The 64,585-nt window shown below is 38.9% G+C and overlaps 9 protein-coding genes across 16 annotated transcripts; 4 read left to right on the top strand and 5 right to left on the bottom strand.

Moving 5' to 3' along the window:
* Positions 1-4,413: 4,413 nt before the first annotated feature.
* RB195_013453 (uncharacterized protein) lies at positions 4,414-12,258 on the top strand (the record flags this gene model as incomplete). Of its 2 annotated transcripts, XM_064203273.1 has the most annotated exons (12): positions 4,414-4,421; positions 5,382-5,475; positions 5,543-5,722; positions 6,835-6,955; positions 7,036-7,166; positions 8,208-8,338; positions 8,944-9,102; positions 9,733-9,887; positions 10,325-10,467; positions 11,293-11,382; positions 11,444-11,563; positions 12,187-12,258. In XM_064203273.1, the coding sequence occupies 12 exons, from the start codon at positions 4,414-4,416 to the stop codon at positions 12,256-12,258; spliced, it is 1,404 nt and encodes a 467-aa protein (XP_064059153.1). The 2 variants fall into 2 exon arrangements, with proteins under 2 accessions (XP_064059153.1, XP_064059154.1); XM_064203272.1 differs by lacking the exons at positions 4,414-4,421; positions 5,382-5,475 and having other exon boundaries at positions 5,555-5,722.
* A 211-nt stretch (positions 12,259-12,469) lies between these two features.
* Positions 12,470-19,794, bottom strand: RB195_013452 (uncharacterized protein; the record flags this gene model as incomplete). Of its 2 annotated transcripts, none has more annotated exons than XM_064203270.1 (18): positions 12,470-12,554; positions 12,619-12,762; positions 12,826-12,950; positions 13,092-13,226; positions 13,311-13,425; positions 13,481-13,568; positions 15,725-15,801; positions 15,863-15,924; positions 15,980-16,065; positions 16,210-16,340; positions 16,448-16,518; positions 16,614-16,725; positions 16,812-16,906; positions 16,962-17,025; positions 17,374-17,459; positions 17,836-17,950; positions 18,032-18,191; positions 19,635-19,794. In XM_064203270.1, the coding sequence occupies 18 exons, from the start codon at positions 19,792-19,794 to the stop codon at positions 12,470-12,472; spliced, it is 1,911 nt and encodes a 636-aa protein (XP_064059151.1). The 2 variants fall into 2 exon arrangements, with proteins under 2 accessions (XP_064059151.1, XP_064059152.1); XM_064203271.1 differs by having other exon boundaries at positions 19,635-19,716.
* A 193-nt stretch (positions 19,795-19,987) lies between these two features.
* RB195_013451 (uncharacterized protein) lies at positions 19,988-22,992 on the bottom strand (the record flags this gene model as incomplete). 2 transcript variants are annotated; one of them, XM_064203269.1, is made up of 11 exons in its annotated part: positions 19,988-20,074; positions 20,176-20,257; positions 20,310-20,377; positions 20,555-20,659; positions 20,718-20,856; positions 20,918-21,075; positions 21,132-21,292; positions 21,682-21,829; positions 22,381-22,522; positions 22,645-22,672; positions 22,926-22,992. In XM_064203269.1, the coding sequence occupies 11 exons, from the start codon at positions 22,990-22,992 to the stop codon at positions 19,988-19,990; spliced, it is 1,185 nt and encodes a 394-aa protein (XP_064059150.1). The 2 variants fall into 2 exon arrangements, with proteins under 2 accessions (XP_064059150.1, XP_013293045.2); XM_013437591.2 differs by lacking the exons at positions 22,645-22,672; positions 22,926-22,992 and having other exon boundaries at positions 22,381-22,521.
* A 241-nt stretch (positions 22,993-23,233) lies between these two features.
* Positions 23,234-30,541, top strand: RB195_013450 (uncharacterized protein; the record flags this gene model as incomplete). Of its 3 annotated transcripts, XM_064203268.1 has the most annotated exons (22): positions 23,234-23,286; positions 23,339-23,414; positions 23,533-23,695; positions 23,766-23,897; positions 24,217-24,296; positions 24,906-25,039; positions 25,092-25,183; positions 25,258-25,380; positions 25,435-25,580; positions 25,785-25,879; positions 26,010-26,046; positions 26,904-27,023; positions 27,898-27,968; positions 28,113-28,215; positions 28,616-28,791; positions 28,842-28,849; positions 28,902-28,912; positions 28,978-29,079; positions 29,278-29,355; positions 29,814-29,966; positions 30,045-30,295; positions 30,373-30,541. In XM_064203268.1, the coding sequence occupies 22 exons, from the start codon at positions 23,234-23,236 to the stop codon at positions 30,539-30,541; spliced, it is 2,373 nt and encodes a 790-aa protein (XP_064059148.1). The 3 variants fall into 3 exon arrangements, with proteins under 3 accessions (XP_064059148.1, XP_064059147.1, XP_064059149.1); XM_064203267.1 differs by having other exon boundaries at positions 28,616-28,784; positions 28,842-28,912; XM_064203266.1 differs by lacking the exons at positions 26,904-27,023; positions 27,898-27,968 and having other exon boundaries at positions 26,010-26,066; positions 28,616-28,784; positions 28,842-28,912.
* Positions 30,542-31,003: 462 nt separating this feature from the next.
* On the top strand, positions 31,004-33,353 carry RB195_013449 (uncharacterized protein; the record flags this gene model as incomplete). Its single annotated transcript, XM_013437594.2, has 5 exons — positions 31,004-31,132; positions 31,271-31,411; positions 32,882-32,944; positions 32,998-33,107; positions 33,209-33,353. 5 exons carry the CDS (start codon positions 31,004-31,006, stop codon positions 33,351-33,353), a joined length of 588 nt encoding a protein of 195 aa, XP_013293048.2.
* A 2,372-nt stretch (positions 33,354-35,725) lies between these two features.
* On the bottom strand, positions 35,726-36,687 carry RB195_013448 (uncharacterized protein; the record flags this gene model as incomplete). The annotated part of the gene is made up of 3 exons (XM_064203265.1): positions 35,726-35,884; positions 35,951-36,040; positions 36,607-36,687. 3 exons carry the CDS (start codon positions 36,685-36,687, stop codon positions 35,726-35,728), a joined length of 330 nt encoding a protein of 109 aa, XP_064059146.1.
* A 135-nt stretch (positions 36,688-36,822) lies between these two features.
* RB195_013447 (uncharacterized protein) lies at positions 36,823-39,126 on the top strand (the record flags this gene model as incomplete). The annotated part of the gene is made up of 1 exon (XM_064203264.1): positions 36,823-39,126. One exon carries the CDS (start codon positions 36,823-36,825, stop codon positions 39,124-39,126), a length of 2,304 nt encoding a protein of 767 aa, XP_064059145.1.
* A 200-nt stretch (positions 39,127-39,326) lies between these two features.
* Positions 39,327-41,919, bottom strand: RB195_013446 (uncharacterized protein; the record flags this gene model as incomplete). 2 transcript variants are annotated; one of them, XM_064203262.1, is made up of 5 exons in its annotated part: positions 39,327-39,514; positions 39,730-39,817; positions 39,904-40,031; positions 41,672-41,792; positions 41,890-41,919. In XM_064203262.1, the coding sequence occupies 5 exons, from the start codon at positions 41,917-41,919 to the stop codon at positions 39,327-39,329; spliced, it is 555 nt and encodes a 184-aa protein (XP_064059143.1). The 2 variants fall into 2 exon arrangements, with proteins under 2 accessions (XP_064059143.1, XP_064059144.1); XM_064203263.1 differs by lacking the exon at positions 39,327-39,514 and having other exon boundaries at positions 39,635-39,817.
* A 6,761-nt stretch (positions 41,920-48,680) lies between these two features.
* On the bottom strand, positions 48,681-62,128 carry RB195_013445 (uncharacterized protein; the record flags this gene model as incomplete). Of its 2 annotated transcripts, XM_064203261.1 has the most annotated exons (12): positions 48,681-48,807; positions 48,860-48,961; positions 49,036-49,204; positions 49,330-49,474; positions 49,533-49,601; positions 51,037-51,151; positions 51,816-51,906; positions 51,971-52,099; positions 52,796-52,862; positions 54,065-54,181; positions 60,540-60,548; positions 62,066-62,128. In XM_064203261.1, 12 exons carry the CDS (start codon positions 62,126-62,128, stop codon positions 48,681-48,683), a joined length of 1,203 nt encoding a protein of 400 aa, XP_064059141.1. The 2 variants fall into 2 exon arrangements, with proteins under 2 accessions (XP_064059141.1, XP_064059142.1); XM_064203260.1 differs by lacking the exons at positions 60,540-60,548; positions 62,066-62,128.
* Between the last annotated feature and the right edge of the window lie 2,457 nt (positions 62,129-64,585).

The raw sequence follows: 64,585 nt of genomic DNA, 5'->3' as shown, positions 1-64,585 counted from the left end.
TTTTCCAGAAAACAATCATCCTGTTTATTTACTTTTTCGCTTTTGCGATGTCATTCTTTTCTTTCGCATGTTTTCTAAAACCTTATTTGTTTGTGGTGAAGGTGCCATAAACAAAACAAAAGCGGAAGTAAATATTATTCAAAGGCAGCGTTCAGTGCGTTCAGCACAATTTTTAAGATTGAAATCTTTCCGCCATTAACCGAAGGTTGAAATGTGTTTGCAAAAGCCAAAACACCAAACATCGCCTTAAGATCCAGCAATTAAAAGCATCAGTGCACCCAACGATGCAACTCTTTACGCCCGCCGTATAAGCGAAGTGAAACCGCGTACTGTAGGTTACTCTTGAAATTATTTGACAAGGCAACTCTTAATGAATCTGTAAATTCTATACACTCTCTGCTAGTTTGCTTCGTCATAGTTACGGGTGTAAAGAGTTGCTTTGTCGGGTAAACTGATCAGTCTGGATTTGCCTAATGCCTCCCATGCATGAATTTATGGGAGCTGTTTCTTGCTTTTGCTCGTCGTGTTTCAAAGCCGTGTCAGACGTCACAAAATGCATCTACTACTAGAGAAAAAAAACATCAAAAATTTTCCAGAACACTTTTTTTCTTGTTTTGTGTCGCACCTTCAACTACATCCATTACTTGCCACAGAATGAATATTTAAGTTGTTGGCTACATCACCAAATGTTACGCAGGTTTTTTTTTAACTTCATTTTCTATTCTGAGGGAAGTACACACAAATTCAACTTGTGTACTTTTTGAAAAGTTTCACGGTTCCTCCAACAACAAAAAGGGTGGCGCTTGACGTTGTGTTTCGGAGCACGGATAACTTCATAAAGAATTTTTACAAATTTTTTTCTTGACTAATGCATGATCAGTGCGTAATTTCATCAATAATGACCACAACGTTAGACATTGGTTCATTTTTCAGGAACCATGGACGGTGTAGACGTCGGTGATTGATCTCTTCGCTCACCTTCTTCCCGTCCTTTAATAGGCATCTTTTAGATTATTATCATTTCCATCTTTTTTCATCTTTTTCCATCTTCCATCTCCTATCCTCTGTCATTTCTATCTTTTTTCTTCTGATACCAGGAAAAAGAACCAAAAACAGGAACAACAACGAAAAATGCTTCATATATTTATATAGTTTGTATTTTCAGAAGAAATCATAGTTTTATATCATATTTACATTTCATATTTTGGGAGAAGAATACAGAGGTAGCAGCTAGCGTAAAGGACAAAGTGGATAAAATGTTAATTGATCCGCTTGGGACGCTCCGTTCGCTTCAATTCAGAATCGTTTGAGGTTTACGAAGATGTGGCTTGCGGGTATCGTCGATGTGTTAAGTCAGCATTTTTATTCCACCGAACAAGTCTTGTACGAATTTATCAACCCTGAAGGTATGAAATCTTTATTGGCACCAGGGCGGATTCGATCCTCCGATCGATCGTGCGGTCACGACCGCGGACCTCTTACCGGCTGCGCTACACCAGCACGCAGCGCCTATCGTGGTCGATAAAATCAGGAAGTTATCAATGAGGTTGCAGAGTCGCGCCTCCTTCACACTTCTCCCGACTCCACAGTTTTCAACCTGGACATGTCAAATACTACTCTGAAATGTGTTTTTATATTACTTTTTATTAGGTTCATTACGTTCATTCAGTTTTCATAGAAAGCGGACGAGTTTCTATCTTCATTACAATGCCAAAAAAAAAAGAAACCTTGATCTTTTGAGAAGGAACTGAACTAGAATATCCAGGAAAAACAATGAAACGTCCCTCATACCCGGAAATAACCAACTAAAACTTCCATTCCACTACATTTTCTAGTCACGAGTGTTGTTGATTTCATTTAAATGCTTTAATTTGAATGCAAGCCATGCATCTTCATTTCACGAAAGCAAAATGACTTGCTATGGCACCGATCAACTGGCAATAGTCTTCCGCATCTCTTCAGACTTCCTCAAAATAGCTATGCAAATACAAATCTTTTCATCCAAACAAGCACGTAAAAAAGTGTCTCGCCGGATGAAAATATTTGGGTGGAGCGCATTAGTATGTAAAAATGTGAACAATAAATGAAAAAAGGTAAAAGGTTTCTTTCAATCTCTTCCTATCGATCTTGAACCACTTCACAGGTAGTTAGGAACATGTTTTGTACTTAACTGGCAAGCGGACAGAAGTTCAGCTCTCTAAAATGCTTCCGAACTTGTATAGTTTTGAAGTTATGTCTTACCACTACACTTTCCCTATCCAGAAAATCCCAGAAATTTGTGCGCATTAAGTAATTTGCTACATTAGAGCGTTTTCAGGACGTCCTTTATCCTCTTATACATTGCTAATTCTTCTTCGAGATTATCTACTGAGTAACATATCTCGGAATTAAAAGGCTTAGTAATCTCTAGTCCCGTCCGAACTCTTTCTTCTGCACCATAACTTACCTTACGTTCCTCTACATCTTACATTTTCTCATTTCCTCATCATTCATTCACTCATATAGTCGTTCATTCATTCATTCATTCGTTCATTCATTTTTCTACTCGTCCATCCATCCTTTCGGTTATTCATATCCGTTTATTCGTCTTCGTCTTTCGCCTTTTTTTCCCCTGGGCGGTTCTATCCATTTTATTATCTTTGTTATTTTATTACTATCATTTTTAGCAGTTATTATAATATTACTACTATATTATATACTATTATTATACGTTCTTTTGGTAACCCATTCTATACGTATACATGCATGCTAATGCATTTCACTGAACAACAACACTTTTAGGTAGAAATCTATACATTTTGGAAAAGAAGCACGCAAAAGAGCACTTTGGAAAGATCCCTGAATTTTTTCTCCTTTTTTTCTTTGGTATTTATTTTTTGGCGATGCATTAGTCCGGTTTCTATCGTATTCTTTTTTGCATTTCCAAATGAAATCAATTGAGATTGTGTATTATTTGCAACTCATCCCAAAACTTTACGAAAATTTCTATCTACAAATAAATAAAAAATAAATAATAAACGAAGCATATAATTATGAACAAATAATAACAAATAAATAATAATAGCAAATAATAATAGTAATAATAGCAAGGCAAATGACATAGAATTTCGGCCGACTTCATTCGGAAATGCGGAAAAAACACTATAGAAACCGAGCTAATGCATCGTGAAAAAATTAAATATCAACGAAGAGAAGGGAGAAATTTTTGGGGATGCTTCCAAAATCTTGCTGTTTAAAAAAAATGCACTAACATGCATCTTTTTCTCGTTTTCTCTACTAGAAGTTTCGCCAGACGTTCGCCGAGGTTGTCAAAATTAGACCCAAGTACATTTATTGCTTCTGTTGTTACTGACAGCAAAAAAAGTATAACTTAGCTCGAGCTAACGAGCCAAAGCGTTCGATACTTGGACATTTCTAGAAGGTAAAAGTTACTTAAGTACTTCTGGACAAGTAATGGCAGTCATAAATTTTTCTAGACGGTTCGCTGAGGGATGAAGAGGTTTTCGGAAAAGTAGGGGGGGATCTACGATTCGTGGCTAACGTTAAGGTTTTTCTTGCAAAGCTAAATTTATTTCTGAACAGCTCAGCTGATTTTTGTAAGAAAAAATGACGAAAGTAAGGAATTAAAACGTTTTAACGCATATTTCCACGAAAAAAAAAACGCTGTACCATGAAAAGATTGGCACAGGTTATTTTTTACTTTCTCCTATTTCTTCTATTTCTACTTCTATTCTTTCTATTTTTCTATTTCGATTTGGAATTCTATTTCTTTTTCGTGATGGGGACATTTTTCAACTTTCGATTTCAAAAAGTCTTTCAATCCTTAAAAAAACCTCTTCAGAAATCTGCACAAACTTCTATTCTTTTTTCTTGTAATAACTTGATGTGTTTTTTTTTCACATCTGAGAAAGAAAAACGTAGTAGCCTGTTAACTTCTCGCTGGAACATCATTCTTTTGCACAAATTGTTGTTTTGTTTACATAGTAAACGCACTTAGATATAGTAAATTAATAAAATGTTTGGCATACCAACATATACTTATGTTTTGTACGGTGTTTTTATCCTTATCAATGCACTTTCGTTTAATGTGATCGAAACAAATAAAACAAACCATGAATAATGTTTTTGTGGTTTTGTTGTTGTTAAAGCCGGTGTCCTATGACTATTTGGGAACTATGTTATTCCTCGTTTCGCACATCAACGTACAATTCGTATTCGAATTCAAAAACTCACGAATTACGCCAAAAATCACTTCCTCAAAAGTTGCAGACTTTTTTTCAGCTGTCTATTTTTTTCTTCAACTACTTATGGTGACTATAACCACATTCTGCTAATCAGCTGCCGATTTTCCACCTGTTTTCTGGCGATAATTTTTTCCGCAGTAAAATTTCTTATCGTTACTACCGTAGGAGCATGTGTGTGTACGTTCCTCTTTCAGTAATATCACCTGAGAATTTCTTTGCTCCTGACGAGGAGCATTGTAGATTCATTTGATCCCTGATCCTCTACACTACTGGGATGAAGTGTAGTTGGAAGAGCCACCACTTAATAGCGCTCTTATTTCTGAAAGTGAATAAGTTAATAATACGGGGCTCTGAAACCTAAGCATTGGTCCTAGAGGATCTATGATATGTTAGCTAAAGTTACTTAGGCTACTTAGTTACCTAATAACTTACTTGTGAGTTACTAAGAGAAAATGCAAGACAGAGATTTCAGGAATAAGAGCGTGAAAAGAGCTCTCCCCACCAGACCAACTATACTTCACCTCATTGCTGCACTCATTTTTATTGCCCATAGTGCCGCAATTGCACACAGATGCGCGTCTCTAAAGCGGTCATGTCAGCATGTCAACGACGGAAATTTCATCTATTAGCACTCCTACTCTAGATTGCATAAACAGTGATTTAAGGCTTTTTGCAGTGAAATGTTCTTTTCAGTTGAAGCTATTCGATTCACATCATCCTCATGTTGTCGTTTTCATAATCCTCCTTCGGTCCTGTCGCGATCCTGTTCAGCATTTCAATTTTTCGAACTCTTTTCTTATGTCGATGTTACCGTAACCCATTAACTTCGAGGTTCACATAATTTTATTCTTCAACGGAATTCCTTCATTATTCTGCAGCAGAACCTCTATTTTTTTCTCCTGGAACTTTTTCTCAGAATTACTGCTATTTCCAATTTTCTATGCACTATTTACTTTATATTTTCTATTTATTTTACTTGCATACTATATTTTTCCGCGACATTGTTCGAGTTCATATTTCGTTTCATGGTTTCGTAATGATCACATGGGACCTTCATTTCGTTCCACAGCTGTCTAATTCATAAGTAACAATCGTTATACTTTTATTATTGCAGAGATAACTGACTATTTGTCGTAGGTGTTCGGGTTGCGCGTGTTTAATTGTTGGTCCGAACCGGAAAAACTCTCCTACTCCTACCGAATTACCTCGTCGTTCGCCATTTACTCGATATGTATGTGCCGAAGTTTACTGCTATATGTATGCGCATGCGATCGGAGGAATGTTTTCGTTGTTTTCAGAGGGGTGCACGTATGAGTGTCGGCGATTTGTTGGAGGATTCGCTCGACGTGTGCGATACCTCTCCATCGGATTCATTCACACAGATTCAATTTCTTTTTCGTGCCTATCTAATGCCGATCACCTACCTTTTCGGCATAGTCTCCAATTCGATCAACGTGATCGTCTTTTCGCATAAAACCGTGAGTTTTCCTTCCTACTACTTTCTTTCCAGTCAACTTAGCTGACATCTGCTCGAGATGATTAGTAATCTCACCCATAGGCTCTACGTATTTTTTGTTTCCCAGAATGAGAAAGCGAGAGAGCGAATTAATTGGAACTCGACACACTGTAGTGCGAGCCGTTCGTATGTTGATTGTTTTTGCATAGGCTTAGGAAAAGACGAAGTGAGAAAGAGCTGAAGGGAGTGAAAAGCCTGCAAAAGTATCGTAGGAGAAGATTTTGTGCAAATCTGTACGGATGTTTTTATATTATTATATATTATATTCTTCTTCTCTTCTTTTCTTTGGTGCACCATTGGTGTAGATATGAATAAATAAATATACTCATACTTCAATAAAATGCACTTCAAAAATTGTCCCACATTCCCTTCACTTTCGATACTCCAGGAATTCACTCCTTCTCGAAACATTTCGAAGGTATTTTATCTCCGCTTTTTTGGATATGTTATAACAATGATAGTTTGATATTAATTCAAGTTAATTTATGTTTTGATTTTCAGTTTAATATTTATCAAGACCGTGCCCATTTAATGTTTTGATTGCTAGGAAATTTACACAGAATTATGCGTAATTTCAAACTACTCCTTACGTGTACCTGTTTGCCAAAAATCTTAATTATTGTGGTAGGGACCAGAGATCTAGTAATATTGAATATGATGCAATTAATGTGCTACATTTCTTGAGTTTGGACTCTACTTTAAATATATTGGGTTCGGAACTAATTGTGTATAACGATATTTAAGGAATGGTTGATTTTGTTTCTATTCCATAAACTTTACTTTTTGGAATCTCATTGCTATAACAAATTTCTGGTTTTTTTTCGATATTTTTTGTACTTCATATGGGTGGGTGAAAAGTATGTCTATGGTATAGATCAGACCACTAAGATACGCCAACCTGTGAAACTTGAGCTCTGAAATTTGGAAGTGGTTACTTTTCTTTTCTTTTACATTTCTATTCCAAACAGATAATTTCCGCAGCATCATCAGTTAGAGCTTTTTTTTGCTTGTTTTGTGAATTACCGATTTTACTTTTATTACTTCTGTGTATAACACTGAAAAAGTCTGTTTCAGATGCGTAGCCAACCAGTCAACTGGTTTTTCCTTGTATTGTCACTTAGTGACCTTACCGTACTCATTGCCTCATTTTTTGTATTCTCTGTCCCAGTCTATGCAGAAGTGGCAGACGACATCGGTAAGCGCACAGTATACATGTACTTGCAACTTATACGCAACTTTCTGTTTATTCCTTTTGTACTCAATGTGAACTTGCAGAAATGACCCGGATCTCCTCTGTTTTGATAGTATGGTTTTATCCGCTGGCACAAACTGGGCTTACTATGTCCGTTTACCTCACTATACTTGTCTCGGTGCATCGCTTCCTGGGAGTTTGTCATCCGTTTCTGGTATGATTTCATTTTCTCGCTACTAGATATTTCTTTAGATCAGTTGCTATGAATCCCGTAGATGGGTCATTAGAATACAAATGCATTATCTGGCTGTTTTACGAAACGATGTGTAACCATAATTCAGTTTGATTTTGCTCCACTAAGAATGCATGAAAGAAAGTTTGCTTGTTTGCCTGTCACATTGCTGTTTAAATACCTTAGCCAAAGTACTAGAGAATGTTTGTAGAAGTAATGCTTCGAAACTGAGCCCACTAACTATTTTAGACTTCGAAATCTATGCGTGAAATCAGTAGAAATAAAAGAAATTAATACCAAAATAATAAGCCCACATCATGTCAATGTTCCGAGTTACTACCTGGAATTGTCTTTAAATTTGACAAAATTGCAGTTAACCTTCAATCGAATTCTATGTGTGTGTGTGTTTTTTTTTCTTTCCGCAACACCCGTCTGCGATTGCAGACAAATACCAAGCAACCTCGTTTTGAATTGCAGAATTTCCCAAATCCTAACAATAATTACCGAGATGAAATGGGAATAACTGCTTTAGTGGGGATATTTAGCATAGCAAAATAAGGCGACCTTGCTTTAGCAGCAAAGACAAGACATTTTTGTGGAATCTCCTCTTCCGCTTTCCGTTCCATCTTTTGCTGGCATACTTTTGTCTCATATATCTCGAGGTTTGGCTCAGAGTTCGAGAAATGTCAGCGAGAAAGACATCTTTCCCCCAAACCGCTGTAACCAGATGAAAAGTCAAAAAGATTCTATAACAAAAAAAAAAAGGAGAAAAAGATCCTACCTGCGATTAGGAAGCCAGAGAGGTGGTTGGTATTTGTTCGTACTATCGCTCCATAAAAAGCTTTAAGATTATAGCTTCTCAAAGATGAATTTTAGCGTGATATGATAATGTTAGTTTGGAAGGGATTTTCATGCTTATACCAGTAGGAATTGTCACAGAAATGTAGTCTCATGGAAATAATTCTAGTTTATAGCTTTTTGTGTTGATGACAGGATACTCATCGAACGAAGACTGTCCTTCAGATTCGAAGAGTCTCAAATTCGTCCGCCGTTAAAGGTGTGATCGTATCAGCACTGGCTTTCGCATTTCTTTTCAACACGAGTCGATGGTTCGAACTTCAAGCAGTGCCTTGCTACTCCAAAAGACACGACAGGTGAGCATCTTTGTTTGAGGTGCTAGGAAAAATATTGGGCCCTGAAACTCGAGGATGAGAACAAACTGAATTCCTTCTTCTACTTGAAACATTTGATAAGCTTTTTTTCGTGAGCATTCACGGCAGAAATAAATGTCTCTACAAATTTGTCATGTATGTTCAAAAATGCAATATCAACTAGCCGCCTGGACATTGCACGAGCGCAAATGAATTATTACATGTTTTAGCCGTTTTAAATTATTTGTTATCTGCTTGTATGCTCGAACCCGAAAAGATGGGATCCTCAAACGAGCTCACATATTCGGCTAGACGAATCGCTTACTACATCCGAATAACAAACATGATTTTTTTCTGTGACGTAGAGAGTTGCAAAATAAGATATGTGTGAAACAATTCAGCAAATTCTGTCGTAAAATTGGGCTGCGAAAATGTAATTGATATCATGTTCTGTAGATCATATGCAGGTTTTTCCTTCCAATCCAGTTCTGTCTTCGGATTCTTTGCCGCCACCTAAATTTGTTTTTTCGTTTTATTATTAAGATTGCAACCATTGCTGTTAGCATCTTCTCCATAGTTGAGGAATTCAGCCACTATATTCATTTCAGCGAATCCCTGGTGGTTTATCCTACCGACCTAATGGTGAACAGCGTATATACTGTGGTATATCGCAATGCTGCTTATACTATGGTAATGTTCTTCCTACCGTTCGCCATTCTGACGTTTGTCAATCTTCGAATAATTGGCACTCTTAAGAATTCTTATAAGTGAGTTTTTTTTTGTCAAATATTGCAATTAGCTTAGCGACCTTAATAATTCTGTTAAGAATCAAGTTTGATATAAAAAGAGTACATTTTTGACACACATACTTATTTTTTAAGTAAGTAAGTATGCGCATAAGTATACGCTCATTTTCCACTGCCTTTCTCATTTTTTGGTAACTTTTACACTACTGTCAAAATGCAAACAATGATGTAACTTTTCCAGATGAGAATACGTAGTGAACTTTTACCAGTGAGTTATTTTGGGGCTTTTCGGATTTGTCAGTTTCAGAGGGAGACGTAACTCCCAGCATCAATTAGGCATTGTGTTTGAATCGAGCCGTCAACTTTTGATCTTGATTTTATTTCACGCTTCGAATTGATCCAATAAAATTTCACTCCATCTTATTTGCTAATATTCGTTTAGTACAGAGAACACGTATGCACTCATTTTCTTCTTTTCTTCTTCTTCTCTTAAGAACTCAATTAACTTCTCCTTTAATTGGCTTCACAAAGCAAAACCATAACGTTAATACCTCCTGCCCTCTTACTTATATATAAAATATTTTAGGGTTTGAAGTTTTTTTTCTGTTACTTCCATAAAACAGAGCAGCTTTCAACGTTTTTGTATTGCAGAATGAGGCGAATGATGACCATGCATCCACGTAAGAAGAAGGAGGGAAAGGTTGCAGACGATGGAGTTACCATGTCTCGGGAGTCAACTTCCAAAACCACCTCGTTCCTGACTACTAATTCGATTGCCGTGGCAAACAACAACAACAGCGGAAATGGCAAGTTGTGGATTAATAGAATGCAATCAAATTAAGTGTTCCGATGTGTTGATCGTCACGCATAAGTCCATACCCGGAGTAGAGAACAGCACATTGTGAACTGACTCCTCTAAGAACGTGGGAATGAGTGTGTGGTGCGAAAAACAAACCGCAAGTATATGAGGTGTTGGGAGTTTTTGTGAAAACAGCATTTTTAATTATCCGAATAAATTGGGGAAATGACATTATCATTGCGACATAGTAGCTAAGTGGCTGCTTCACGTAGTCCGTTTGCTCCTACACCTACCTTCAACACAAATCTTGTCCCGCCTAAAAATGATTGCGATGGTTTTTTTTTTGACCCTAAAGATAATCGTTTCGCAAAATTTGCATGCTCACATGTGTACTTATCTCACCTTTTACTATTTTTTATGGCAACATTAAGAGTGTTATTTCAGAGCGAAAAGAAAATGGCGTCACGGTGATGCTGGTGGCCATCACCACTGAATTTCTGTTATTCAATTTACTAGCATTTGCGAATAATATTCTGGAATTAACTGGAGCTTACGGACATTCACAATTGGAGACTTTTCTCGTAGAGGTGAGGTTTACTTTGGCTGTTCTCGGATTCCTCTTTTTTTCGTTTGTCCTAATCTAGCGTTTGTCAAATCTTTGAATAGACTTTGAAGTGCATTTTGTTCACCACAAGTAATGCTCACATCGCTAGATCCTAACTCTGAATCGGAAGAATGTTTATAGTTTGAAAAAGAGGACGGGTGCGGGAAACAATACGATGTCGTGCTCTGAACTTCTTGCGAATATTCTGTGAAATGTATTTAGCCTTAACAAGTGAAATTTCCGCAGTTTCAATTTTCTCTCTAGCGTTGTAACTCTGGCCACAGTGCATATTTACTTCTACTGGCTCTCTTCTAGCTCCTACTTTGAGTAGCCGTTCCAGTTCACTCTAACCAAAATCCCTAATTTATTGTAAGTTGATAAGATCTACTGTCAATATCACCGACAAAAAGTTGACTACAGAAAAATCACACAACGATTTTCAAATCAGTGATAAAGAAATCAGTAAGTTAAGCACGCAAATTATTCGCTTACACTTGCTTTCTTGTTACACCTTTCTTTATATGGGAACAAACTACGCTATGTCAAAAGCTGTTACGATCAGGCTTCGTATGGGCTTTCATCCTTTCTTAGAAGTCATAATGGATTCTATCGTATTCTGTGTGTCATAATTCCTTTATGGTGCAGGAAAAATGTAGGCAAGAATAATCGAATTTCGTAGTCAAGCCACAAAGTTTTGCAAAGATCTGTTTGATGTTCTTTGAAGTGAACGAAATATGAGATAAAACTAAGGATTGTTAAATGTTGCTACATCAAAGATGTACCTTTGTTTCAGTTTATCCCTTTTCAGGTTTCTGTCTTGCTCGTTAACATAAATGGTGCCTCAACAATAGTGATTTACCTCATATTTGGAAGCAAGTATCGTGCTCTTTTCGTGCAAGTAAGATAACTTCCTGTTTTTTTTTTAGAAAAAAAAGACAATTATTCCTACCTTATTTCAGCTTTTGCAAAAAGTAGGGATCAAGATCTGCACGAGAAAAAAATCTATGTTCACTAGTCAACCCCACTACGAAACTACGCAGCTACTACTAGATTCAAAAACTGATGACACCAAATGGAAGGTATTGTTCTTGCATTCACGTATTTCCGAACAATTCTTAAGTTAAGATTAGTGGTAGAAGTAGACAATCAACGATCGAATTGCAATATTGTCAAAAGGGGATCGATTAGTTTTTTTTTGACTTTTAGTTCCACTATTTTTGTCCAGATTTGTTAATTTTTTTAACCGCCATAAAAGGAAGGTGCACATTAATTATGGTCGGATCAAAACGACATGAAGCACGGACTGTTGCCTAAGCGGCTGTGCTCGAGCGGTTGGAATCGGGGTGGGACCATGGCGAACTACAGAGATGGGTGGCGGTAGTGAGGGTCCTTACACGATCCCAAGTGCTATGCTTCACCGCGCCGCTTCAAACGCAGCCGCTTACGCATCTGTCCGTGCTTCATGCCGTTTTGATCATTTTTGAGAAACAATACCGTTTCGAGATGTGCTGTACTTGACGTATTTATGTCATCCAAAAAAAAGAAAGGAAAAAGTGTTGTTAACATAGCTTCGAAGTTTGCTAAGTAACCCAGTACAATATGTAACCGACAGTGATAGGAATTATGGCAAGCACTTTAACAGAACATCCTTCACACCCATGTGTTTTACACATGTTGTGTTTACTTTAACACTTTTTCTCAGAGCCATCGAACAAACAACGGAACTGAGGAGCCGAAAAAGACCAGGAACACTGCAACGGTTAATAACACCTGACTAATGCAACGGTTCAACGGATATTTTCTTCAACCAGTTCAATCATCTCCTCATTGCACTCATGTATATCTATTGATCTAGTCATTACAAGATATGGTATATGTTGGTACGGGTTCATTTCTTTGAAGTGATCTATAAACAATTGTTCCACAATATGAATGTTGTATATGAATCTTCTACTTTCATCTTCCCCGAGAAAAAAGGCTCCAGATCACTTTAAGCTTGAAAGGTTTCGCGTGAGCCGTAGTCCTATCCACATTAGAGTTGTGACTGACAGCACCAGAACTGTGTTTAACCTGCAAAAAATGATGACAAAAAACAACTATTACAAGGAATAAAAAGGGCAGTGCTGGAAATTACCCGATAGTCAGTCCGGCCTGAATATCTTTTTTTCTATCTTTTTCAAACCTCGGCGTACATAGTCTTTGCTCAAACGTTCGTCTAACGTCATCAGCAAGACGATAGTCATTATGGGGAGCAAAGAATGCACAAACCCGAGCATAGCTGCAAAATGTGAAGTGAAAACAAATCCTGAAACCACAAGAGGTTTTTAACAAAATCACGTACGTTGAAGCGGTGTTGGTAGCAATTTCAAGACTTCTTTTCCGAGGTCCCAAGCGGACGTCAACTCGAAATGACCCAAACACATGAACCAAGTCGTTTTGAACACGTTCGAACTCATCATCACTAATCTGAATATTGTGATTTCAGGCTCAGGTCATGACTTGGGTTAAAAGCCATCGTCGGTGCCGAATATGTGCAAGCAAGTGGGCGTTATGCGTCTACGTACGTGGATCAGGGCAGAGAGATTCCGGAATTAGAACTGCACTCACCTCATGGACGTCAGCAAACAAACTCCACGCTCTACAGAAAAGTGACTTCTTAGCCAAACCGGAAGCTGGCTCCTGAGAACGAGTTCGAAACACACGAATAATATCTGGACGATGTCCCTGGGCATCTTCACCTTCCTGAACTTGTGGCACATTCCGACTTATAAGGAACATTTCAAGCGCTATGTTTCGTAAATATTAGTGTCGACAGTATTATTTCACCAGATTACAACATTCAGCGTCAATTAGTGGAATGGGGATTTTATTAACGACATCCTTGCGACAAGCGACCAGGAGCTTTCGCAATGGCCATTGCTGTTCCAAGGTTGCCGAGCACCTTTAATAAGCAATTTTTCGCTAGACTAAACTATGAACAAAAAAATATGCATTACCTCTTTAGAACGAGCATGTGAGTTAATTTGACAAAAACATCCCCAGTCATGAGGGCGTCGAATGCTGCGTTATGATAGTTCTTATTATCTGTAATTATTATCATTTTCATGGCCTGTAAAAAACGCTACCGTAACATTGTACAAAAAGAATGCGAAAAAAGAGAAAAATCACATTTCCCGGGTTATTATCTGCCATGGTAAACATCAAAGGTAAAGGTACAAAACTTGCCACACACTGTTGTTGCGTTCATCTCTCAATCGTATTTTTCATCTCAGGGATAGGTAATACATTAATTGCATGCTGAGAAATACAAAGTAGCTACCAACTAAGAGCATAACTCTTGGACTGCATAAAAACGTGTTCCGCACAAAAAATTGGCCCTCATTTCATCATCATCCGTTTTCCTTCCTGAACCAGGAACTGAGCTGATATTAAAAGAAAAACCAATCTAAGAAAGGAACAGCTAACCGTAAGTTAGCACTCTCATTCTTTGAGGTCACCAGTGTGCTACATCATCCTTTTGACTACCGATCAGTTCTTCATTTACTGCCATTTTTCCTAACAACTGCAAATCTACTTCGTTTATTTTCTTTTCAAACCTTTTTTGCACTAGCAGCATCTTCTGTTGTCCTACTGATAGTATTTATCTGCTAAAGCGGACAATAAAATCAATTGCTACAATTTTTGGAAGATTATAGCCTACCAACAAAATAATGCGTCACATGCAATGTGTTACATGCAGATATGTGCCAGATGAATGGCATCCATGCCATGCCAAGCCCGATGTGTCAAATCAGTGCTTTTATTCTCCCAAACAGGTCTAGTCCCAATTTATAGACCCCGAAGGCAAAAGGGATTGGTTGGGACTAGACCGGATTCGAAACTCCGACCAATCATGCAGATACAGCGGAACCTCTTACCGACTACACCGCCTATTAGTGCCAGATACGTCTGTGATTTCCGAAGGCCACCTATTATCTGTCCTATATTTCTTTCCTGGATGCTTGTTTCAGTAACGGTAATTTCATACGGATTTCAACAGAGTGCTAAAACAGAGGATCGGTCAGTACTTTCTGGATGCCCCGTGTCCGAGTTCAGTTCAGAATCGAACAGATTTATGAAGGTCCGATATAATGACTTGCAGGGAACAAACGCTGTATCAAATCAGCGTTCTTACAGTTCCGAACGACACTGCCATAGATCATCGCAATCACAATGACATGAAGCACGGTGTAGTTGCGGTAGCGATGGGGCAACGTGGTTTTCGACCGCTTGCAGACTGCGATATTATCCGTTATTATATATCCGAATCGATATTGGCCGTAATTTTCAATTTGTTTTCTTTTTTCTTTTTCCTTGATATTTTTCCTCATTTATGTTTCTTTTTTCGTAGTTTTCTTTTGCTTGGTGTATTTCCTTCTGCTATAGAGATCCATATTGGACATATCCGTATTGTCCTTAAGTAACTGCACTGTTTCTGTTCACGTATTTCTTCTCATGTCAATGTTCTTTTTTGTTTTTGAGGGAGGGAGAGTAGGCGAAGAAGCAATAAAAGGACATCAACATAGAAATAAATGCAATTTTGAAAAAAAAAATTCAAAAGCAATAGACGGACGAAAGCAACACAATAGTTTAAGAACAACACAGATACAATATAGATCTCTATAGCAAAAGCAAGTACAGCAAGCAAAACAAAACCACGAAAAAAGAAACATACAAGACGAAAGCGTCAGAAAGAAAAGCGAAAAGAATGAAAACAAATAACAATTGCGGGCAATATCGACCTGAGTGACGTCACTTGGGATAACTTACCTAATTGCCAACCAGACCTTTCGCAAGCCGTCTGCGAGCGGTCAAAAACGGCGTTGCTTCAGCGCGACCACTCGTGCAACTACACCGCGCATCATATCGTTTTGACCCGACTATACCACCTTGTAGATCTAGATGGATAAAAAAGTGGCTAGCTTTGGGCAGCATCGAAAAGTCGATAGAAGCTATGAGAACATCTTAGTTCTGCGTTACACTCGCATGTTTACTTCAATAACTATTCCAAATGATTGTGGAAGTCATCTGGATACCGAATGCGAGATCCCACACTTTTTTCGAATAAAAGTCAAGCGAGAAGTGGAAAATGTCTCACTTCGCTTGATTTTCTATCAAAAACAGGAAAATAGTGTCAGATACCACAAAAATTATGAGAGAATGAAGAACTGGAGTTAGTTTCAATGTAAGCCATTCCGTACCTTTAACAAATTGCTTCATTCCCTCAGTACCAATATTTAAAGAAGTACGCACTGGTAGGATTTTCGAAGACAGATCTCTGAAAGAACTCTTTGTATGTGAATGTTCGAAATAGCATAGCGCTTGGAAAATAAACTCACGAGTTCAGAAATGCCCCTAGAGCTTGAAGGGAAAGATCGGCACAACCTCCACTCATCAATTCCTGTAAAAATAGAAACCAATAACACTGAATAGATTTCTTCCCAACTTAGCATCACCTCGCGCAAAGTTGTAGCGAGAACCTTGGTATCAATTATAACTGGAAATAACGCGTGTATGGCGCACTTCCATTCATTATAGGTTTCTAAAAACGATTACAAAAGGATGGACAGTAGTAATACAGCACGAGAAGTTGATGCTCCTCATAATCCCTTTAAAATTATGAAGAGACACTAGTTATACGATTTAGTTAGAAAAATACTATACTACTGTAGTAATGACCGCCTACCGGGTAAGTTGTCTTCAAAACTATTGTAGATGTGAAGGAGATCCAGCAAGGAATTATGGACAATCAAAGGCGGTTTGACTTTTGACAAATAATAGAATATTTGAGAAACTCCACAAATCTCGGTCAGTAGTCTGCAAGTGAACTCGTTTTCATTAAAGATAATGTCACTAAAACAAAATCAAAAATTAAAACTGATATGTTCTGCGATGTAATAAAGAAGAATAAGCAGAAGACTCACTTGTTAAAGTTTTTTATCCACTTAGTGTTCTGTTCGTTGAGTCCTTTGTGAGCACTATCATCAATAATAAACTGAAAATACAACTTGAAAAGCGGTTGGATACCAAATTCGCATGCACCTGTTTCACATAAAGTGATCTACCTGTGATTTTCTATTTGAAACCTACCAGTGTTCTCCCATCTTTTAGATTAATTTCGAAATTTGGGAATTCCTCAAGAAGGGTAAAAATTAGTAGTGCTTCTTCCAGCTGAGTTAGTGGTTTTTCGAAAGGGCAGTTGCTGAATGACAGCCAAGCAACTCCTCGTTGAATGGAAAACAACGGTAACTTGGCCACAATTTCAACCAATCAGCACTCAAAACCTACGCTTTAGGCAAGTCTATAAACAATGGTTCCTTTAGACGAATATTATCGTTTAGGTCGAGGAAACTTCCACTTGGAGTGCTGTCAGTTCTTTTTTCCTAAACAAAATCGTTAGCAAAATCAATCAACGTTTTAGTGGATGGAAATATTTACCACTTCGCGAATTATACGCATTTTGATGTCTTGTACTTGATCATAGAACCCATCTTTGAACAAGCTGAAAGCGTTGTTTTTCTTATCTTTTAAGTTAGCTGGGAAAAACGAGCAGTTTCGTTAATTTAGTCGTGTTTAGTGAGAACGACTATTTCATCGTAGATTCACCGTGGTAGTCAGCTTCGACTGTGTTCAACCAGCTGAGCACGATGCCCCTACGTTTTTAGCAAAGCAGTGGAAATACAGTTTTGCGTCACAGAGAGCACGGGGCAGATTGCGACTAATCCGTCAGTTGAACAATACCACACAATACCTACTAATAACAATACCTACTATAGGAGCTGGACTAGTTGCACCAGGAAGTGTCATGGCGTTAACTTTGGTGAATAAAAATGAATGAACGAAAACTGACTTGACATCAATATCACCACGTTCAATCCCACTTTTTATTTTCGACAGTTCAGATCGATTACAATAAGTGATACCATATGAAAAAAACTGAAATTGGAACATATAACATACTGAAAATGAAACAATAAGATAGGATAAAAATGAAGTCTTTAACGTATCAATGCGTTTGGAATGGGCCAACGCATTTCACAGCAATTCGCAATCGTTGAGGTTTTGGAACTCGTGTTGACCTACGCAATGATTTGCAGCGGCCAGCCGATGATCAGGTGAGTGTTTTCATCCTCCCAGACAAATCTGGTACCAATTTATTGACTCCGGAGGTATGAAACTCTTAGATGGCACTAGAGTGGTTTTGAATCATTGACCGTATGACCGCAACGCCCCCCTTACCGACTGCACTACACTCGCCTATGAAACACTAAGTTAAACAAATCATTTCTGAATCCAATGCAGCTGTACACACCTTGTTGAAATCGAACTTGTGCTTTGCAAGAAACATCGCAGCAGGTGGTGAAACACAGAAATCCCTATCAGATACTCGTTTGAATAAGGCGATACAATAAACATCTACCACATATCTGTAAATGCAAAATACTTACAGCAACATGACCTTTCCCACAGACTTTCAACAAAGAAAAAAATTATCTCCTAAATCTGACCCCTTCTCATTTTCGAGGAAGCAGGCCAAACCAAGTTGACAAGGCGGATATCGACGAACTATATTAGATAACTTCTCGTATCTTTCACATGGTGTATCAAAGAGCGAAACAGAATCCTGTCCGCTTGGAGAGGGTAATCCCAAGAACTCGAGATCCACTGCTGAAATTAAATAAATTAAATTAAGCGCATTTACGTACGGGCTCAAAACGGCGCGGTGGAGGCGACAGTTGGAACTGAAGTTGGACCATCGCAAACTGCAGCGATGGGTGGTGCCAGCAAGGATTCCAGTACGGTCCTATCCGCTACGCCTTACCGCACCGCCACGAGAGAAGTCGCGTATGCAATTGCACGAAGCTTCATGCCGTTTTGACCTTACTATTATTAAATGATGGATATTTTACAAGTTGAAAAGCTATCCGGAAAATCACCTCACCTTCCTAAGCATTATAGTTTGCTCATATGGTCACTCCATTTGGTCATAACCTAAGCAGTAGTTACCCCGCCCCTATTGGTATCGAAAGAGTAATAGATAAGGGGGTGGTGCCGATAGCTCGATCGAGCACTTTTTCTTGCCACTTGACAGTTTTTCGTTTATTTTTCGTGTAATTATGCACACTAAGAACTACAGTAGGGTCAAAACGACATAAGGCATGTACGCAGTCCCGTACGCGACTTCTCTCGAGGGGTTTCGGTGGAGCATAGCGGCTATTAGAGTGTTGAAATCTTTGCTAACACCACCCATCGCTGCAGTTTGCGATGGTCCCAACTGCTGCCTCCACCGCGCCGTTTCGAGCGCGTGCGCAGATGTATCGCATCTACACTCGCGATTCATGTCGTTTAGACCCGACTATACCTCACCGTCATACTCACTAATTGATCCTATCCCGTTCTAGCCGGGTCAAAACGAAATGAAGCTCGGTGCAGTTGCGTAGGCGGCGGCGCTCGAAGCGGTTGCGATCGAGGTGTGACCATCGCGAACTGCATCGATGAGTGGTGCTAACAAGGGTCCTTCCCCGATCTCAAACCGGTACGCTCCTCTGTACCGCTTCGAGCGCAGCAGCTTGCGCAACTGCATCGTGCACACAACTCGACTATAACATCGTCGTTATCATCCTATCAATTATCCTCCCACCGACAATTCGCCCTCCACCTAAGACGTGACGCATCTACTGGCGTACGCCGCAAAACACTTTCGCTCCCACAATAGTGTCGGATCAAAACGACCTAAAACCTAATGGGATTGTGTAAATGGTCGCTCTCGAAGTAATGGGAGCCGAAGGGAACCTTGCTCATCTCTACAGTCCAATAAATGCTAGTTCAAGTGGTTTTAAGCCTTTACGCCATCCAATCGTTAGGAAACAAATGAACCTAAGACTGTGTGTATCTCTTCTGCTTTGTCGAAGCAAACGCTACCACAAGTTTAGAAATATTTTTATTATATTTTGTTGTCTTCTACCACCTCATTCTTCTATTAGATTTTGTACTTATTTTGCACTATTTCAGTAGCCTTGCATGTGAAAGAAACAAATAGAAAATTCCTCCTACTAATATGCTACAAATAGCAGCACAGTAGGCGTCCAAAAAACATTCGAACAAACTAACAAACAAATGCTGCTTGCTCTACGGACTTTCGAATGCATGGCAAGTATTCATTAAAGTTTTCTTCCGTCACATCTACGATCATCTTAACAGCCCTGCAACATGTCTTTTCTTTGGGAATTGGGAATTCTTCCAATATGTTCAGAGACCAGCCAATCAACATGGATAAAGAAGTAACCCATTATGGAAAGAGAGTGACTCGTTTGCTGTAATAACAATTAAATGAACGAAAGTGTAAACTTTGATAAAATTTCAGCGTCCTGCAAAGAACTGTAACGATAACAACAAAAACACTAACAACAGCTATGAATATAGTACAAGAAAAACACAGTTTGAAAAATCACAACACAACAAGATCATTTTGCAAGTTTCTTGACCTTCTTTTTAAACTTTTCCATATCTAATTCTTCGGCTTCACGTTTTCTCGTTTGCTTTTCTCTCGGCTGAAATAAATCACACTCAGAACGAAAAAAAGAGGAAGAGAGATCATATAGAGATTGCATCAATAATAATGTCTTTCTGTATAAGTTAAGCTGTGACTAACTTTTTCAGCGGGAGGCTGGAACTTCTTCATCTTTTCTTTTTTGCGGTCCTCAGACTTGAGTGCAGCGGTTTCAGCTTTCTTCCTGCACTAGTTAAACATTTGCTCATAACATACAGTTTTGTCTTCAAATTTACCTTTTTTTATTCAATAACCGCTCCTTCTCAGTCATGAAATACTCTCCGCTTTCCAACTGCTTATCAATCTAAATGACGTTTTAGTTACAAAAAAATATAAAAGGAGAATATAAATATAATAAAATATAATTATATGGAACAGGAGATGCAAGAAAAAGAAGAAGCATGAGCATGAAAATAAAATACCTTTATAATAATCTGAATAATTCAATTTTTGTACCAGTGAAAATTTAGAAAACGCCTACCTTGCTAAGAGTTGGAGCTGGTGGGAACGGAGTGTACTCGGCTTTTTTCTTCCAAGCCTTTTTCTTCTTCTTTTTAGCTTCATTTGCTGTAGCGGTTGATTGCACCTTCAAGAGAATGCAGCGTTCCGACGAAATAAAGACTTGAAATGTTCTAAAAACTAACCTTCTTCTTGAATTTAGGTAAAAATCTCTCCCAATTCTCGTCTTTTAATTTGTCATTCTTCATCAATTCGCGCTTTATCATGAGTGTTTTGATGTTATAAATGGGATGAATATTGTTCAAGCAATCTGTGACAATACTACTGAAAAGACGAAAATATCCATATTGTTCTAGTTGGTGATCCGTTCGAACACGAAGCTCACCTAACTTGTTTTAACCCTGCCAGGGGACCAATAGCACAAACTGTTCCTCCCTGGATACAAACATAACATTGTGTGAGTAATTCAATGGCCTTTAGAGTGGCACCGTTATTGCCCACTAGACGAGCACGACGTTTTACGAATCTCTCCTTATTGGGACACTGAAAATGGATTAAATTGTAGAAAATATACGTGTGAAGTTGCAGATAAACCTCACCATTGAAGATATTTTAATTATTTCGCAGAACACCTCGTCTTCCAATACTCGAATAGCCTTTTCGTATGGAACACTACGCGACATGAGTTTGAGAACATCGCGAGCTTTAATCAAAATATATGGATCCCATGTTTTGCGGGTCGTACGTACTGTCATTGTTCCTGTAATATCCTACGAGTATTTTAACCACATTAGTTCAACAGAAAAAATATTTCCATAAGAAAGCATATTATTTGTATTTGCTGAAGAAAACGGTACTGAAACTGCACAGAAAGAAAAAGAAAAAAGAGGGAGATTGAGAAATCTAAAATTATCCTCGAGGTAGAAGATAACTATAACGGTGTCACGTAAAATAACTATGGGTTACCTTATTTAATAAAAAGAATTTTCATAATGTTTTAAACCAACAACAACACTACCTTTAATGATGATTTAATGATAAAGCGGTAGCCTACTCTGTTAAACCAGAAAGACAGAGAGATGATGACATAAGGGTCAGAAAAGTAAGAAAAAAAAATAAACAAAAGCAATTGTTACAAACTTCACAAACCTTCTAGTAAATCCAAGTCAGCTTTCAAGAAATGTTCACCAAAGGTCTTCTCCACCAGCGGCCAACTTTCTCGAATGTACTTTTCACGATATTTTGGGAATAAGCACGAAAAAGAAGATTCTGACACGAGTCCACTTGGATTGTCTTCCTAAAGACATAAAATAATGTTCGTTTACTCCAAAGATCAGCTGCATACCGCCTAATGACTACTATTTGCTATCTAATGTAGTCTGGTGACCACATATATAAAAACTTTAGACGAAGACTACGAAAACCACTATCGGGTTATTTATTTATTTATTGAAAACACCTATGTGCCATAAAACAAAAACAAGATGGAACAGAGCTCACTAGAATTTCGCTTGAATTTTACACAACAAGACAGGCCCTTCAAAGCTTAAGGGGTGGTGGGTTGGGAGGTCAGATTTTTGCTTGAAAACTTGTTCCCATAAGAGTGGCCATGGAAAAAAAATGCCTCCCCCTTCGCCATTGGGCACTGGACTCTCTGTCTTTTTTCTCCTAGTAACTTTAGTTACATGTCAGAGATCCTCTGAGACTAATGTTTAGGTTTTAGGGCCCCGAGTGCTTTAGTTATTTACTTCCAGAAATAACGGCGCCATTGAGTACCTCCACCCCTTGATTAGTTTACCATGAAACAAATGTCGAAGCAGCCAAAGATTTCGGGATAACTGGATATACCTTACTAAACGTGGAGATATCCCAATAATGTGGATCCTTCCTTGCTCCAAACGTGCTTGCAGTCGGTTTGCGGTCACTTCGCTCCTCCACCTCGTCGGCCCATTCTGGCTCAAATTCACTCTTTCCGACAGTGGTAGACATCCTCAAAACGCTTACAATACGTATTCCCAGGAAAGTTCAATAAATATCGCTCAATTTACGCTCTATAAGGGAATATCTTCTTAAGGAAGCACACGAAAGCACACGAAAAATTGAAGAAGTTACTTTTCTGACAGGACAACCCAGAGATCTTCTAGCTAACAGAATAATTAGGAATACTAGACGATCGCAAATATAACTGAAGAACTTTTGCAGTAAGCAGAAATCTGAGGAAAAATATTGTGAGCAACTTTGCTCTACTGACACTATTAGCGGTAGAGCAATGTTTTCAATTGTAGCGTATGATCCTTCTGCAAACTTCTAGATTTCTTCAATGTACGTGAGCCCTCGTTTCCAGTAAGTGCACTTTTCCTGGTAATGATGTTTTTCTAACATATTAGTATGACCTTTGCTCCTGGTATGTTGTTTTTCTTCAGCATCCAGCTTTGAGCCTTCTATTGAAGGTCGATCCATTTTTTTCACTAAGTACGAAGATTCTAACAAATCCTAGTTGTTTTACCTATACTTTCACATCGGTCATTCTCCAATCATATTTCTTATAGCAAAACATGAATTTTCATTGTAACTATTCTACAATGTGACCCTTGCTTACAACGTTCGTTGTTTAGCGGTTTCCCCAACAGAAAAAAAGGAAAATAGATGAGCTCTTCATGTCATTGTCGCGTGACTGTGATTGTTTTCGCCATTTCAGACGATGGTCGTAACTCGCTCTGGTACTGCACGTGTGGATCGAGAACGGCGTGAGAGGTTCGCATCGATATTTTCTGAAGATTAGATCTCTATTTGTATTGTTTACTAGATATACGTACGCACCAAGAAGTCATCCGCTACTTACTGATACACTCGGCAACAAATATATCGATTCCTACCTCGAGGTCAGTTTACAATCGTTGTTTATGCGTCATGGCTCAATCGTACAAGCCAGCCGCACTCTGAGAGCTTAGTGAGCTTCACCTCAGCAACGATTCACCCTCCTCATATAATTTCGTTCAGTACGATTGCCTGATGACACCGGAAGAGTTGAAGCGGCTTTCCGAACACAAATATTCTGCTGTGGATACCAGTTGGCTCGATGAACTATGCATGAAATATTTCTGGGAGTGGGCTGTGGATTTCTATCCGTTATGGTTAGCTCCCAACCTTATCACCTTGATTGGTTAGTCCTCTCAAGTTCTCTTTATTATGTGTTTGATTCCGTTTCGAATATTTAGCGCGTACACTTTCAGGTCTCATAGTGAATCTCATCACAGTGCTGGTACTTTCCCATTATTGTCCAACAGCTCGCGAAGTTGCTCCGTCGTGGGCTTATGCTCTGGCGGCGTTCGGTTTATTTGTCTACCAAACATTAGATGCCACAGGTCGGTAGTTCTCTTTTGGTACCTAATTTTTCTACCTTTTTGTCTTTACATCGTTGTTTTCTTTCACCACCGATTTCATTTGGTTACAGTTAATATAAGCAATACTATTATATTGAACTGCTCTGGCATCATATGACATAATAAATCAGCGTTGTTGAAATTTTTGAATCATATGGTTAATGCTGAGATTTCTCGTTATGTTTCTATATACAGTTTTATTCGTGTTACTTTATTGCTGATGATTTTTTTTTTACTACCGTTCATTGTCTAATTGTTTTCTGACATGTTCGCTTCATCTTGTTCAGACCTACTATTTCAGATGGTAAGCAAGCTCGGCGCACAGGAGCTGCTTCACCACTGGGAGAACTGTTCGACCATGGTTGTGACTCGATATCACAGGTTCTGAGTGATTTTCCGTTTATTTATATTCGCTTGCAGTTTCCTTTTTCCATCAAATGCTATGTACTTGGGTTTTCAATATCATATACGCGAATAAATCCTCCTTAAGTTCTCCCTTATATTATTTGATTACTCATTGTAGTTTAGTAAGGCTATACCGTTAGTTTAGCAGTTGTCTAAAAGTTTTAAAAACAAGACACATACACAGATACTCGCATTACTTTGGCTTCAGTACGATTTTCAAGAGTGAAGTAAATTCAATCTTTCGTTATAATTGTGCTGCAACATTTTGCATTTCATCACCGACTTTGTTTTCTCGAAGGTACAAATTATTCTCATTTCCAGTTGTGCATACTGATTTTGTGCTTGGAAGGGCAATTTTACTGCATTCTAATAGTCCTGGAGAAAAGTTGAAGGTTATTGTGTGAAATGACTGTTTTTCGTTTTTCGAGATTTTTCACTTTTTTTTTCGAGATTTTTCGAGACGAGATTTTTCACCTCCGCTTTTTCGGCACATTAGAAAAAACGAGATATTCATGAAAACCTGTTTATTATATTTTATTAAACTCTTTTCGAGCGGTTCCAAGTAATTTTTTAAGTCCTTTCTAGGTATTCGTTACCCTGAATGTTGCGTATGCTATGAGACTTGGAGACGTGCGATGTGGTACATTTTTCATTGTCATTGTGGCGGTGTCACTGTTCTATTGTGCTCATTGGAGTACTTACTGTACTGGCCAACTTAGGTATATTACCATTATCACTTATATTATCCATGATTATAACTCTTGTTTTAAGTTTTTCAAAATTTGATGTTACCGAAGCCCAGATCACTATAATTGTGTTGCTGCTCATCACGTCTGTTTTTGGCCCAAATATATGGACTGTTGGTTTGTCTGTTTCTATTTTCACTGCTATCCTAACGTTCTCTTCGCATGATTCTTCCCTTAGGCTAGTATTCTAGGTGTTCTGGACTATGAGCTACGGCATGTACTGCTGTTCCTAACACTAATAGGTGCATCGTACCAAGGTTCATCTTATTTCGATGTGATTTTCACAGGTGGTGTGGGAAGGAACGGATCAACAGGTTGTTCATCTCCTTAAATCCCTTGATTTAGCTAATTGAATATTCGTTTTTCAGTTGCCGGGACATCCGTTTTGTTTCCAGTATGTCCGCTTTTGGCGTCTATTGTCCCATTTGCTATGATATATAGCAAATCACGTACTGCTGTTTTCGATGAAAATATCACTTTGTTTGTGCTGTGTTTCGGGGCTGTTGTTGCAAAGGTGAGGTCGACGTTTACACATCTGTATGGAAAAGGAACAGTATAATGAATGATGCCGATACTGGTACAGAAGATTTCCAAGCTATATCCGTTTATAATTAAAAATGAGCTGCTGTGATTTTGTCCAGTAGATTTAAACTTGTAAAAATCAACGTGGTGTTGGTGTGCTTCATTCGAAAGATTGAAGTATTACCTCATTTCTCAGGCTACAAATCGTTTAATCGTTGGACACATGAGCCGAAGTGAACTCGTTCTATGGGACTGGATTTACTTGGGTCCAATAGCACTCATGTTAAACCAGTAAGTGTTCCTAAATTGTAACGTTGTGATTTTTTTAGTGCAGTTTTTGTATAGCTTCGTTGAAGAGCTTCCCTTGAAGAGCTTACTTCTATCTGTACGGAAACATTTCATCATCATTTTCTCATTTCAGATACTACGACTTCATAGTTTGTGAAAAGAAGTTACTGGTTTGGGTCACGTGTTATACGTATACATCACTGCTTGTTTACTGTTGCATAATAACTCGTCAAATCTGCTATCACATGAATATTTACTGTTTTAGAGTACCCCCTAGACGTCAGTAGAATAGGTTCGTAGTTAGAGTGCTGAGATTGGAGAATGATTTCATGGTACTTTTTCTTCAGAACTAGTGTAGTCTTTAATTTTTCGAAAAGAAAAGCCCTCAATTAGCCCGTTCCCAAGTGTGGAAGCAGTTGGTCGCTTCTTCATTGTGTTAAATGACTACATGAAACTTGTATAGTTTTTCACTGCTTGTTCTTTTTTCGACTCAGAGCTGTGTGTTACGGCTTCCTTGCTCCTCAGACCAGTTTTTAATGTACATTTCATCCGATTTCAATGTCCCCTGTAAAAAAAAAAACCTATTTGGAAATTATCAAAACCTCTATGTCTTGAAGATTAAGGAGACCAGCTTGAAAAGCTGTTTTTTTCCTTCCTATTTTCAAGCAGATTCTTTCTTTAGGATATTACATTGAATTACCTTCTTGGAGTTCGTGCAATTTTGTTATTTAAAAATAGAAGTATTGCATAAAAAGTGTTGTGCTCGTTTGTCTCATTCTTTTGTCAATATTACATCTTGTCGTTCTTTACGCATTTCGCTCCTTGGTGGTGTTGTGATGTGACGGTTAAATTTTTGATCCACTACGCTTCCGTTTACGTATTTCGAGTGGAATTGTTGGGGTTTTACCCTAGTGACTACTTGAAATCTATTTCTTACTTGTGCTAATTCTATTCAAGTATGATTTGCTAAGCGACTCTATTAGCCTTTACTGATGTACATTTTTCGATAACATATTTTCTGTCACAGATGGAGTTACAAGCTCGCTGCGCGTACATTATACCAAGAAAAGGAAGGAGTTGTCGGATGCTGGTCAAATCGGGACACATGTATTGCGGAGAACACGCTAATCAAGAGGAAAAAAATGAGGTGTTGTGGTTTTACGAGCTTGTATTATAGTATGTTATTATAAGAGTGTTCCCAATAATGACTAGAGCTCGCGTCTTAGTCAATGCTCTTTTCCATGTATGCATAGCAAGCGCTCGACGTTATCATCATAAAAATTTTTGAATTGTGCAAAAAGCAGATATCATTGAAATTATTTGATCACTTTATGAATTATGTTGGTTAATAAGTTCTTTCGCTTTTTTTCAAGAACGATTTAACACGAGCAAATGGCTTCGTATAAAAGTCATTGTAGAGCCAGGGTTTCGTATTTTAAAACGCGCTACCGCATGGCGCTTTGAAAAAAAGGAACAGAATTTAGTTGGCGGGACGGAACGGAAGTCTAAAAAGCTGAATATCTCGACACTTGGTACTTTATCGTATAGTGCTGACGTTAGTGTGACCCAGGCAGCGAGAAGCCTGTGTAGTCCTCTCTAATAAACTCTTCTCCATGAACTTTGCTTAGTTCTTTCCACTTGACGGACGCGTTCAGTGTTCTTGAGTTCTAGTTCCGCTATTTTGGCCCAAATTTTGTTCGTTTTTAAGGTTTCATAAAATGTAAGTGCATGTTAAGTTGTAAATCTAATTTATATACTGACGTGTTACTTCCTATATGAAATCCCTTGCTCTAATATCAAATCGCCCTTAGAAAGGTGAGAAAACTTATTCACAAACCTAGTATCAAATCGACTGATAATTTGAGATGACTTCTTTTTCTACATGAATGGAATTTTTGGTTTGTCACACAGAAGTATGTCTTGGTACGTAAACGCATAATGTTAGTTATCTGTTCCACAAAACCACTTGAACGTTTAAGCGCCAAATTGCAGAAGAACAAGTAATCTCCAGCAGTTTCTAGGACCGAATCCCGTGCCCGAACGACCCGAAGCATACCGTGGATCGCAAAACACTTGAGCAACATTTACAAAGGTTCCAGCATTGTTCATCTGGCATCTAGTTTCCTACTACAAATTTTATGGGTTTCATTGGATGAACCCATTACGAAAATTCTTATTCTTTCCTTGTTGTGTGATTGATTTTCCCAGTTTGACCGTTTTATGTAGAAAACTTTAGATGTAATTCCCGCGTATCTGAAGAGGAATGGATCGCCAAAGATATAAATGCAGTCAAGGGAGAAACGAAGTTTGCCGACAAAATTGACAGAAGGGCTACGCTGGTTAGTTTCTTAGTGCAGGAACTTTTCGAAACGATTCAGTGTATAAGTATCGAGCACACGTCACATTGAAAATGCTTCGAATTCCCACGTCGTTCTCTATCTGCTGGTCAGCAGAGTGATTATGATTTTTGGTTGTTAACAAAAAGATTGTTTCGGCGTGAATTTTTAAAGATTGTTTCCATAAGAATCTTTTTTTAGTTGTTATCAGTATTATCTACGACTCTTCATCTGCCATGTGCAAACATGTGGTGATTTATTTTATTTGATCGAGATTTTTTAACGAGGAATTGCTAAATACTTGAGATGGCATACATTATATCACTCTATCACTGTATCCTTTGACATACATTATATCACTCGGTTTCGTTTGTTTGTTTTCGCAACAATGTTTTTATTTCAGAAGGAAGTCACGAGTTTGATTGAGAAACTGCTGAAATGCTATGAATCAATCTCTGGTGAGGTTTCAACTGTCCAACTTCATTCTGTTGAGATTGAGAATCATTTGGAACAAAATTCGGAGTTATCGGAGATCAAGCGCAAACATCTCATTCAACAGAGTTCCATTATTGGTATGAGGTTAGTTCCTCCTCTTTTCTCTTTATATGCTCTAAAAGTTCGTCTTCCAGGTCATTTAGTATCTGCTAACCTTTTGCACGATGATCCTTCCGTGTGTATTTTCGAATTAGGTGCCGGAAAAGTAGGAAATTTTTGTAGATGTTTTGTTTGTTTACTGACTATATTTTTCAACAATGTTGTGATCAGGCGCAGCTTGCATACTGGATGACCAAGAGAGCCCCACATGCGAAGTTTCTGTTAATTGATAGGAGTGGTTCAAGAAACAAATACGACAACAAAGCTCTTCAGGTGCGCTTGACTTAATTTAGCACTTATTCAACTCATTCTAGAAGGGAATTATGAAATGAGAAAAGGAGAAATTGTCAAGAAGAAATGTTAAAGAGTTAGTTTGCAGCAGTTAATTAGCAGTTTAGTTTTTTTTCGAAATTTTTTTTCAATATCCTTAATCTGAGTGTTTTATACCTCATCCAAATGTTGTCATTTAAGGAGGATCCTTCATTGGACATCAAGCGATTACGCTGCTCTATAGAACATCTTGATCTGTCTAAGGTGGGAATGCTGAAGGTAAGATAATTCTCTTATCGTTTTGATTGCGGGGATATGTCTCACATGAATGAACATTTTAAAGAGATACGGAGGAAACTGGAGAAGCTAGAGTTAAGAGTTGTCTCGCGATCCGTTATCTTTTAGTCTCGTTCCACCTAGACTTGTTATGACGTTAGTTTGAGTGACTATAAATAGTAAGGTCAAAATAACATGAAGCAAGGACAGTTGCGTAAGCGGCTGTGATTTAGACAGGGGCTGGAATTGAGGTGGGACCATGGTGAACTGCAGAGATGGCTGGCGATAGCGAGGATCCTTACACGATCGCAACAGCTCCACCGCGCCGCTTTGAGCGCAGCCGCTTACGCTACTGTTCGCGCTCCATGTCGTTTTGACCCAAACATACGTTCTCTTAGAATACTCTGATACTGAACAATTCCCGCAGAGAAAGAATACCTAATAGTGCTGCCTTCTTCCAGGATGTGTCAAGCCTTTGTGCTGTGTGCAAACATTTTTGCGGAAGTGCAACTGATGCTGGGATTCGGTGCCTGGTGAACGGGATTGCAGGTGGTCTCTCACTCGACGGATTTGTTCTCGTCCCCTGTTGTCATCACAAGTCGCGCTATAGTGAGGTGAACAACTGTTGTTTGCTGACTTGAACCTTCTTTGAAGATAGAATTGCTATCATAACCTCAATAATTTCTTTCCAGTACTGCGGTCAAGAACTGCTTGCTGAATGGGGCATGGAGAGCGAAAGCGACTTTGCTGCTTTGCGTCTCGTGGCAGCATGGGCTGTTTGTGGGATTACATTAAAAAGAAGCGATGAATTTGCACCTGATGAGGACGTTACTGAACAATCCGCAGTTTTCGAAGCTGAGGTTAACACTGATGTTACCGTAATGGAACAAATATCTAGTACTTGTCAGAAAGATGCGAGTTCCAATGATTTTCTAAAGCCTTGGTGAGTTAGTGCAGCGAGGCTATGTAATTTCCGACTTTTAATGACAGAGCTTCTCATCCATATTTCATATGTTTCAGGTCCGCACAGTGGAAAGAAGAAATAGGTCGTAGAGCGAAAGTAGTTCTCGAGATGGGTCGAGCGCGATACCTTAGCAAACTTGGATTTACTACTCGGATTATCAAATATGTCCCTGAGAGCATTTCTCCAGAAAATTTGTTAATATTGGGTATCAAGAATAGTTCTTAGCTAGTATGTTGTTTTTGTTGGGAGCGGTGGAAGTGTGATATCTTACATAGAGAAAAATTGTTTTCTTCTATTGTTATATTTTTTGTTTTTTGTTCGAAAGTTAGGTAAGAAAGAGACATTATGCAATTTAGAATGTAGATTTTTGTGGTCTTGATTTGTTTTCAAGGAAAGCTTTGAAGTGTCGCCGAAAATGCTTCGTATGCTCAGTTTCTGTGACAGTCAAGATAGTCATTTAGGCTGAAAAGTAAGTTTGTCTGTATAGTTCTGACTAGAATTTGAATAAATCTCTATATCTATGTTGTTGTGTTGCTTAATTGATTTCGAAAGTGTCTAATTAAAGCACGAATCTTTCCTTACGTTTTTTTTTTCGTTGCAGAAGACTTTACATGTAGATGTGGCCGCATGCGGCTCTGTTTGCAGCTCCAAAAGAGCTAGAAGAAGTAATGACCTTTTCAGGGTTCAATGTCGCTTTTCTCTCGCTCTTCGCGATTTCTTGTTGGTGCCATACGAAGTGCATCGAATGCTGCTCGCAGTCAAGTATTTCTAGACGTAAAGATCGGTGATACTCCAGCTGGAAAGATCACTATAGAGGTATGTTTTTGCATTGGCAGGGGAAAGAGGGGTTTTGAGGGATTGAAGGGTGGATAGATCTTTCTCAGTAGCAATTGAGGATCCACTTCCTTCATTCAAAAGTTGTATTCGTCCCTTTCGTAAAATAGTCTTTTTCAGCTATTTAACGACGTTGTACCGAAGACAGCAGAGAATTTCCGAGCTCTATGCACAGGAGAGAAGGGTAAAGGGAAAAGTGGTCTTCCGCTTCATTTCAAGGGCTCCTCATTCCATCGTATCATACCGGACTTCATGATTCAGGTGTGCTGATGTATTACTTGTGTCGGGTTATAGAATAATATTTGGGTGTTTTTTTTCTTATACTTAGAAACGCCCTTAGAAATAAAAGGTACTGGTAAGAGGTTACGTATTATTCAATAGATAGTTGCTCGCTCTACAAGATGCTTCATTCATTTCATTTTTTTTTAGTTTCATTTATATTTATTCTTTCATGCTACCAAAACTAAGTATGAAATGAACCTAAGGGACCATTTTTGACATCCCCTTTTCCTTCCATTTACTCGAGGTAATAGAGTGATCAATACTGCTTCTGATATTGGTGTTGTTTATGAAGGCATAGAAATGAGTCGTTAAAAAATTAGGAAAAGGAAAAGAAATAAAATAATACGAGGAAAGCACAAAAAAAAAATGGTGAAAACGAAATGTGGGACATCGACTAACCTGTTTAATGGTGAGTGAAAGATGTTGGAAACAATAGATACTAGAGCAGTAGATACTAGCATACTTATTTGCAATTATGCCTTTTCTTCAGACGGAAAATCTAAAGAAATGCATTTTTCTCAACCTGCGACAATTGCTGGATTGGTGTATGGTCCGCCACTGAGGTCGAAATTACCGTTTTTGTAGCGACCGACATTGTGCCCAACTCTGAAATACTGAGCATCTTCCATACACAGCACCAATCTCATCTTCAGCTATTACGAAACAACCATGTTGTAGATAGAAAAATTCTTTATCGAATACATTAAAATTTTCGCAACACTGTTCCTTATATGTGTATTTTCAAACCAACAAATCGGTCAATAATGATTCTTCAATCCAATAATGGGGTACAATATGTAGCTGGGTCAAAAGGGCATGAAGCGCGGACAGCTGCGTTAGCGGCTGTGCTCGAAGCGGCGCGGTTTAGCGTAGCGGCTGGGATCGTGTAAGGATCCTAGCAACCGTCTCTGCAGTTCACAGTGGTCCCACCTCGATTCCAGGCGCCGTCTCCACCGCAGCGCGCACTGTCCGTGCTTCATGTCGTTTTGACCTTACTACATACAGCAGTGGACAAAAGCCTGATAATTTTTTTCTCGCTTTTGCTACGATTTCTCATAATCTTTTGTTTATATCTAGTACAAATAATCAGAAATGATGTGAGAAATGTAGTTCAGTTCGAAAAGGTCCAATGAATGGACAAAATTTTAACAATTGTTCAGCTTTTGTATTCTCTCTATTGCCTTTGGTTCACTTTCTGAACAAGTGTCCTTGTTACTTTCGTGCTGGTTGAAATCTGAAATGCCCAATTTTTTTTTCTGCGGTTTTCACCTTTTCCAAACGGATTTACATTTCTTACATCGCTTTCTACTAGATTATTTTTTACTAGATTTAACTAAAAGAATATAAAATATTGTAGCAAAAACTCGAAAAGAAAAATTCCAAATTTTTGCCTGCCATTTATAAATGCGTAGGAATGAATTCAAGTTAAAATGTCTTTGTCAATTTTAGGGCGGCGATTTTACACTTGGTGATGGACGTGGCGGGGAATCTATCTACGGTCACAAGTTTGAGGTAAATTTTTAGCGACAGTAGGTTCATTGAGGGTTGAAATATTGAAAATCTAGGATGAGAACTTCAAGCTGCATCACACTGGCCTTGGCTGTGTCTCAATGGCAAACGCTGGACCTGACACAAATGGTAGCCAATTCTTCATCTGCACAGCTGATACACCTTGGTGAGGTTTAGTTTTGGATAGTTTTTAGTCTGCCAGTAGCGAAGCAAATGCATAGATGTCTGAGTGAACTTAATACTTCATTTAATTCTTAATTTCTTTAGGCTAGATGGGAAACACGTTGTGTTTGGTCAAGTTACTGATGGTATTAGTGTAGTTAAGAAGATCGAAGCCATGGGATCGCGATCAGGTCGACCAAAAGAGAAAGTTACAATTGCTGATTGTGGAGAAGTTAAGTCTTCGGAGTAGGCCCTAAAAAACCGAAAAACTAAATGTTAGGACAGAGTTGTTTTACTTGTTATGTTGATTGTGATTATTGATTCTACGCATAGTTTGATAGTAGGATTGTTATGTTGAAGTTTTACAGTGGAAATAAAACTAACTATTAGTTATTCTTGATGTTATCTAATTATTATTATTTGTATAGGCGAAAAGTTAGCTATTGTAATTAACCATATTGTACCGAAAATGACCTCTCCTGTGGGATTTGGACTTGCCTAGCCCGAATTCAAGGATGTTTTGCGAAGATGAGCGTGTAAAGTCTGATTGCATCGGTTAAACCCGTTGGTCGATTAGAAGGAAAAGGAAGTCTTGGAATATGAGCGGCGGAGTTGGGGTCAGACTGGGAAAGGACCAGTGTCCTGTGTTAGAAATTGATTAGCAGTTCAACAGTTACCAGTGGGCATGAGTTGCATCCTGTTCTATCTAGGCGTCAGCAAACGTTCGCGTTCGCTGTCAACATCTTAAAGGAGATAGAACATAGAAACGTTATAGTGTACACCGAGCATCCTCTCAAGGGCATAAAATGGTTCGCATGATCATGTTCATGCGACGAGGAAGCTTGACAGAAGGTACAGCATAGGATATCAAGGGAAACGTGAAAAAGAGGAAAAAAAATCTGAAGGTAGAATGAAGATATGGTTGGGTCAAAACGACATGAAGCACGGGCAAAGCGGCTGCGCTCGAAGGGGAGCGGTGGAGCGTAGCGGTTGGAATCGTGTAAGGACCCTCGCTACCGCCACCCACCCCTGCAGTTCGCCATGGTCCCACCTCGATTCCAAACGCTGTCTCTACCGCACCGCTTCCGAGCGCGACCTCTTACGCAAAGGTCCGTGCTTCATGTCATTTTGACCCTACCATAGATATAAAGATAGAAATCGTAGTGTAGTTGCATGCATTAGAGAGCATATTGTTCATGTGGAAAAAAACACACGATAGGAGTGATTACGAAATCGTGGAGCACCAGCATATAAAAGGTAATGCCAGTGAACACACAAACGAATGGAATCATTTAAAGGCATCACTCCACGAATCTGAGGTGGTACGGATTTCAGGTGGAGTATTCTTATACGGGATAGTAGGTCATGGAGAGGTGGGTGATTCCGCCCATTTCTCCCTAACTGCCGTGAAAAACTGCCCGAAAGATACGGCTTCAGGCGTTCTGGCGCACTATTTCCTACAGGGAGGCCGACTGGAGCGCGCCAGCCTTGCGCGGCGTTGCATCTTCCGGGCCGTTTTTTACGGCAATTAGGGAGAAATTGACGGAATCACCCCCCTCTCCATAATCTACTATCCCTTATAAAAAATACTCCACCTGAAATCTGCACCACCTCAGATTCATGGGGCGATGCCTTTAAAGGAAGAAAACTGACCTAGTTGTTACTGTAAAATTGTGAGAAGGCATTATTCAAAATCAAAAAATGTTATTTTAAATGCTCTGGGATATAGGATAAGATAAATATATTCGACGCCTTTTAGGAAATTTCGCAAAGTGTGAGTTCTAGCATCCTCTGAATGTTAGCCCATTTGGCCAGTCCTTCTCTATCACAAGTGGAAGACGTGAAGATTTTATGGGTTCAATCACAGGAATACAGAAGACGATAACTGTAAAGAGTGCCTTATTTTTGCTCCGTAAGAACCCAGGAAGGCTATCAAAACGTAGCAGCCATTACCCACACAATGAAAAATTATCATTGCCACAACCGAGCCGAGAAGGTCCAAGATAGTTTAGAGGATACGCTCAAGCCTAAACAGGAAGGCATGACATGCATTTAATGATAGAATTGCCGAAAAGAAGAAGGTGGCACCGAAGCTACGTCATCTTCAGGAAAAACAGTTATTTGCAATTGTCAGATTTGGTTTTTGATATTTGTCAATGAAGGACCACCGAGACGGATCGATGGTTCCCAACCTACGATTCTTCATCCGGAGACCAATTGGTCGAAAGTGATTCGTTGTGAAGTTATTTTCTCGAATGCAAATCCTGGAATACAGCTTCCATTCCGCTTTCGTTGTTGTTTTCAACGACTGTATGTCACAATAGGCATGGAGTCTTAAGGTTGAAATCCAGAATTGGTGAGAACGCGCGGCACACATATTGACGGTATATGACGAAAACCGAACAGCGCTGTGACCAAAGAGAATCAATCCGTCGGTCTTACCCGCAGCCTGTTTACCAGTCCGTGACTACAGTATTTCTGGACTAGAGGCATCAGGGTCTCCTCGTTCCTCGCAGATCGTCAGAGCCCACTAACAACCGGCAAACTTTTGCAATTGACTGAGCGGAATCACTATACTCCCGAGTTTCTTCAAGAACATAACATCATATTTATTCCTTTACTTTAATCTGCTTTACATGAATACGGCATGCTGATGTTCATATTAAGCGGTAAATTTGAATAGGCAAGTGTCTGTAACTGCATCATTTCTGGACGACCATAGTGCGCACATTCGAGTCGCGTTTTATCCCGTTGACGACGATTTTTGAACCAGTTGGAAATCTGCAAAATATCAATCACTCCCTATGAACTGCTTACGGTGATCCAAGAGGAGAAGAGATAGCATACCTGAACAATCTCCAAATCAGTTGCTCTGGAAATTTCTTTCTTTTGATCCAATGTTGGATATTGGTTCTGCTTGTAGAACTGTTTCAGGTACTAAAAATATGCAATTCTTTTTGGGCGAACGGAAGAATCACTGGGAAATCTTCAAGAAAATCTCAAGAATTTCTCGTTCATTTTCGTTTCTCCGTTGTCTGTTCTGCACATTTTTACTTTTTCGACCGCATATCTTCAAAAAATGAAATCAACGGAAATATGGTCAACGATGTTTTAGAAATCTTTCGAGCGCTTAAGCAATTTTCCCGTTTCTGTCCTGCCCTCTATTTGCGAAAATCAAAAAAAAAAATATCGGGAAAAGTGTATAGATGCTGCAATTTTCATCCGATACCAGAATTCTACGGATCTCCCTCACTAGAGGGATCACAGCCGGTTAGTCGAGGCTACGTGGCGCGTTCCCGGGTGGCGGATAGGGGGCTAATCGCGGACCAAAAGCGACCTTGTGCTTGCCCAGAGACGCAGGTGGATTCAGGGGATGGACTCCCTGTTTCTGCTGAGCCAGGACTGACTCATGACATCCTTGTATCCCGCACGTCGGTCCGGCCAAAAGCCTGCAATCAAGTGACTGGGAGGTGCAAGGGAGGCGGTTTGGAGTCGCCTCCAACAAGTAAGCTCCACATGTCCACTCCGGGAGAACGAAAGTTCTCCCAGAAACTCATGGGACCAGAGGCTTGCAACCTGCCCATGGGTTTTAAAATTTTTATGCAAAACACAGTAGTAGAGAAGAGTCTCCTGATTCCGGAGGAAAGCCTGGTACGGTAGCGCCAGGTAGGACGGGGTTGCAGGAGTCATGTGGGCTACCAAAACGGAAAAGGACTAGGATGGCGATCTGTACTTATAACGCACGTACGCTTGCATCGGAAGCGGCCATCGAAGATCTGATGATGCAAGCCAAGAAGATCAAGTACGACGTCATCGGACTGACCGAGACGAGACGACGTCACCCTCTCAACGCCGTATATGGAACTGGAGAAGAACTGTTCTTAGGAACATGCGACAGTAGAGGTGTTGGTGGAGTTGGCGTCCTCGTCAACACGAGTATGGCAAAGAACATCGACTCTTTTGAACAACTTACGACCCGAATCGGACGTCTGCGGGTGAGAAGATGTGGCCCAACACCAGCTTTGACTATCTTCGTCGCTTACGCTCCAACATCAAGCTACGAAGAAGAAGAAGCCGAAGCTTTTTATATGGACCTGGAAAAGTTCTACCGAGAAGACCATGCCTTCTACAAGGTCATAATTGGCGATTTCAACGCCAAGGTTGGCCCAAGAAGAACGCCGGAGGAACTTCACATCGGGACCCACGGCCTACAATGGAATGACCAGGGGGAGAGGCTCTCCGAGTTCACCATGACGACTAAGACCATCCATGGGAACTCGCAATTCCAGAAGTCCTCCTCTCTACATTGGACGTGGGAGTCACGCGGTGGAGAGTACCGTAATGAAATAGACCACATCAGCGTCAATAAAAGGTTCTGCCTGACGGACGTCGGTGTTGTACCAAAGTTCAATACGAGACCGAACCATCGCCTCCTCCGAGGAAGATTTTTCTTCACAAGGAGAGCAGAGAAAGCCGCCAAGTTCAGAGAGAGAAATCTCAAGACTACCATCAATTGGGATCTCTTCGCTACGCTAGCCGGCTTTTGGGAAGATTCCGCAATGGACAACATCGACGAGGAATATGACCGGCTTGTTGAACACCTTTACAACTGCGCGAAGAAGACTGAGAGTTTTAAAACCACCAAGAGGCGCCTGTCTCTTGAAACTCTTGAGCTGATACGCCAGCGTGGAGCAGCACGAGCCGCAGGGAACCAAGATCTCACGTCCGAGCTCGCAAGGCTTTGCAGAGAGGCGTTAAAGGAAGACCTTAAAAAGAGAAGAGCAGAAGTGCTGGCTGAAGCTGCAGAGGCGGGGAAAAGCATCCGCTATACCCGTCGAGACTTCGCTAGTCGCAAGACGAGTATGGCTGCTCTCCGGAACCCAAGGGGAACAGCCATTGCATCGAGAAGGGGGATGGAGAAAATCATCTACGACTTCTACTCTGACAGCCATGTCCACTTGCGTCCTCACCATCTGAGGGAAGATGGTCAAGTCATTCCAGAGGTTCTCCCGTTCGAAATACGACATGCTATCATGTCGGTAAGAAATCGTACGGCACCCGCTCCCGACAGAATAAGACCAGAACACCCGAAGAGCCTTCCGCCAGTACTCATCAACACCCTGGTGAGGCTCTTTACACGTTATCTGTCGGAATGCGAGGTTCCTAAACAGTGGAAGACCAGCAAGACCGTGTTCTTGTATAAAAAGGGAGATCCACATGACATCGGCAACTATCGTCCAATCTGCCTACTGTCCGTCATCTACAAGCTCTTTACAAGAGTGATTCTTAATAGGATTAAAAAATTCTTGGATGAAGGACAGCCATGCGAGCAAGCAGGGTTTCGAAAAGAATTCAGCACGATTGACTACATTCACACTGTTACGAAACTCATCGAGGTATCACGAGAGTACAAGATGCCGCTCTGTCTCACCTTCATCGACTTGAAAAAGGTCTTCGACTCAGTTGAGACGGAAGCGGTCGTGGAAGCCTTGGACAACCAAGGCGTCCCTACTCAGTACATAAAGGTACTTCGAGAGTTGTACAGTAACTTCACGACCGGAATTTCGCCATTCTACAAGAACATCATCATTGACGTGAAGAGGGGGGTCCGACAGGGTGATACAATTTCACCCAAAATATTCACAGCCACCCTCGAGAACGCAATGCGAAAGTTGGAATGGGACTACATGGGAGTGAAGGTTGATGGTCGGCAGTTACACCATTTGCGCTTTGCTGATGACATCGTACTGATAACACCTAGCATCAGCCAAGCGGAACGAATGCTGACCGAATTCGACGAAACATGTGGATGCATCGGTCTTCAGCTGAATCTACAAAAGACGATGTTCATGCGGAACGGATGGGTCTCGGATGCCCCATTCACGCTCAACGGAACGAACACATCCGAATGCACCAGCTACGTTTATCTGGGTCGGGAACTGAACATGATGAACGACCTGACCCCGAGCTGGGCAGAAGGAGACGAGCGGCTTGGGGAGCGTACAAGAGCATCGAGGATGTAGTGAAGAAGACCAGGAACACCCGGCTCCGTGCTCACCTCTTCAACACCACCGTACTTCCTGCTTTGACCTATGCTTCGGAAACCTGGGCATTTCGCAAGCAAGAAGAAAACGTGGTGAGCGTCATTGAACGTGAAATCGAGAGAGTGATGCTAGGAGTATCCCGTTTCACGCAAGTGAGGGACGGGATTCGAAGTTCTCTCCTACGTCAACGACCGAAGATTAGAGACGCTGCCGCGTTTGTTAAGGAAATTAAAATAAGGTGGGCCGGACACGTGATGCGCTTTAATGACAACCGTTGGACCAGAGCCGTGAGCGACTGGGTTCCCCGCGATATTAAGCGCATTACAGGAAGACCGCCCACCCGATGGTCCGATTTCTTCATGAAGTCCTTTAAAGAAAAATATGATGCTCTTCGTGTTCCACGCGAAAGGAGGAACCACTGGGCTACTCTGGCACGCGATCGGGACAAATGGAAGAATTACTGGCGCCCGCTCGACCAGTTCGAAGATCAACGGGAGTCAAGGATCAAGGTGACCAGAATTTTAATTTTTTTCGCAACAACCTTTCTGCTATTCTCCTTGAACGAATAGATCGTCTCCTGACCATCCCAAATACTTCGTGGTGGTGGATATTTTCTGCGAAGGCGATACTTCTCCACAGCGCCAAGCTCTTTGCCTCGTTTAGATTCATTCTGTAAATTGGAGTACGTAGATGTAGTAACCATGTGGGAAAAGCTGAAGAAAAAAGAAAAAAGGAAACGTTCGAGAAATCACTAACCTCCTTATATCTAGCCTTATACCAAATCTCCTGTAGTTCCTTGTAGTATCGTTCATCGAATCGTGATCGACCGATCACTTCAAAAAGTCGTTCAAAATTCGCCGAATGGTAGAGAGCGTAAATGTATGCTGAAAAGTGGATGTTACAGTAAATAGAGAAGTAGATTAGACTGATCATTTTGTTTTTTTATTGATTGATGCTAAACAGTATTCAACTATCGTTTTAGTTGACTAATAGAAAAAAGGGAAGTGTTTGGTAGTGTACACATGACGCGAAGCTAATTACTGTATGGTGGCATCAACCTATCTATCCTTGAAAAACAAAGTGACCAGTATTTTGTAATAGTGCGCCTGTGAGGTTTCTAGATGGAACTCTTCATTTGCATGACATGTGAACAACACGTAAGACTACTTTTAATGTAGAGGTTCTGTTTTCACTACCTTGAACGACCATCGAAACACAGACCAAGGGGAGTGTGGCACTTGACGGGATAAATGTAGCATTGCTCCAATCATCCCTTGTTTAGCCCTCTGAAGACGGCGAAAAAGCCGAAAATAAAGAGTTCCATCTAAAAAATACCATTGCAAAATATAGACAGAATATGCCGAGGTTTCACGGGAAGAGAACGGTCGAAGTGACCAGTTGATCTAGGGAGATACTGAAACACGCGCGATCATAGACGGTGGCAATCGATTTATCACAGCGCTGTATCCCACCCCGTATACATATACATATACATATACATGTACATATACATACATACACATAACTCGGGATGCCAATTGGTGCCCGTCTATCAATCCTTGTTCCCCCACCCTTGTTTCTTGATTAGTAGAAGAAGCGATAAAGTGTTTGGCTTTATGAACATAGATAGATACGAAAGCCCATAGGTGATACCAGTCCATCAATCTCTGAGGAATAGAATGCTGGATTAGTGTTAGAGGATATTAAAGCACGGACGATCGGGGACTACTACGTTCTCCGCTGCAGTACATCTAACCAACCACACTTGACTTTTAATTGGCAGAAAACAGTTGAGTAAAGTGTTCGGCGGTTTGCGTAGTTTGAGATGCCGAGTTTCGCATTATTATATGGTCGTTTATACCTGACAATTGTATCCTGGTGGAAAGAAGGCACAAAATTTTTGAGACCAGAACAACAACTGCATCTGCATTTGCTTGAAAGATAAGGACTTTTTTTTCCCAAAATCTGTTGTTTTGAGACAACTTTGATAGTAGAAAGAGGATGTAAAGACAGAATTGGGATTGAAAAATGAAAATGAATGAATTGAAAAAACGCTTAGAAAACGCGGATAGTAAATCGGAAACTTTGAGTATGTGAACATAGAATAAGTCTTCAAAAAATTGTTCTTCGTAAACCCGATTCGCGAAGTATCCGTCACTGAGCTGACAAAACGAATGGAAACCTTCTTTAAGAGCAAATAGTGTTATGATGATTCCGTATCCCTCTTTTTTAATTGAGAACCAAACAAAATAAAAGGACATGAATCTGCATGGATTTTCATGTTTTGATTTTGAATTTGCGACATTCGAATGAAGAGCGGATGGAAAAATGCCAGTGTAGAAGAGCGAAGAAGTTTAGGAAAAGACGCAGGGGAAGAAACCCTGGAATTTTGAAGAATATGATATAAATCAAAATGCTATTTTCTTGTCGTTTTAATTTTATAATTATCTACGAATACAATTAAATGGTGAATAAACGACGAAACACACAACGACAAGTTCATAATAATAAATAAACAGCAAACCTATTTTGACAGGCTGCGAAGTCCATTCTGAACAGAAAACCCGCGAATCCATGTCACGAAAAAGACGCACTAGCTGTTCACCATCTTTTGCTTGGTAAAGCGCAGTGCAGATCACATCTAACTGGAATAATTCACGATAACAAATGTAAACAAAATAAAAAACAACAGTATAGAAATCCATTGACAGTCTAAATACAAAAACAAAACGTAGGACGCACCTGTTGTGATGAAAACGACGATCCGGCCATTATTTTATTTTGATATCACTCTTGGAGCTTTAAACCTGACACTATGTCTCAAAATAATACAGCCACGAGCAATTATAATCGCTTTGAACCCCTTGAGGTAGGTGGGCGGTGCTAACTGTGATCAGCGCCTTCGCCATGATTGGACGCCCATCGGCGCTACAGTATCTCTATCCGCGGCACCTGCGCATTTAATTGCTACTCGTTCTCGTATGTCAGGCGAGAAATCTGATCACATTGCGAATAAATTAGCTCATCCTTCCTGAAATATGCTGGAAATGGTATGGTATAGAGATAAAGTGAATAACAACGTGATGTGCAGAACACAAATTAGATCGCATTTCCTGAGAAAAAAAAAACCTTTTTGTTGACGGTGATGATTCTTTTGAGCATGAATTTAGTTAGAAACTAAATTTTTTCCAGCAAAACTCTTCGATATTTCTAGAATGTGGAAAGAAAACCACCAGAAAAATGCGCGAATTCCTACATATCCTTCCAATACAATTCAATAATTACTTAAGTAGTCAACTACTACAACTGTGATGCTGTTACTAATCTGTTCGCCAATTAGTATTAGTGAACAAGTCAGGTGCGTGATGAAACTTTCGATAAGGAAAAGTATTAGTGGATTTAGACCACGCAACATCTGTCGCTTTGTTTGCAGCAATTCACGCTTCAACAGGGAAGATTTACGGTAGAGGCACTTGAATTATAGAACTTGAAATACGAATTGGTTAGCAAAATGATCCAGAAATTTATTCAAATTAGTGTAGTTCAATCTAGAAAATCTTTCTCTTTTAAAAAGCAGATCTTCTGAATTTGACCCCGTGATCAGTGGAACCATGTTATTTCTTGGTTGTTGATCGAGATATTCCGAGTTCTTTACGAACCAACCAGAATTGGTCCGAAAAATTCGAAATACTCAAAATCCAACTGAGTACAGTCGTAAGGGTCTTCGTGAGAAATCATCGGCTACAATCGTTGCTACTTCAGTTTTTGTCCATGAAGCCTTCAAACAGTAGCGATTATTATTTCCAGCTCTTCAAAATTACATTATTGTTAGTAGTAATATAGTATTTAAATGTCCGAAGAAACAACTTTCTTATGTTCAATTCAATGCAGGTATTCAGAGTAGACCGAGTATTCGAAACGCAAATATTTCGAATATTCGGAAAAGCGTTCCTGTTAGTGTTAGCCACAAAAAGACAGTTGGCTCTCATTATGGATCGCAGCAAACGATGCAAAGTACTCTAATGCTACTTCAGAGGCACTGCTGCTTTTAGAGTACAGTGCATGTTGAGTGAAGGTAAGGGAGGCAGTATTCTCCAGAAGAAAATTTCCGCGACGAAATTTTTCTGCAACCCTTCGTGATAATGTAATATCTCAAATGTTGTGTGCACAGAGAAAGAAAAGTTTGGAATGGATCCCAGGACGAGATTTTAATTGGCCGAAGGGACAACTTTTCATCACCAAAAAAAAAATGGGGGAGGAGGAGGAACAATCATCGACAACTGCTCATGGGAAATAGTGAAAACTCCGTTTTCAGGACACATCCACAAGATTAAACCAAGTTGATACTATTTTTTATTGCTTACTTTTTGTCTCTCAACTTTCCTGAACTTGTAATACTGTTCTGGTAATAGCGATTGTTTCTCATTTCAATATGCTTTCATTCTGGTTTCAGTAGAAGTCCATCCTTTCTTATATGACTTATAAGCTGCTGATGTAATTTTTGAAAATGGATGGGTCAAAGATACATGCCCTTATTTCCACAAATGGAAATAACTGTGGTGATCAAACAGTCCTTTCAGTGGAGTTTCAAATAACAAATTCCGGAGTTTCACTTTCAACTAAAATCCAACTCACAAATTATACTAATCACTTATTTTTTCAACTTTTCTCAATTTCATCCTGTTTTCACACATGAGCGCGTTGAACTTCACAAAGTAGTGATGCTCTGTCAATTGCGTTAATTGTGCAATTATGAATCGGCGGGCGCTTTCAAGTGCGGTAGCTGCAAACGGTTGCGATGTTTACTTAGAGGATTACGTTATTCTGAGTTCTTTTATGGATGTTTTCCCTGCGGGAGTCCCATACAGGGTCATACGTTCCGTTAATTACCGCACAGCCAATACTTAACACCTCATCACTACGTGCTCAAAATGTCTTGTTTCCACACGGGAAACCTGTGATTTGGAGTTGTAGCCTGAAATTAGGAAGTAAACTAGTAATTGAGTTCGGAAACTCGCCGTGAACTCGGTCTTTGGTCTGCTGGTCAAAAATTCCCTAGGAGCTTCCAAGATTCGAGACCTTGGAAATCTTTTAAGAAAATTGCTTGCAAATAAGAGCAGGTGGAGATTATTCTCAGGAAATTCTACCGGCGATTTTTGTTTTCTTATTATGCCAGCGAGATTTTGGTGAAATTTTGTTATTGCCCCTACGTTTCGACAACCTCGTCTTATCAAAAGCCTAAAAATGCTTCGTGCTCTTTGGTGACATGCATATCCCTCCTCCTCTCTTTGCCAAACGCCGATATTGTTCTTAGTACAGTACCCAAGAATTCCAAAATGAAAACAGAGTGATCATGAGTGAACAGTGGCTGGTGAACCACCGGGTTCCTATAGATTGTCACCCAATGGCATTTATGCACTGTCCAGTATCCTTAAAGGCATCACCGCACGAATCTGAGAATTCGATACCGATTCCAGGTGGAGTATTCGTATAAGGAATAGTACGTTATGGAGAGGGGTGTGATTCCGTACATTTCTTCCTAATTCCCGTAAAAAAAAACGGCCCAGAAGATGCGGCTCCGCCTAAGGCTGGTGCGCTGCAATCGATCTCGTTGTAGAAAATAGCGTACCGAAACGCTCGAAGCCGTAACTTCCGGGTAGTTTTGTACGGCAATTAGGAAGAAATGGACGTAATCACCTCACTCTCCTTAATCAACGATCCCGTATATGAATACTCCACCTGAAATCCGTACCACCTCAGATTCGTGGAGTGATGCCTTCAAGTACATACTGTTGTCTGGATAGTGTTAAGGATGTTGTGATGACTGCATGTGATGTTTCTGGATATAAATCGTGCATAGAATTCTAGCTTCTTGAAACGTGGTCCACAATCTCACATCCTCATCTTCTATTGTGCCCAATTATTGTTTGATGTTTTGGAAATCGACTGATTTGTTTGCAGTTCGGCTGCGGAAATACAGTAGCTCCACCTTCATCTTTCTCATTGAAGTATATGCCAACCATTGTTACTCCATACAGAAAGGATAAAAAAGGTAATGAGATGATTGCGTAAAGAGCGGGAAGCAGAGAAGCGTAAGAGTAGTTTTCTTAAAATAGTGTGTGGATTAGGAGAAACGTAGACACACGGGAACACTGGGGTTATCGATATAACCTCTATATTTTAGAATCGTTCCTGCATAAATCGAAAGCAACGGAAACCCATCGAATCGTCAATGTCAAAGTGATACGAAGGCTGAATTCAAAATTTGTTCGAGCGGTGGTTTCGGACAATACAGCCAGAACACGGTATGTACTGTATTTTGAAGTTTGGAGTCAACTATTTTGTGTTATCACTGTATTTTTTTCGTAGTAAGTTAAGAAAATCTTAGATTTTTAGCAGATAGAGTTGGAAAAGGAAAAAGTCATTTGCGAATCGATCAACTTGGGATGCGGCAACTTTTTTACTACAATCCATAATCGTGGAGGTTTTTGGAACGAGTGTTGGCCTATACAAGGACTTGTGGGGACAAACGGTAAAGTATCTTCACTGATCTCCTGCAAAAGATAGTTATGATGCGATGAGCAGGGAATTCTATAACTTTGGTTTCTTGCATAACAAAATGTGAAAATTCGCTTATTCATCTAAAAGTCAGTCCCTAAATGATGAAGTCAGTGTTTTTATCTTCTCGGACAAGTCTGGAATCAATTTACCGACCCCGGAGGGATGAAAAGCTTAGTTGGCAGTAGGTCGGTTTTGAACCATCGACCTTGCGACAACAACGGATTCTTAGCAGAAGATTTTACAACATTTGATTCACCCCAATACACGTTTTCATGATTAATAATTAGAAGTTCTAGGAAGCTCTGCTAACTCTTCTTCGTAAGAACCTGTGCGCTCGATATTTTCCAATTGTCTCAAATTTCACATAAGTTCATGTTTTTTAAATACTTGTATTCAATGAAATTGAGCATTCTAGATAAAGAAAAGCAACATCACTCATGAAAAATTGACAGTTTCTACATATCCCTTCAAAACGTCTACATATTTTTTTGTAATCCCTGTCAGCTGTCACACATGGATCTGTTGCCGCTCAAAAGTTTGTCTCTCTTCTTATTATTTATTTTCTCATTTTCTTCTTCTTTCTCTTCTTATTTTTCTCTTATTTGTGGTAAAACTCCTTGATAAGCATCAATTTCGGGAATTTGGAAAGAGAAAACATTTGGAAACATACTATGGGTATTCTGAGGATTAATTCAGGTGAATTTGTCGGGAAACTTCTAGAACTGCTATGTTTTTGTAAATCAACGTTATGCTTTTGTTTTAGGGCAATTGTTAAACGATTGACCGTAATAAGTGGCAACAGCGGTAAAGGATGAACGATGCCGTTGAAAGGAAGCCGTCAAAGCCGTCATTAGGGGATTAGACGGCGCACGCCATCCTGTTGGCGGTTGACGAACGTCGATGACTGGTAACACCCGCTTAAGGATTCAACGTTGTGGAATGCACTTATTGACCCTTCAAAAATAAATATTCAAAGAAGAGGGAAATAAAACTCTGAGCGGCGGAAACGGTTGAACGCTCATAGATAAAGAAAGCTTGGTTTTTTTTTCCACCTAGATTTCCGGTGAAAAAAAATGTCCCTGGAATTTAATGCGAGCATTTCCTCAGCGATCATTACTGGAAAGTAGTGATCTTCCTTCCATTTCCCACATCCATACAAGAAAGGAGAATGATTCTGACTGAAATTATACGGTAGCGGATAAGAAATAAGTGGAGGATAGACTCAAAGCCTATTTCTTTTTTCTTTTTTGCAATGTCAGTTTAAACGAGAAATTCCCTACAGTAGAATTTTACATTCATACATTTGCATTATTTTTCTCACAATATTTTATCATACGAATGAAAAGTATAAATTCTAAAAATTAATGCAATTGTTAATCCAGGATAGATTTCCTGAGCTTACTTTTGAATCACTATCTTTGTGCCATAAGGCTTAAACTGAGAATAAAATTACTTTTCTACGCGAATATTTGAATATTAAAATAATTGAATCGAGTTGAAATTGACAAATATTTACATGGTCCTCTACCGCGCCGTTCTTTGGAATGTAATTTCTGTTTTACCACATGAGTTCAAGTAGGGACAAACTGTAAACTTGTCGATAGTCGAATTTAAGCAGCAGCCAAGATTGCTAGCAAACTTATTACGGCTAACGTTTTGTCGCCTTCTGTAAACTACATATCTTCACTGATCTCCTGCAAAAAATCGTTATGATGCGATGAGCAGGAAATTCAAAAACGTTGGTTTCTTGCATCACAAAATGTGAAAATTCGCTTAGCCATCTAAAAGTCAGTCCCTAAACACAGTCAAATCAAGACAAGAGGTGAAGGCAAAAAATCATGCGCTGGTAGATTCAGGGACCATTAATTGTTTTTTTACACCAGGCGAACACAACGCTTCTTATGATTTTGACTAAGGCAGCTTTTCGTACAAGGAAAAAATTTGCAGTAAAACTGCAGCAGACGCGAAGCGGTCATCTGTGTCAACATGGGTAAATAAAACAATAATGAAAATAGTGCTATGGTAAGAGTAAAAGAAATAATCAGGAGAATAGAAATATTGCTTGATTTATGACTCTGGCTGTTCCTAAAATGATATCTGTCACCATTTTATGATGTAATTTATTCTTTTATTTTTTTAAAATTTAATCGAATGAACAACAGTAACTAGTCGCACAATGAGAAGGCAGTGAGAGCAAAGCACATGGATTTTAAAACAATTCCTAAGAAACAAAAAAAAAACATTACAAAAACCCTCATATTCTACCTAAAACACCTAACAGAGTCTAACGAGCAGCGCGACTCCAAGAACACCTACCTACTATTCCCGGCAGCCGGCCAATGTTGCTAGTGGATAGCAAATTTATAGAATTCTGATTTTTCTCAGCTTTCAATCTGCGGTATGATTCCGTATGCGAAGGCATTTACAAAGAGAACCTGATAGATGCAAAAAAGCGAAAAAAAAAACAAAGCCCAGTATGAAAAAGTAAATTTACATTACAAATAAACTGTAGCATGAGTGTATCAAAATATACAACTTCCTGAAGTGGGGAAAATTTCTCCGCAATCGAGAATTTCACCTTTGCTGTGGACGAGAACTGATCCAAAATGTCTATTTAGCTTCAAACATCTAATTTTAGCTCTTTGCTAATCACTTTTCATTTCTTCTACTAAATACAATGCAAAAATGGACTAGAGTCGTCTGGTTCACTTGAAAAAAAGACCAGTTCTCGCATCGGTTGCTTTTTCCAAGATGAAATCTGCAAGCACAGAAATTTCCCCTCATATCGAGAATAACGGCAAATACATATTTGATTTCAACGCGATATGATCATACAGTTAGCAACTTCCCGTTCTTGCATTTGGTACCAATCGAGTTCATAATTTAAAGGACTCGTCATAGAGGCGCTGGAATCGCCTCGGATTTCCACGCAGCAGTAATGTGGATTACGGTAGCTGGGTCCTTTAAACAGCCTATAGCATTGCTGGATTGGCGAGGAGCAATGTTTGCTGGTATGTGAAGACTTTTTCGTCGTTTTCCTCCAACTTTTTCTTCTTATGACAACAATTGAAAATCGGAAATTCGTTGAAGAGTTGTTCCCTGCAGTAAAGAACTTTTAGCTCGCTACGCAAAGATCCGCAATATTACGTACCTCAGATTTGGACTGCAAATCATATAAACAAACAGTCGTAGAAGGCTGTTCACGGCTACCAAAATACTGACGGCATCGCTTGCCAACGTATAGAAACGAGTGCTGAAAAAATCGTCATCTGCTGGAAGTCCACTCATTTCGTGTGCTTCATTAATTTAGCAGGACAAATTCAGCACCTACTGCCGTCCTCATTAAATAACAATGAGTTTTCCGGGAATACATTTTCCATCACAGAAATAAATAACGATAATGATGAGCAACAGAGGTAAGTGGTTGTTATGGAGACCATTGTACGTGTCGCACATCGAACTTCGTCACGACGTTTTCTGGACGATTCCATAGTTTCTGGAAAAAAATGTCGACTAATTTGACTACGGAAATTTTCTCAATGGCTCCGAAGAGATGTTCTTCGATTGATTCAATTCTTGATCTTGCAACCGCGGTTCAGAACAAACAAAACGAACACAAACCTTTTCGTACCAACTCCGATACTTTTGGAAGCCCAATAAATGCCGTCACCGCCCAATTAATTCCATGAACTTTTCGTTTTGTCAGCACAACAATAGAAATATTCAGCACTAAGAGTATTGCAAATGGAACGAAAATATGCAGAACCTTGAAAATTTCAGAAAATATTTACATATTTTTGAAGGAAAAATAAAATAAAGCTAACCGTCATCACATAGAAATTAAATATTTGATAATGTTCCCAGCCAGCCAATTTTGGGACGTAGTCGTAACTCTAAACGATAAACTTGTTATTATTCTGAATACGTTGTAAATTAAAAGTCATTGTGGAGGGAGGGACAAAAATGGGGCTCAACGAACGATGTGGAAATGAATGTTCCGATATTTGATCCTGAGAGCAGATGAAGTTTCTTCACCACTCTCAACTCTACTAACCACAATCGTCGATGTATTGCGTTGGGAATAAGTTGTCTTTTCAATTGTTTACATATATTAATTTATTTATCAGTTTTTAAGCGTATATGATAAGAGTGCATTCAAGGTATTTTCAAGAGCACACTCCATTTTTGCCTATCACTAAATGCCATGTACTACACTTTACATGGGTGGGTGTAGAGCAGTCGGTAAGAGGTTCCCCGGTCTGCACAATCGATCGGAGGTTCGAAACCGCCCTACTGCCAACCAAGCCTGTCATCCCTCCGTGGTCGATAAATTGGTACCAGACTTGTCTGGGAGGATAAAAACACTGACTTGACACATCGGCTAGCCCAGCAAGTCATTCTATGGGCCAGTTACACGTTCGTGAACCTCAAACGATTCTGAATTGAAGTGAACGTGGGGGCGCATCCCAAGCGGACTGATTAACGCTAGAAACTTTATCCTTTATCCTTTAAACTTCTACCATACCACTGTTTTCATTATTGTTTTATTCATCCATGTTGACACAGGTAACCGCTTCGCGTCTGCTTCAATTTTGCTGCAGAATTTGTCTCTGTACCTGTACTCTGATTGATTAACGCCAGAAACTTTATCGACTTTATCCTTTATCTCATTTGCATTATTATTGATTGATTGATTGAGTTACAACGTCCCCTCAGATCGGTAAAAGTGATCATATTTAGGATTTTCTCTACAACTTTAAAGGCAGACATCATGAAAATTAAAGACCCAAATGATACTTTGACGCATTTTCAGTTCTCCGTTCTTTTTCCGACGACTAGGGGAATAGAGGGAGGAACCGCTCTCATTTCGTAATCTACATCCCGGACTCTTAAGTTTTCTTAGGGTCTCTGTATAACGTGAATTTCGTGACACCCTGCTTCTATGGAATTTCAGTGTTAGGAAATAATCTTTCACTATACCTTGGCAGCTTTTCATTGAGTTTCTTGAGAAATATTGAAAAAGCAACACCGACTAACATAGAACCAGTTTAGTTCTATGTTCGGAAACAAATATATATATATATTTATTTTTTTTTTTTTTATATATATATATATATATATATATATGAAAAAAATTGATGTTTTTTACATACAAATCTGTACCTTCCGTTTTTGTATTCACTCAATGTTTATAAGCTCGTTCCAAGCTGAATTTTCTTTCCTCTTTTAAAAATAAACTATTTTATTAATAATTGGAAGGTTGCCAAGTTTAGTGTTTTGGTTTTCTTTACAACTCTTTCCTTCTTCAATCGATATTCACAGACTCACCATATAAATGGGACATTCTGGCCGGAATGCGATCACATATTCGAAGAAAGCCGGGAGACGTAGACCAATCACTCCCAGAAGCACTACGCCAATGGTAAGATATCGGCCATTTTCACTGCAATCGAGCAATAAATTCTGAGTTCTGTAACAAAAAATCCAAGAAAGAAGAGATTCATCCAGTTATCCTTTCACTAAAGGCCGATGAAACTAATGAACCGTGAGGGATTAAGGCAATGAGGATGAAGCGCAGTATAAGAAGACCTTAAGGAATTAGGGCAATGAGGGAGAAGTGTAGGATGAGCAGGTCTTCTTTTTTTTGCTCTACATAAAATGCACCGTCCAAAAGCGGCTCCGATGCAAAAAGTGCACAATTAGAAATGGAGCTCACAAAAGAATCGAATTACTGTAACAAATATAATCAGTAAAAAGGAGACGTGGAAGTGCATTTGGTTACGAGAAAAATTTGAACTTCCAGAGAAAAACACCGAGCTGCACTTTTCAAGCCCGGGTGCGAAACAACCGCAGCACAAAAAAAAGTCTCGAAAATTTCTTGCAGTTCACAATTGAATTTTCAAACACAGTAATAGGAGTGTTCTCATTCTTTGCTTCTTTATACAACGAGAAACAAAATTAGGAACATGAGAGATGAAAATTCAGAAAAGATGAGAGACAACCATTGCGTAGAAAATTAGGAAATAGGAAATTAAAATAGGTAATATGTCAAAAGCCTGCGGTAGAACTGAAAATTCACTGATTTGTACTAAAAACTAAGAACTAACGTCACTAAAGATTCCAACGAATGTATCTCAGCGACGACAATGAATCGTTCCATTGTAGCACATAGAATCATGTAAGTGGACGCAAATTGTACTGAAACTCAACAGTTGATATTTTGTTAATCCATCCTGAATCAGGGTAAAACTAAGCAGCTCACCCATTCGGCTAGTGCCGAAGACAAGCATTGCGTAGACGTGCCAAAAATGATAGAGGAATTCATTCTGATGATAGATTGCCAACGCATCCACCGTAAAGAAAGGGATGTACAGTAGATCCATGAGGAGATCTTGAAACATTTTATCCAGTAGAACAAAAAAAAAACAAAACAAAAATAGTGGAATTTTCTGGCAGGATAAATTTTTTGAAGCAGCTAATTTCATCTAAAATCTTGGGAAATGTCCAGAGAAAAGCTTCCTCGCTTAATTTGCCCTATTTTCAATACACCAGCATCGTAGTCACTATCTATAAAACTTGAGTGAAACGTAAATTTCATCGCAAACTTACAAATATTCGAAAAAATCTTTTTTCTCTTCATTTTATTTTTTTTTTCGATATTTCAATGTGTGCATTATAATTATAGAATTTACATTTAAGACAAATCTCATATCAAATATTCAAAAAAAATTTTCGCTCCATTTCCAATATTTTAATACGTGGTCAAGATTAAGGCGTTATCTCCTTCAAATTGACCATATGAGTGAGCCAAAAAAAAATCTCCAGAGAATTTTTAAAAGCATGGACTTGTATAATCCAATTTGTTACTAGTTTCCTTTCAAAAATAATTCATTAGGTTTTAAATCTATTTTATTTTTTTTCACTAGGAATATGCTTTGCAAATTATGGGACGCTTGTAAAATTGAAATTTTGCAATTCCCATAATAATTCCCATAATTCAGTGGAGTCTTTTCAAAGAGCGGACAAAGATCAAGTTATTTTGCAAAAATTAACAACGAACTTTTTTTGGTAAAACTAATCAACTAACCAAGAAGAGCCAGCACAAGTAGATACAGCGTGGATGACCTTCTCGAATGACATCTCGAGAATAATCGCTGAAAATCCTTACAATCAATTATGTAGATTTAGAGATGAATAAACTGAGAAGATGACATGAACCGTAAGAGGTGCGGTCACGTATAGAACTAAAGTTTATGAATATTCAAGTTGAGTGCTTGGATCATTATAAACAAAAAAAAAGTCATCCAAAAAAAGCGAGTCATTTACCCGGTACCACTTATCGATTGGTTCGAACGATTAATCATACGTGGACAAGTATACATAATTTTCCTCCCTTATCCCTTTCCGTGAAAAACGATCCCTTATAATCTGAAAAAAGGGATACCAATGATTTCTTGTTACTTTCTCTATCTTTCTCCACTAACAATACATTAAAACTAGATCTACGAGCTAAGGATCGACATTCCTAACCTTTCCAAGTCGTTAAGTTGGTAGTCAATCCTAGTACTACACCGGTTAACTCATTAATGCCGATTCGATACATCCGGTGGAAATTATTTCCGGCTAAATCCTCAGAAACGAACAGCATGTTATACAGCCAAATTCAAATTTCCGGTGATCAGACCATTGGAATGAAGATCAACAAACCAAAATATATTTTCTTATGCAGTAAAACTCTAATAACCCTGATACCCTTATAATTTTTAGAAACAAAATAGGCCAATATAAAATGAAATTCTTATGAATTATTTGCTATTGTTGATATCTTCTTTTCACTACAAAATTTTTCACTGAATGGGAGCCTGACATCATATTTTTCGAAAAATTCTTCACTTATAGCGTTGAAAAATCCTAATCAGATCCTTTGAATACATGCAGGAAGTGAAATTTTCGGAGCAACCTGTCATTTTCAGAACTCGTGAATCAAATTATATGTGTTCACGTGCATGTGCATCAATACGGAACATCTTTCCTTCTATCCTTATTTTTCGAAATCATCCTTTTGCAGAAATATAGCTTTAATTCCAATGAGAAAATGTTTATTTTGGAAGCCACGTTGTTTTTCTACGGACGCCGTTCCTTACGGGACCATAAGGAGTAACACGGGCACTCGGTTAAATCGGATGTCCTTAACTACTACAGCACTTCTCATTCACTTCACCCTTATATTCGGTAAATCCTTTCCCAGCATATTTCTTTTTTTTTCTCGCAAAAAATGGAATTTCGCACTCTCTAAACTGCCTAAGACCTAACGGACCTGCTGTAGGACAAGATAAAGATCATGAATCAGATTTACCAGTAATATGCAATTACAGACAACACCAGCAAGTGCGATCGGAGTCCCGATATAGACGATCACAGCGTAGCGGACGAAATCGTAACTCTCGTTGCGAGAGCACTCTTCGGAGGACATCTGGAAGAGAGCACAAATAAATCCCATCACTAGCCAAAGTAAATTAGTGCACCTGAAGCGAGATAAAACAAAAAAATAGCAGAAAAAAGTCTAAAAAATATGTTTAGAAGTGTGTAAATGACAGAGAATGTGAACAAATGGATTTTTTTGTACTTGTGCATATTTGTGTGTATACACAATTAGTAAACAATTGCAATAAAATAGTTTACCATTAGACTATTTCCCTAGAATTTTCTTTTGAGAGTAAATTCGAGCTCAATTCGTACAAAATCTGGTATTTGCATATTTTCCTTTCATCATTCTGGTTTCCCTTAAATGTACCGCATCACGAAATTCACGTAGTGTCTAAATCCGATGTAAAAATAGAGAGTACAGGATGTCATTACGGAGGTCACAGTGGCCCCGTTCCACTTCCTCTAATCGTCCTTTAAAAAAAGAGACGGCGTTTGTTCCTATGAGGTACGACGTGAGGACGCAGCACCTTTGTACACGCGCCGCGTTCACGAGTGAGCAGTCTAAAATCAATGGGGTCCCCTCAGCAGCCGTATGAGCAGCCTACCCAATTCAATGGTAATGTAATATAATAATAGAAAATAGAAGAGAAAAAAATAGAATGGAAGAGAACGAATGCTAAGAGAGTGGACGAGAAAAAAAGAAAATAGGCTTCCGTTTCGCCTTTGCCATTAGACGGAATCAAAACCTCAATGAATAGGCTGCTAAGAGATCTGGAGCCAGACAAGGATGCCGCTTTCTAAAGTACGTCGCAGGAACAAACGCTGTTCCCACGCTTTTCCTACCTTTTTTTCAACAACCGTCAGGAGAAATTGAGAGGAGCCACTCTCATATTAGTAATCTTCATCTCAAATCTCATTTTCCATCGAATTCCTACACTACTTTTCAATTTCCAGATGCGTTGCCTTTAAAGGCATCACTCCACGAATCTGAGGTGGTACGGATTTCAGGTGGAGTATTCGTATACAGGATGGGAGACTATAGAGATGGGGTGGTTCCGTCCATTTCTTCCTAATTGCCGTAAAAAACGGCCTGGAAGATACGGCTTCATGCGTTTTGGCGGACTATTTTCCACAGCGAGTTCGACTGGAGCGCGTCAGCCTTGTGCGGCGCCGCATCTTCCTGGCCGTTTTTTACGGCAATTAGGAAGAAATGGACGGAATCATCCCCCTCCCCATAGTCTCCCATCCCGTATACGAATACTCCACCGGAAATCCGTACCACTTCAGATTCGTGGGGTGATGCCTTTAAGAGACAGTGCTGGTGTGCTATGAGAAATGGTCAACTAATAGAACAAGGAGACGGAGACAGAAATCGTTACGGGACCAGCATACTCTAGCACATCCGAATCCATGTTTAAACGTGACTTTATCGTTTCAATATTCTGCGCTTAACACGTGCATTTCGTTGTTTCCATTTGAAATTCTCTCCGAGGACCGGTGGAATTTTTTTTCGCTCCATTTTTCATCCCTTGAGATGTCTCATCCAATCTCGGCATTACATTCGGAAATTTCCTTCTCGTTTCTATTAATTTTAGAGTTTCATTTTATTTTGTAATGTTGCTATTCCCTACATATTGTAAATACAATTTCAGTTCAGGACAGGTCCGGCAGAGAATTGTGGGGGGGGGGGGGGCATTTTGAGAATCGCTCGTATTACTGTAGCCGTCCAAACATTCCTCCCATAGTCCCCTTAGTCTTGAAAGTTTTTTTCTAAATAAAATTTCAATTCATAGAGCGGTACAGAAAAGGAGAATGTAGTTATTTCTGCATATTTCTTTCTAAAATGCATTATACATTCCATTACAAGTGAAGCATAGCGAACAAATTGTCAGAGTAGAGGAAATTGGATTTTTTGAGCTTTTCAATCGAAATGTGAGCTTGTTAAGTATGAAAATGTAAAGGATGCATGACAAGACTTTAGTGGATTGAACACCATTCAATAATGGAGCAGTGTATCCTCACTACTTTCCGTTTCATTTGAAATCTGGGTTTTTCTACTGAATTCAAATTATCCACTAGTTAAAGCGGCTATCGTTGCCTTTTTTCGTGGATTTTATTAGATCGTTTTTGTCAATCATGTATAAATTTTAAATCTTGGTTATACACGAATTTGAGTACACCGTGAAAGTACAGTAGTAGTAAGAAGTCGTTTGGAAAAAGTGTTAGCGATGTTCGAGTTGTGATCGCTGAAAATTCTTTTATTGTTGGGTAGGGTAGGCGGCGAAGAATCCCGGGAATCTGAAACTTTTGACCTTACCGAAAAACCCGGAGAGAGATCTCAGTCAAGTGGCGTCGACCACGGCCGTCACAGGGACTTTGTGGGAGTCAATCAGTCTCATAGTGCACGTGTTCTAGTATTTATCACTGAGCTATCTATAGCATATTGGTGCCAGACTTGTCTGGGAGGATAAAAAAGGCCGATTTGATCATCGGCGGGCCCCCGCAAGTCACTGTATAGGCCAACACGCGTTCCAAAACCTCAACGATTACGAATTCCAGTAAAACGCGTTGGCGCATCCCAAGTGGATTGATACGCCAGTGACTTTATCCTTTTTATCTATAGCAATCATTTTACAACATTCGGATACGATTGGAGGAGCAAGAACTGGATAAGCTGGTCCGCATGAATCCAATGATGTTTACTAAGAACGGAATGAATCGTGAATAGACGAACACTGGCAAAATTACAGTGATTGCAACTTGTAATTCTATCTCTCTCTATTATCTCTACACTCTGTAAGACTGGTCTCAGCAGAGTGCTATAAAGGATAAGAATAAACTTAAAGGATAAAGTTTCTGGCGTTAGTCAATCCGTTTGGGATGCGTTCCCACGTTCACTTCAATTCAGAATTTCATCTGACGTTTACGAACGCGTGTCTAGGTCCCATACAATGAATTGCGGGGGCTAGTCGATGTGTCAAGTCAGTGTTTTTATCCTCCCAGACATGTCTGGTACCAATTTATCGACCCCGGAGGGATGAAAGGCTTGGCGAGCACTAGGGCGGATTCGAAACTCCGTGTAGGCAGCGGAACCTCTAAACAACTCCCCTACACCCACCCAAAACGGAATACTATGTTTGTATTCCATCTTTGTAGTGTGTATTCAGCAACGGAATACTATGTTTCTCAAAATTGGACTTAGAATTTATGGAAAATACACAGTAAGAAGAGCAAGTGGAAAACAACCTGCAAATGGTTCATTGAACTCGTGCTGAAAAATGTTGCAATAACGGAATGAACGAACGAACGAACCGCCTTTTGAATAGCAACTTAATTGATAGTTTGGGTGCACCATTCAATTGAAAAGAAAGTGTTTTTGTTCGTAAAAAGACACATAATATTGAAATTAAAGGCGCCATACCACAAAATTGAAGATGTTGGGATCTATATTCGAGAAAATAATATGGAATACGCTCAATTCCTTTTCACTATCTCGAAGGACAGCGTGTGAACCGGTTTTGACGTTCGCGTTTCCCTACGAGACACCTAACAACGTTTCACGTATGTGAACGCAAAGCGTCGGCCAGCGAGCAGGAAACACAGTGTCAGCAGCACATTCGCTCACAAACTCGGCGCGTGTGTTAGCGCTCGCATACGTGTCACGTTGTCAGGCGCCTTGTAGGGAAATTCGATCGACAAGACTATTTCTCATGCTATTTTTCAGGATAATTAGGGGGAATTGAGCTCATATAGGTGGTCAACACCCATAACCGTTGCTTCTCCTTGAGAGACCCCAACATCGTCAACTTCTTGGTATTCTACCTTTAATCAGGGAATGTTTCGGGCCCAACGACTGGGAATAATATTCAAAAATTTTCACATTTAATTTTACGACTCAGAGATTGGACATCAAAAAGGAAATGTTGCGTGCGGGTCGAATCAGGTACTGTGGAAAATTTGTAAATCACCTACTATGAAGTAGAATAAACACACGATACTATTTTGTATTTGTGAAAATGGTGGGCGTTTCATAATTCCGCATAAGCAAATGGATGTGAAGCATGGCATTTAACAAAAAAATCCAAGGGAAATTAACAGCCAGAGTGAATCGTTAAATCCGTAAAAAGGTTTACTATTGAAAACTCAGTCATGAGAAATCAATCACTATGGAAATATGAGACAGAATGAGCTGAAGGCTAAGACGGTTTTCAAGGATTTTCCTCTGGAAAAAAAGCACGTTAAAAAGAGTTGCAGAGACGAAGAGCGCTTCTGCAAAAGGGAATAAAAAAAGAGAAATACACCAATAGTGACTTGTAAACAAAGCCAAGGAATAACAATGTAAACAAATATTACGATCTGTCAGATCCATGCGCAACTTGGAGCGCATCCAAAGCCATGCATATTGGATGACAATATTGGACTGTGCAAACCAATAAATACATTTCAAAGCAAGTATTTAGTTGTTTTCATTCATAAATGAATAGAAAAACTGCGAATTGTAGGAAAACATCGCGGGGATGTTCTGTTCTTGTTTATTTATAGCCATTTTTTCTGGATTGAGCTAGAATGAATTTATTTTTTACAACGCAGACGAGAGTGGGATATCCAGGGCGAAATTCCTTCTTTTGTTTCCTAATTAAATGAACTAGAGCAGATTCGTAGGAGCTTGTAGAGCTCGAATGTTTTCATTTAAATAGTGGAAAGATAAAATTTTAATTCACCGTTAATTCTAACAAAATTTTAAAAAAATCTAAATATTCCTAAATAGAAAAAATTTAACTCAAAAAGATTAAAGCAGTAAAATCAGTGAAGAGAAACTCTTTTATGCCCTTTTGGGACGCTATTTAAGAAGATGAAAAGTAAAAAATTTCTGACGGCTGATTTCGATTGAGAGGAGCAAAAAAAAATTCTACTACTGTGACTGCGGAAAAAATATCAAAATCCTCCTTATGATAAGCGCTTGTTTGCTAGAAATATATCTAAAAAATGGAATAATTAAGAAAATCCAAGGGATACACGTATCTCAAACGGTGAATGGATTGGGATGTGACGGAAGCGATACTGAAGACACACACGCGGTGACCACGCCCACACAGGAACAAAGGTTATTTTACTTTGAAAAAAAACACTATAGAGATTTTGGCTAGACGCATGGATAGTTACGTCTCCGACGTCCATTATCACAAAAATATTTCTTATTAAGAATACTTTTTATTTACTATTTATTTGTAACACGGTCTTGATCTTTTAAGGAACATTGAAGATATTTCAGCACTCGAAATCTACCTCTGAATAAACTGTGACCAACGTGTATGTTCATGGTTTCCCGATCATTGTCCTCAGGAAGATACCAGGGTCAAAACGGTAACGTTTTTTTGCGTTGATCAATCCGTTTCTGATCTACGAACAGGCTCGACTTCAATCCAGAATCGTTTGAGGCTCACGGAAATGTATGCGGCCTATACAGTGACTTGCAAGGCTCAACCAGTGTATTCTTATCCAAATAGGTATTCTTATTTCTCCTAACAAGACTTTTCCTTCGAAAAAAATTAAAATTATCAATTAATTTAAAAAATTTTCTCGACTACGAATGGTTCGATGAATTGATGCGACTTTTGGTTGACTTCAGGAGGTTTCGAACCATCGAAAGTACACTGTAGTGGAAATCAAATCAAATAACATTCCACAAACTTTATGGTTAGAGTCAAAAGCAAAATATCTCTTATCTCACAAAGAGTTATTGTGTAGGTAACAGATTTTTTTCCAGGTATTGGTCAACTAAATTATTTTGAAAAGGCAGTAAGGCAGTTTTTGCATCCAACAGGATTTGGTTTAAAAAAATAGTGATTTTTTAATGGGGTCGAAATGAGTGTTTTTCTTGGATTCTTGGAATTCTTAGGAGATCCACGAAAAGGATTATGATGTTGGAGGAAACAAGAGACAGTAAACTGTTATTTATGGCCTATAATACTAAATCTTCTATTTCCACAAGTACAAATGAAACGTCTCAAAGATTAGATTTCTACCTTGTCTCACATTTATCCCCTATCTCAAAAAGATTATGCGTAACGGAACTTTTCAAACTTAAGGCAATGATTTATTAGAGTAATATAATCTAGATGAAAAGATATCGATTTAATCGAAAATGTATAATTTTTTAAATACATTATCTGTCATTTATAGTTTATTTGGGGTCTCATATGGAACTACAGCAAATAGTAAGAAAAAGAAAAAAGAAATTGGACATGAATGGGAGACGACATTAAATATAACTGAAAAATGATTTGTTGTAATAGTATTTTAACATTTTATTTAGGAAATGAAGACTACAAGATGAGTAGCTGTAATTATGTATTTGTGAAAAAAATTGAAAATAGGAACAAAACGAAAGAGGAAAATCTCACTTCAATTCCCTTGAATTATGACTCCGTTCAAATGATTCTTTTCACTATGCGCACGAGAATATCTGTAAACTGTGGACTAAGTGGGTTTTCAAAGAAATGCAAAAAGAAAGTCCTCAAAACAATGAATCATTCAAAAATCAGAAGCATAAGAAATCATGAGATGAAGTTGTGTGAGAAAAAAATTTCTTTAACACCAGGATCATATGATAATTCAAGAACTCTCGAGAAATAAAAGGAAGAAAGTAAACATTTGTTTGCCAGGTTATGAATAGAACTTCTGAAGGAAGGGAAGGAGCTTCTGAAAGTTGCATCAGGAATTCGCGAATGCTATGTCTTATTAGTAAAGATAATTTACTCACTTTTTTACTGTCAAAGAAAAAAAATGTACGCAAATGTTCACGATAGCCGAGAGTACCTGAAATGCTCCTAGAAGAAATTTAAATTTGAGACAAAAAATCAAAAATCAAAAAAAAAAAACAAAAAAAAAGCGAAATCCACATATCACATCGATGTATGTGAAATTCTCTTCAAGTAATATTTACTCTTGAACTCATTTGAGGGACCAAAGATAAATCTTACAGAGGAACCAGGAAATAAAAAGAGAAGATCCACAACAAAAACTTCCTTATCCTTTTCGTGAAACTCCCATTCATGTACATGTTTACGTCTTCTTGCTATTCGAACAAATAATGAACCATTGAGAGGCAAATAAACATTGTAGCGTTCACTTGCACAAATTAAAAAAAACAGTCTACTGGGCAGTTTTTGCTTTTTCATTCTAAGGCGGGAAGACCTTTTCAGCAACAGAAATAGTACAGAAATACAATGTGCAGAAACAAAAAGCAACGAAATTTCCCAGTATTTCTTCCTTACGTGATAATATTGCACGAATTTAAAAGATATACGAGGATAATTACTTATAATAACAATGTCCATAATATATGGACAGCAAGGATAAAATAATCTGGAATTTATGTAGCACATCGTGCTTAATAATATTTAATAGTACCTTACTTCGCTTGAAATGTTCCATGTTAAATTGATGAGCATTAACACTAAGAGTATTTATAGAGTTAAAAAAAACGTCCATTCTGTCAATAGAACCACTTTGTAGACTAAAAAAACAATGAAGAAGGTTAAAATATAAGTCCCACTAGAATTCGTCTATGCTTTAGATTTCAACTTCGAAAAACTGGATGAATCCGATGACTGCATTCAGAAAATTTTTGCTAGAAAAAAGTAGAATGTCACAAAAACTAAACGCAGACGTTGGAGGACATTTTGAGAATTTCGTAGAGTCGAATCTTGTGATAATGGATGGAATTTTCTTCGCGTTAACACATTGGCGACAAAGGTGTTTCAAACGATATCGACTACGCGTGGGACCACGACTATGTTTTTTTTGTGGTCGCCCATTGTCCGACTGCATCGCCGCATCGAAAATGTCCAGAGAAGCAGCGATTACCGAACAGATTATATATTTGATAACTCTGATATATGGTATTTGATAGCTGATATAGAAATACTTTATGAGGAGTCCCCAACATCATAGGCGCTTCTTCCTTGCGTCCGACGGCATCGTCGAGCATTCTCGTCAACGTTAACGTTAAAAAACACATTTCATGTGGACAAACTTTCAAATCAGAGTGTACGTTCCCGTACCCAAGGAGAAAACAACTGTTAGAGCAATTATGAACCATATAATCGCTTGTTAGAGGTGTTATTATCAACCTTCATGTTTCAAAAACAAACTCCCTACGGGTGGAAAGGAAAACGAAGTGGATTTTTGTTGTAATTCTTGCTCACGTATATCCTGATCAAAATCTAGGGATGTTCTGGGGGAAAAACCACCAGAATCTATCGATCGAAATGAGGATTTTGTGCCGAGAGGCATGAGATCTACGCATCTATGTACGCGTTTCTCCTCTCGGTAAATCCACCCATAATTACTATTGTAATTTTTTTTGTGAAATCCGATCCGATTTGTTAAATATACGGAAGGAAACACCAGCAAATTACGATCGGATTTAACGAGTGAAGGATCCAGAACTCACTAACCATGTGCATGTAATTAATTCTCAAAAAAAGGTGATATGTCCTATTCGTTAGACTTAAAGAGAAAAAGAGGGAGAGAGTCTCAGACTATAAATGAAGGAGGAAACTTTTAACTTCACCGCCTTAATCATTAATTTTTCAGATTTTTGTCTCTTCAATCTTATTTTTGCATAGAATTTGAAAGTTGTAGCCCTGAAACTAAGTGAAACATCAATATTTAATTGTAAAAAAGGAACAGACATCTATATATTACAACAAAATTATGATCAGCTTAATTGGAGCATTTATATTTAGTTGAATAGTAGGAATCAGGTGATAAAAACACCAACGATTAATCCTCTTAGATAACTCGGTGGCTAAGAAGTAAAAATAAATACATTATTTTCAAAAGAGTTTTCCATTAGAAGACATTTTGCTCTACGAAAGGGAATTCGGAGAAATAGTAGAAGAATCGGGATGAAGCAGTACATAGGGCAATGAATAGTGAATTTTGATGAATAAGACAGAAACTAGTAGAATATATATGGCCAATGGGACCCTCGAATGGGAAAATTCCACAGAATTTACCGCTTATTTACAGCAATTTCTCAAAAAGATGTATACGTGTACTTGGATAATAAATTTGAATGGACGTACGAGGCTAAGCGAGATCGCAACGGAAAAGTCCAGTTCTGATTATGAAGATTACGGTACTAAGTCGGGGCCTTTTTAGCCAAGTTTAATTTAATTTAAATTTAATTAAAACTGTAAGTTTTCCGCTGGGGACAGATGTATTTAATGGATATTGCCGACTATTTTGGTTCTATTTGTAAACACTGCTCTTCACAAAAGATGGTTTGCCTGAAGGAATAATTAGAATTTTAAGAGGTCACGGCCTGACACTCAATAAAGAACTGATTAAGGTACAAGCATTTTAACGGATAATAAATACTAAAAAAGTCACTTAGACAAAATGGTTTGTTTTGAGAAAATTATGCGTTAAAAAAGTGAGCATATGAAAATTTATGAGATGAAAAAAATGAAAAAAAAATTGAAACTACATATTTGTGACTCAATATTTTCTTCCATTAAAATCACCCAATTCACTCAATTGAAAGAGTGGAAATTCTCAGAAATTCCTCAGAATTTTCGACCACTATGAAATAAAAACTAAATAACCGAGAGATTCATACGACATCACTTGAACAGCTCCAAAACGGCAGAATCCCAGAAATTCATTAACGTAAGCTATGAATAAATAAAGAATAAATGGATAAAATCGCAGGGGTATCAATCCACTTGGGATGCACCAACGCGTTTTACTGGAATCCGTAATCATTGAAGTTTTGGAACGCTATTGACCCACATAGAGAGTTGCACTGGTCAGCCGATGAACAAGTCAGTGTTTTTATCCTCCCAGACAAGTGTAGTACCAATTCATCAACCCCGAAGGGGGAAAAAACTTGGTTGGCACTAAGTCGGTTGCGAAACATCGGCAGTGTGGCCGGAGCGGACCCGTAACTGATTGCGCTACACCCGTCCCATAAATAAATAAAGAAAACCAATCGTTGTAGGTAGCATACGGTAGCATATGACTGAACTGACTGGAAAAAGTTCAGTTCTTAAATTTTTCTTCGTCAAAGCAGCCGAGAAATCCGAAATAACTCTCTAGAGTAGGCATAAGAAGGATTTAAAATCGCTTTTACAAAGATGTTCTCTAATATATGAGCTTTCTTCTGCTTTCAAAGAAAGCGAGAGACGAGAAATTTACAAGAGAGGAATTTCGGGATTGTATTCTAATCCTTTGGAAAAAGAAAAGGAAAAATTTGGACCAAGAGCAAAAACAACTAATAACAAATGTTAGATATTGTCTGATTGATTCGAAAAGACATAGTGCTTAGGAAAATTAGCATTCCCTGCTCCCACAAATCATCCATGAGATCCTGAATCTCTCCAACAGTCCAGTAATGTTGTGGTCTTAGAAGAATGATAACTATGACGGCTAACATATC

This window comes from Necator americanus, chromosome V (genome assembly GCF_031761385.1).
Source record: "Necator americanus strain Aroian chromosome V, whole genome shotgun sequence".
NCBI lineage: Eukaryota > Metazoa > Nematoda > Chromadorea > Rhabditida > Ancylostomatidae > Necator > Necator americanus.
Note: the sequence above shows the minus strand (reverse complement) of the source record. Positions and strands in the feature narration are given on the sequence as shown.